General features: G+C 39.1%; 2 protein-coding genes across 2 annotated transcripts; one reads left to right on the top strand and one right to left on the bottom strand.

Annotated features, from left to right (window-relative positions):
* Positions 1 to 29,596: 29,596 nt before the first annotated feature.
* On the bottom strand, positions 29,597 to 30,192 carry LOC138879040 (uncharacterized). Its single transcript, XM_070158614.1, has 2 exons — positions 30,076 to 30,192; positions 29,597 to 30,019 (listed from the first exon to the last, which is right to left on the bottom strand). Exons 1-2 carry the CDS (start codon positions 30,190 to 30,192, stop codon positions 29,597 to 29,599), a joined length of 540 nt encoding a protein of 179 aa, XP_070014715.1.
* A 22,360-nt stretch (positions 30,193 to 52,552) lies between these two features.
* LOC104233107 (ATP synthase subunit gamma, mitochondrial) lies at positions 52,553 to 62,856 on the top strand. The gene is made up of 9 exons (XM_009786416.2): positions 52,553 to 52,801; positions 58,874 to 58,917; positions 59,045 to 59,197; positions 60,720 to 60,833; positions 60,914 to 61,041; positions 61,580 to 61,702; positions 61,793 to 61,912; positions 62,101 to 62,222; positions 62,621 to 62,856. Exons 1-9 carry the CDS (start codon positions 52,590 to 52,592, stop codon positions 62,688 to 62,690), a joined length of 1,086 nt encoding a protein of 361 aa, XP_009784718.2. The 5' UTR covers positions 52,553 to 52,589; the 3' UTR covers positions 62,691 to 62,856.
* Positions 62,857 to 72,089: the final 9,233 nt, after the last annotated feature.

Raw genomic sequence — 72,089 nt, forward strand, 5'->3', positions numbered from 1 at the left:
CACAACTTCCCCTCTTTGCTCAGAAATATGAAGAGTTTTCGGGCAAAGATAAAGTGATCCATCTTGAACAATTTTTGCCTGTTTGATACTCCATGTGAAGCATTTTTAAAAAGTTTGACCGAACCTTGCTTCGGAGGTTGCCTACATATCCTTGGCTATAAAGGAATCAGGTCAGTATAGTTCTAAAAGTTTTGGCAGCTGGGACTACCGAATAGTTGTGATTTCACTACTGTTGCTGCTGTTTCTGCTTGCTGAGCTCCTTATTACACCAAAATCAAAATGAAAAACTAAACTAACTAAGCCTATTTGCTATGAGTTACAAGATTCCTATCTATAAATTTTCTGAAGCTTGATCTTGAGTCCTAGCTGGTTCTTTATGCGGACTCTGATCTGAATCTTGATGCTTGTTAGCTACAGGTGCTGGTTCATCCTTTTTCAATTTTTCGGATCAAGGTCGGACATGCAAAGCTTGTGACTTCAATCATGTCTTGAGCAGTCCACATCTTTTCTCCGCTTCTGCACTTTGAGTTCACTTCTTTTTATTTTTTTTATTTTTCTTTTATTCTGGATTGAGACTTCTTCTTTTGGTTGTCTCGAATCCTGTGTCTCGAGGTATAACCTGGTTAGACACAAAAATAGACAAACGAACAAAATTTTTCTGCCCTAGTTTTCACTAGGAAAATTTCGTGAGTTATTTATAACAAAACTATATACTACTTCATTATTGAAAGAAATAAAAATCAGGATTATGTATCCTTAGGAAACAGAGATTAGGGAGTGGAGACCCTACATCTAAAAAAATTAAATCCATTAGGGATTAGAGACCCTATTTTGGAAAATCATCAACTAGGAAGCGGTGACCCTATGTTGGCACCAACTTATGTTAGCATCAACTTATGTTAGAATCAACTAGGGAGTAGGAACCCTATGTTGGCATCAGGTTATGCTGGCATCAACTAGGGAGTGTAGATCCTACGTTGGCATCAACTAGGGTGTGGTGACCCTATGTTGGCATTAGGTTATGCTGGCATCAACTACGGAGTAGAGACCCTATGATGGCATCAACTAGGGAGTGGTGACCCTATATTGGCATCAGGTTGTGCTGGCATCAACTAGGGAGTGGAGACCTTATGTTGACATCAGGTTATGCTAGAATTAACTAGGGAGTGGAGACCATGTGTTGGCATCAACTACGGAGTGGTGACCCTATGTTGGCATCATGGTATGCTAGCATCAACTAGGAAGTGAAGACCCTACATTGGCATAAAGTTATACTGGCATCAGGTTATGCTGGCAACAACTAGGGAGTGGAGACCGTATGTTAGCATCAACTAGGGAGCGGTGACCCTATGTTGGCATCAGATTATGCAGGCATCAACTAGGGAGTAGAAACCCTATGTTGGCATCAACTAGGGAGTGGTCACCCTACGTTGGCATCAAGTTATGTTGGCATCAGGTTATGCTGGCATCAACTAGGGAGTGGAGACCCTATGTTGGCATCAACTACAGAGTGGTGATCCTATGTTGGCATCAGGTTATGCTGGCATCAACTAGGGAGTGGAGACCCTATGTTGGCATCAACTAGGGAGTGGTGACCCTATGTTGGCATCAAGTTATGTTGGCATCAAGTTATGTTGGCATCAGATTATGCTGGCACCAACTAGGGAGTAGAGACCTTATATTGGCATCAACTAGGCAATGTTGACCCTATGTTGGCATCAGGTTATGCTGGCATCAACTAGGGAGTGGGGACCTTATGTTGGCATCAACTAGGGAGTGGTGACCCTATGTTAGTATCAGGTTATGTTGTCATCAACTAGGGAGTGGAGACCCTATGTTGGCATCAACTAGGGAGGGTGACTCTATGTTAGCATCAGGTTATGCTGGCATCACCTATGGAGTGGAGACCCTATGTTGGCATCAACTAGGGAGTGATGACTCTATATTGGCATCAAGTTATGTTGGCATCAGGTTATACTAGCATTAACTAGAGAGTGGAGACCCTATGTTAACATCTACTAGGGAGTGGTGACCGTATGTTGGCATCAAGTTATGTTGGCATCAGGTTATGCTGGCATCAACTAGGGAGTGGAGACCCTATGTTGGTATTAACTAGGGAGTAGTGACCCTATGTTGGCATCAGGTTATGCTGGCATTAATTAGGGAGTGGAGACCCTATGTTGGCATCAACTAGGGAGTCTTGACCCTATGTTGGCATCAAGTTATGTCGGCATCAACTAGGGAGTGGTGACCCTATGTTGGCATCAACTAGGGAGTGGTGATCGTATGTTGGCATCATCAACTAGGGAGTGGAAACCCTATATTGGCATCGGGTTATGCTGGTATCAACTAGGGAGTGGTGACCCTATGTTGGCATCAACTAAGGAGTGGTGACCCTATGTTAGCATTAGGTTATGCTAGTATCAACTAGGGAGTGGTGACATTATGTTGGCATCAACTAGGGAGTGGTGGCCCTATGTTGGCATCAGGTTATGCTGGCATCAACTAGGGAGTGGTGACCCTATGTTGGCATCAACTAGGGAGTGGTGACCCTATGTTGGTATTAACTAAGGAGTGGTGACTCTAGTTGGCATCAGGTTATACTGGCATCAAGTTATGCTGGCATCAACTAGGGAGTGGTGACCCTATGTTGGCATTAACTAGGGAGTGGTGATCCTATGTTGGCATCAGGTTATACTGGCGCCAACTACAGAGTGGTGACCCAATGTTGGCATCAACTAGGGAACGTTGACCCTATGTTGGCATCAAGTTATGCTGACATCAAGTTATGCTGGCATCAACTAGGGAGTGGTGATCCTATGTTGGAAAAAATGCAGCTAGGGATTGGAGACCCTAACTACCATAATTTTGAACTTTTCTTCTTTTATTTCTTTTCATTTCATTTTTTTCATCATTTTATTTAAGAGAATGAGTAAAAATATAGGAAAGAATTTGGAGGAGACTTCCTTTTTGGATTGATCATTGTTGTAGAGCTATTTTAGTCTCTGCGTGGTTTCCTTTTGTTGCACCTACTTCTTGCAAGGTTGCTTGAATTATATATGTTTCCTGTTTTTTAAATAAAGAACAATTTGTCAGTTTGAAACATTGGTTGGTTTTGTGACCTTGAGCGTTTCAGTCACTTGATCTCAGCCCGACTTCTTTGATGAAGATCTAAACTATAACTGCTTGTTCCCTGAGGACCGATTTCATTTCAGGCCCTAGAGAAACTTGGCTAAACTCAGAATTTAACATGATGGTTAATCACGTGGGACTTAACCCTTTTTCAACTTTATTTCGCCTTCGTGGGCATTCGACTTTTATTTTCTTTCTTTTCAGAAGTTTTTGATGTCAAAGCATCGGCCACCATATGATCAACTCCAACCCTGCACCACAATATAATGGTGAGGAGTGGTCGATGCAGCTTTTACCCGAAAGGTCGGGATCGATATCCACAGGGAATTAATATTGGTTGGGAGTTGGGTATCTATCTAATCTAGGTATGCGTGTCTCTTTTAATTGTACTTCTAACCATGCTTGGATTTATTTCTATTCTACGTTTAATAATATTGATTGCTGAAAATAATCTAAGTACAATGTTTTTGTATGAGTTTTCTCAATTGATAAAAAGTACTAGGGTAGTGATTTCCACCAAGGTGGGTATCTAACAGGTATCGAGAATTTAGGGCAAGCTTGTTATGATTGGGTCGTGATATAATTATCACACATACGTACTCACTCTATACCTCTCGGTAGTTTGAGTGACTTTGCCCAATTTGGCTTTCTCAAATCCAAATCATGCAATACAAATGATATTGGCTCAAGTCGGGTATTACTATCTCTAGGTTTAACCCTTTAATTGGGGATATCAATCTCTTGAATACACCACAATTCCTTGTTAGCCTAATTTTCCTAGACTTAGTCTCTCTTTCTCAAGAAGAGTCTAAGTCATAAAGGCACGAATCAGTGTTTGCAACCACCAATTCTACAGTTAAAGCATGAATCGGGTTAAATATCACTAACCCATAAATAATTAAGCCCTAAAATTCAAGACTCATTAAATACCCACACTAGGGTTGGGTCTCAAACCTAGATAATGTGTTTAGCTACTCATAATCAAGGTAGAAATCAAAGATAGAGATGAAATATACGCCATAAAAGTTGATTACAAGAACAAAATCTAAGAATATAAGCTAAAGCTACTTTAAAATTACTCTAAATGGTAAAATACGGTTGTTCACGGGCTCACTGATACAAAAGATACCCTAAAATGTGAAAAAGATCTATTTATGCACAACTAAAATTACTGGAGAAAAATACCCCTACAGAGGTTTCGTCGTCAGCGAAATACTGGGCGCCTGATAACTAGAGATTTTGATGCATTTTATACTCCTTCTTGCTTATGTTTTGATTAGAAATTCGTACAAAATAATCCCAAAAGGCTCACAAGTTATGCTTGATTACATGTTTGATCAACAAATTGACAAGATGTTAATGATCAGCTCAAAAGGAATAAAACTTGCACAAGACCAAGACAAGACAAAGCTTAGGCAAAACAGGCCCAATGCGGCCGCACACCATTCTGTGCGGTCCGCACAAGGAGGTTCAGAGAGGTGGCATTCAGGCAAAAAGGGCAATGCGGCCGCACTAGTTTTTATGCGATCCGCGCTAGGATCAATGCGGCCTCACTCGATTTAGTGCGGTCCGTAGTAAGAAGGATCGGAGAGTTGCCAACTTCCGAGTTTCAACAATGCGGTCCACGCTCCATTTTAATGCGGACCGCACTAGAAGCCTCCGCGGCCGCAGTCCATTCTCTGCGATCCACAGTGCCTGAGTTCAGAGAGATGGGTTTTCAAGTGCAGAGCCTTAGTGCGGCCGCACTGGCCCCACAGGGGTATTTTTGTCCAGATTTTTCAGCTTAGTATAAATAGCTTCTTTTCTCATTTTTAGGGTATTAGATAGTTTTTAGTTGTAGTTGCGCTCGTGGGTTCGAAGTCTTTAGCTATTTTGGGCAATTTTATCTACATTTCAATATTGAATCTTATTGTTTATCTTAGTAATTAATTAATATGAGTTGTTCTTCGTCTATTTCTTGCTTTTCTTCTTCAATTATGAGTAGCTAAACTCATAAGCTAGGGTTGTGGCTCAACCCTAGTGTGGGTAATTGATGGGTCTTGTGTTTTAGGGCTAGATTGACTTATGGGTATTTGATATTTGAGCTAATTTTATGTTTAATTATTGAATTAGTGGTTGCAAACACTAGTTTGTGTTTAGTTGACTTGAGCTCTCCTTGAGAAAGAGAGCTTGAGTCTCTGAAATTGGTGCAACAAGGAATTTGGGCGTACTCAAGAGATTGATAGCTCCAATTAAAGGTTAAACCTCGAGAGAGTAATACCCGACTTGAACCTTGATTGCTTACGCAAATTTACATACCCAGTTGGTCTTGAGAAAGTCAATTCGGGCAAAATCACTCGAACCACCGAGAGGTGTAGAGTGTCTAAAATCGTGCAACGGTTATGTCATACTCCCCAAATATGTCAATTATGCCTTAGACTCAAGTATCCGTTAATTGATCACCTAGGCAGAAGTCACTACCCTAGTGCCTTTTAAACCATTTGAACAACCCCCAACATTTTACTCTTAGCTTATTCTAGTTTAATTCACCATTGTAGTTTGATAAAAGTAGAAGTAAAACAAAAACCGAAAAATGTTTAGAAGTATAATTTGGAATGCGTACACAACCCTAAATTAGATAGATACCCGATTCCATCTTCTAGCTATCTATGGAAATCGATCCCGACCCTAAATCAGGTAAAAGCTGCTTCGATCCTCTCTCGCTACTCAATAGTAGTGTAGAGTAGGCTTCGATCAACTTTTTGGTGTCGTTGTCGGGGAGCTAATGGTTTTGGCTATCTATTTAGTTAGTTTTGTGTATTGTTCTTCTTTCCTTCTTTGTTACTAACTTGTTTGTGTTATAACTCAGGTACCAAATGGCAGCGAACAATGCTAATGACCCTCTTGAAAATGTGATTGCGGGGGAGGAGGTAGATGATGTCGGAGATGATGAGGTGCCTCTTGTACCTCAAGGACAACGTAGAGGCCGCCAGGCCAATGCGAATGATAATAACAATATTCTAGACCCTCCTCTGCCACCTCCAAGAGTGGCTCCTAGAGTGCTTCCAAACCAAGGCTATGCAAGTGCTATTGTCCCACCCCGAATCCGAGCGAGCAATTTTCAAATAACCAATGTGATGTTGACTTTACTAGAGCAGCGTGGGTACTTCACGGGTGTTGCAAATCAAAATGCTTACAAACATCTCAAGGGGTTCGTGGATACATATTGGGGGAGCAAGCAAACTAATGTGTCCGAGGATGCTCTCCGGTTAAGACTCTTCCCGTTCTCACTTAGGAGGAATGCATTGGATTGTCTCGAGTGACTTCCCAACCATTCAATCACTACTTGGGATGAGTTGGCAGATAAGCTCATTGCTAAATTTTTCTCACCAGGGCATATGGTGTCATTACGAGATGAGATATTGGCCTTCAAGCAAGAGCCCATAGAACCTTTGCATGAGATTTGGGAGCATTATAGAACAATGGTGAAAGAATGCCCCAACAATTATATGACCGAGGCTATGATCCAACAAACTTTCTACCGGGGAATTAACACCACAAACCAATGCATAGTGAACCAACTTGCCGGGGGCAACTTTATGAAGCTGTCATATGATGAGGCATGTGATATACTTGACGAGATGGCTAACACTTCTTTTGCATGTCAAAGTAGAGCCAATGTGCCTCAAGGTGACCCCACAGTCACTAATTTGCACAAGGAATTACATGATCACGGGCAAGCTATAGCTGAGCTGACAACTACTATGAACCAATTGGCAAAGGCACAGTTGCAACAAGTCCAAAATCCTCGCCAAGTGAATGTCATGGAGGGTGTCAATATGCTTGTCAACAAAAGAAGGCAAAGAAGGCAACAAAACCAAGGAAATTCAGAGCAATTTGATGATGACTATGATGGATTTCAAAATGGTGGTTATGATGAACAAAGTGAAGAGGTTCAATACGTGAATAATTATCAAGGCCAACGGGGCAACTCTTCCAACCAACAACTATGGAGACCTCAAGGCAATTGGGGCAATCAACAACAAAACAATGGTAATTGGGGGAACAACAACCAAAACAACAACTGGGGCAATCAGAACAACAATCAGAGCAACCAAGGGAATTGGAACGGTAATAACAACAATTGGGGTGGCAATAACAATCAAGGTGGATAGAACAACGGAAACCAAGGAAACCGGGGGCAAGACTTTCAAAGTCCCCCAATATACCAACAACCAAAAAATCCACCCCCATTTCCATTCCAAGGTCCTAGTTCTTCTAGCAATGATATGGGTAGAATTGAAATGATGTTCGAACAGATGATGAAGAAGAATGCGGACTCGGATGCTCAGTTGGCTTCCCACAATACCTCTATCAGAAACTTGGAGGTGCAGTTAGACCAAATCTCACAGTTTTTAAATACTCACCCTAAGGGTGCTCTACTAAGTGATACGGTAGTGAACCCGAAGGGTGGGAACAACCATTTTATGGTGTTTACAACAAGAAGTGGGAGAGGCGGTGATGTGAATGCCTCCAAACAAAAGCAAATTTTGGATGATGATGTTGAGTTGCAACAAGATGAAATCCCTTTGGTAGTTGAAGATGCGATTGATGAAAAGGTGAACAAAGAAGTGAGGATTGATATTCAAGATGTCGAGTTGGAAACTCAAAATGATGTAAACCCGTTTAGGGAACACATAATAGACATGCCGGAGCCGGTTGTGACAAAAGGCAAGGCTCCTTTACCAAGGCCATCTCCACCTTATCCTCAAAGGATCGCGAAGCAGAAAAGTGAGAATCAGTTTAAAAAGTTCATTGACATGATGAAGAGGTTGTCCATTAATGTGCCTTTGGTGGAGGCTCTTGAACAAATGCCGGGCTATGCAAAATTCATGAAAGACTTGGTCACAAAGAAGTGTTCTATGGATTGTGAAACTATAAAGATGACTCACCAAGTTAGTGCTATAGTGCATTCAATGGCCCGAAAGCTTGAAGATCCCGGTGCTTTCACCATTCCTTGCTCCATTGGAAGTGTGGATTTTGCTAAAGCTCTATATGATTTGGGGGCTAGTATCAATTTTATGCGCTATTCCATTTTCAAGACTTTAGGTATCGGGCAGCCGAGACCGACTTCTATGAGATTACAAATGGCAGATAGAACAATGAAGAGACCATTGGGTATTATTGATGATATGCTTGTCCGGGTGTACAAATTTATCTTGCCGGCTGACTTTGTGATCTTGGACTGCGAGGTGGACTATGAAGTTCCTATCATATTAGGAAGACCTTTCCTAGCTACGGGGAAGGTATTGGTTGATGTGGAAGCAGGGGAACTCACCTTCCGGGTGGGTGATGAAAAGGTGGTCTTTCATGTGTGCAAATCAATGAAGCAGCCCAACAGTACCGATGTGTGCTCTTTTGTTGGCCTCGTCACAACAATGATAATTAATGACACCAGTGCAATGATCAATGTGGAGGACCCATTGGAGGTCGTACTATTGAATCTTGATGTCAATGAAGATGCAAGCCGGGTGGAGTGCGTGAATGCTTTACATGGAATAGGCTATTATTCTTATGAGCCTAGGAAATTAACTTTGGACCTCGAGAATAGAAAGACTCCACCAACAAAACCTTTAATTAAGGAGCCTTCGGTGTTGGAGTTGAAACCACTGCCTCCACACATCAGGTATGAGTTCTTAGGCTCAAATTCTACTTTGCCAGTTATTATTTCTTCTTATCTTACTAACCTGTAGGTTGATGCCATATTGGCGGTGCTTCAAAAGCGGAAAAAGGCAATTGGATGGACTTTAGCTGATATTCGGGGGATAATCCCCACATTCTATATGCACAAGATTATTCTGGAATATGATGCAAAGCCTTCTTTGGAGCATCAAAGGAGGTTGAACGAGGCAATGCAAGAAGTTGTGAAAAAGAAGGTGATCAAATGGTTGGATGTCGGGGTTGTGTACCCCATCTCTGATAGCTCTTGGACTTCACCGGTGCAATGTATATCGAAGAAAGGTGGTATGACCGTGGTTGTAAATTCATAAAATGAGTTGATTCCTACCAGAACCGTCACCGGTTAGAGGGTATGCATGGATTACCGCAAGTTGAACAAAGTGACCCACAAGGATCACTTTCCTTTGCCTTTTCTTGATCAGATGTTAGATCGACTTGCTGGGCGTGCCTTCTACTGTTTCTTGGATGGGTATTCTGGGTACAACCAAATCTTGATTGCTTCGAAAGATCAGGAGAAGACCACATTCACTTGTCCATATGACACTTTTGCCTTCTCTAGGATGCCTTTTGGGTTGTGTAATGCACCGGCTATATTTCAGCGGTGTATGATGGCCATTTTCACTGATATGGTGGAAGACATTTTGGAGGTGTTCATGGACGACTTTAGTGTTGTGGGGGATTCATTTGATGAGTGCTTGAAGAATCTTGATAGAGTTTTGGCCCATTGTGAAGAAATCAATCTTGTTCTCAATTGGAAGAAATGTAACTTTATGGTGGAAGAAGGAATTGTTCTTGGGCATAAAATTTCAAAACATGGCATTGAGGTGGATAAAGCAAATATCGAAGTGATTTCAAGGCTCCCTCTCCCTACATCTGTCAAGGGAGTTCGAAGTTTTCTTGGGCATGCGGGGTTCTACCGGAGATTTATCAAAGACTTTTTGAAGGTAGTGAATCCCTTGTGCAAGTTGTTGGAAAAAGATGCTAAGTTCGTATTTGATGAAAAATATATGCAAGCCTTTGAACTTCTCAAGCATAAGTTGACCACAACTCCTATCATTACCTCGCCTAATTGGGGCTTACCCTTTGAGCTCATGTGTGATGCGAGCAATGTTGCGGTTGGGGCAGTTTTGGGTCAAAGAGTGAACAAAATATTTCATCCGGTGTACTATGCGAGCAAAACAATTAATAATGCTCAAATAAACTACACGGTGACCGAGAAAGAACTTTTGTCTATTGTGTTCGCAATGGAAAAATTCCAGCCGTATCTTATGGGTGCTAAGGTTATTATTCATACCGATCATGCCGCACTCCGGTACTTGATGACGAAGAAGGATTCCAAAGCTAGACTGATGCGATGGGTCTTGTTACTTCAAGAGTTTGATTTGGAGATTGTGGACCGGAAGAGTAGTGAGAACCAAGTGGCAGACCACTTATCCCGCTTGGAGGAGGAGGGGAGGCCTCGTGATGGCCTAGAGATCAATGATTCATTTCCCGACGAACAACTCCTTTCGGTGTCGATGAATGATATGCCATGGTTTGCCGATGTTGATAATTTCCTTGTGACTGGTACCGTGTGAGCTCTTTTCTAACCAAATGAAGAAGCTCAAGTGGGATAGTTTAGATTTCTATTGGGATGAGTTGTACTTGTTCAAGATTTGCACAGATGGGGTGATCCAAAGGTGTGTCTCGGAGGAAGAGAAATTAAGTATCTTGGAGACTTGTTATTCCTCTACCTATGGTGGCCATCATGGCGGGGAGAGGACGGGTTCTAAAGTTCTTAGTTATGGGTTTTATTGGCCAACTTTGTTCAAAGATGTGGGTGATTTTGTGAAGAGATGCGACAAATGACAAAGAGCGGGTGGAATTTCAAAGAAAGATGAGATGCCTCTCAATACCATCCTTGAGGTTTATATTTTTGATGTGTGGGCCGTTGATTTCATAGGCCCATTTGTTAGCTCTTGTAGGAACACTTACATTCTTGTGGCGGTGGACTATGTTTCAAAGTTGGTTGAAGCCATGGCTTTGCCCAACAATGAGGCCCGGAGTGTTGTTGCATTTCTCAAGAAAAGCATTTTTACAAGGTTTGGTACTCCGCGTGCAATCATAAGTGATTGGGGGTCTCATTTTTGCAATAGAGCTTTTGACACTTTGCTTTCAAAGTATGGTGCCAATCACAAAGTTTCTACTCCCTATCATCCTCAAGCAAGTGGTCAAGTTGAAGTCTCCAACAGGGAAATCAAAAGCATATTGTCAAAAACGGTCAATGCAAATAGGACTGATTAGTCAAAGAAGTTGGATGACGCTCTATGGGCTTATAGGACTGCTTACAAGACTTTGATTGGTATGTCTCTGTATCGGTTGGTGTTTGGGAAAGGTTGCCATTTACCGGTCAAGTTAGAGCACAAGCTAAATCTTGAGTGCAATGTTGTAGTCAATCTTCATGTGGAGTAGCTTAACGAACTTGATGAATTCCGATTCCATGCCTACTCCAGTTCGTCCTTGTACAAGGATAAGATGAAGTACCTTCATGATAAATATGCTCGTGGAAAGGAGTTTAAAGTAGGTGATTTGGTTCTCTTGTTCAATTCTCGGTTACATCTGTTTCCGGGAAAGCTTAAATCAAAATGGAGTGGACCATTTGAAGTGGTGTTGGTGACCCCTTTTGGTGCTCTTAATTTGAAAAACAAAAATTGAGAGGTCTTCAGAGTTAATGGGCACTAGGTCAAGCATTATCTTGGAAAAATTGATGACAGCCACGTGGTGGCACTTCTTCATCTCAAATAATATGATGATAACCTGCGTCGTGCCACGACGTTAAATCAAGCGCTTCTTGGGAGGCAACCCATGTGTTTTTCTTCTTGTTTTTATTTGATTTTCATTGTAGTGTAGGATTGATTTTTAGGCTAATTGGTTGTGAGATGTTACAGGATTATGTTGCAGGACATAGTGGAAAAAAAGTGTTCAGGTCTCTGAAGTTGTGACGCGGCCACACTACATTTAGTGCGGACCGCACTGGTGAAGGAGGAAATGTCCAACTCTCTGAAGATTGCCACCGCGGTCGCAATACAGTTTGTGCGGTCCGCGGTGGACCACTGCGTCCGCATGGCATTTTGTACGAACCGTAGTGGGTTGCCTATGTAAAACTTGAAAAGGCTGTGTAGTGCGGACCGCAGTCCATTTTGTGCGGTCCGTACTGGGGTAGGTAAGCTGGGCCCCAGAACTTTTTCTATAAATAGTACCTGAGGCCCAGCGTTTAAACTTTTCGAACCTTTGATTCTCTGAACCCTTAAAGCACTGTTCATCAACCCCTTTGCTCGTAATTAATTGTTCGGAACTAATTGTCATCTTTTCATCTCACATCTGGTAAATTTATTTCTTTTTAATTGCTTTAATTTTGTTATTTTATTTTTCTTTTTGTTTTATTTGACTGTTATTCTTTTCTTCCTTTATTTTCCTTCATTGATTAGGTTAGGGTAGTTAATCTGTTGATTAAAATAGACTCAGTTAGTTAAATACACTTGGCAACATTTAGGGACACTAATTAGGTGAAAAATGGGCTTAAAAATCAAAATCTGATAAACCCTAACTTAGTGCCATAGCTAGCCACTCAGTGCGGTCCACGATGCTTGTGTGTGGTCCGCAGTAACATTTTGTGCGGACCGCATTGATGAAAATCCTAAAAGCTAAACTTTGGGGACTGCGGCCGCACTACATTTTGTGCGGACCGCAGTAGTCCCTATGCAACTACACTACCTTTTGTGTGGTCCACACTGCCTGGATATAGATAGTGGGTAGTCTGAACCCCACCTCTGTGCGGACTGCATGGCCATTATGTGCGGTTCGCATTGACCCTTGTGCGGTCGTACACCATTTTGTGCAGTCCGCACTGCATGATTTCTGCAATAGTCTGCAACTCATTCTGCAACACTGCTTTCAACTGTCTATGGATACTAACGAACTCATTTGATTGTGTTTGTAGACTATGGTGAAACAACGAGGTAAATGCTCTAAACAACCAGGCAGAGGAGAATCCTCCCGGGGAGGGAAACAGAAAATAGTAAGATTGACTGTTCAAGCCTGGCAAAACATAAAAAGCATGAGGAAGATGATTAAAGCTGCTAATAGGGCCATTGACATGTCTGGGAGTGAGTACGAGCCCTCCTGAGATATATCTTCAGACTCAATCCCAGAATACATCCGTGACTGGCCGGAGAGAAACAGACTAAGAGACACTCCTCCCACTTCCCCCGCTGCCCAAGCGTCAGTAAATATGTCTTCTGGGTCATCTGAGGGCTCAGCTGAAGGCGGTGGGGATGAATACTCCATCTCTCCCAAAGCTTCATTATATGGAGATGGTACAGTAGGTGATGAGGAGGAAGTAGGAGGAGAAGAAGTAGTTGGAGAAGGGGGTGAACCTCAGGTGGGGGGTATTGCTAGAAATAGGAAATCAGAGGTGTGGCAACACCGGTATGTTAGGGAGGTAGCGTAATACAAATTCAGGGAATGGTGGTCGGTGAGGAAATTAATCCCGGAGCGTAGTTTTGTTGATAGAGATCTACTGCCTCATAACCCCAATGTGAGGAGGCAGTTTAGGGAGAGAATTAACTGGGAGTACTTTCTGGGTGAATGTGTAGATGCCAACAAGCAGTTGGTCAAGGAATTCTACACCAATGTTGCCACATCAAAAAGGGCACAAAAATGACCAAGGTAAGAAATCAGAAGGTGTTGTTTTATGGGAAAACAATAAATGACTACCTTGGCTTTGATGAAGAGGATGAGGCACTATTTATGGCAAAGATGGAAATGGGCGAGGAAGTTCGTCCCTGACTAGCACAGTATCTGGCAATCCCAAGTACCACCCCCGATTGGTTGACTGCGGGCGTCAATATTTTGAGACGTAGTTTGAACTTCGAGGCAAAGGGGTGGGAAACATTTGTATATAGCAAGTTGGACCCCACGACTCATGACAACTCCCTCCCTCTTTACCGGGCAGTTTTGGTAGCTTCGATCATGGCGAGGTACCCAATCAATGTGGGAAATGTTATGTCTAGGATAATCACAATAGTGGGCAGTGAGCATGACAGAAACTACCATTTCCCCAGTTTTTTGACTATGTAATTTCGAGATCTAAAAGTTGAAAAGAGGCCATTCGACATCAAGGTCAAAGCGAAGGCCCCATTTTCTTGGTACAGCATGCAGGGGGATGATAACCCCAAGAGCAAGAACTTCAAGGGAACAACTATTGCTCCAAATGGCTAGTCTGAAGAGCCGGTTGTGGTAGTGGCTCCTGCTCAGCCTGCCTCCACCTTTACTGATATCCCTCCTGGCCCATCCACCTCAGCAGACCTGGAGATCCCTTCTTTTTGTGCCTATCTAGTGACTACCCACCGACTGAGCTAGGCTCTTCTCAGTATCAACAACTGGATGCAGACTGCGTCATCCAAGTTGTCTACCCTCACTACCACAGTAGAGGCTCAGTCGGCACCTCCACCTCCACAGGTCCCCTAGTCCATAGAGGATGCTCTCAAGGAGATTTTAGCCAACTAAAAGAAAATCCTCTACACTCAGAAGGTGCTCACAGATGTAGTTGCTTCACACAGCAGGCTCTCAAGGAGCTTGCTAAGGAGCACAAGAAGTTGAGAAAGACGCGGGCTTCCAAGGACTCCGTAAAGGCGCTAAGGGTTAATGTTGATAGAATGAAGGCAGATCATCTGCCTTTGGACTTATTGCTACAGGACCCAGTACCATCAGCTCATCCCCAGCTCGAGTAGTCTCAGAGGCCTCCCAAGAGGAAGAGGATGATCCCTAGAGCAGACGATGCAGTCATCAGTTGGCAGACCCACCGGAGGCCTCCTCCAGTTAGCCACAGGATGGACCTCAGGAGCCTATCCAGTCCCAGGTCCCAGCAGCACAGCAGCAGGCCATAGGGAACCAGTATGAGGTTCCCGAGCATAGTGAGGACCCAGGGACCACTCAGGAGCCCATGCAGACAGACATGCCATATGGAGTCCCTATATCCTTTTTCCCTTTCTCTTTTTGGTGCTTTATTTAGTTTAGTTGGCATTGGGGACAATGTTAGCTTTCATTTGAGGGGGCAGGCCCTACCTTTATGGATTCATTCGGATGATTGTATATATATTCGATACTTTTTATGCTTTCTTTATCTTTTCATCTTTGGGTTGTATATAATTTTAACATTTTGTTACATTTATCGCACTTTTATTTTACTTTGGGTCTGTATATAAAGTTATGCTACATTGTACATATTCATCCCATCTATTGTATATTCGACAAATCCTCTCTTGTATATATTCATTTTACTTTCCGCAACTTTTCCTTCTTAGCTTCTTATTTATGATTCGTAGCTTCTTGTTTTGAAAGTTTGCAATAAGCCTTTGATTTTCTTAATGCCACGGTTCTTCCCAAAGGTGGAGTTTTGTGTGAACCGGGTGGTTTTTTCCAATGATGGATGGTGTGCCAACCTTCTTAAGGGTTTGAGTTCATTTTTCTTTTTTGTTTTTAGTAGTTAGTAGTTAAGGGTGCCTCAATCAAAGCTTCACTTGGGCCTAGCATATTTGCCTTTGATCTTATGGTCAAAAACAAATTGTTGTGTTTAGGATGGTGAAAGTCATGACCTTGAAACTCTTGTGTTGACCGATAATCATCAAGTGGTTTTTCGGGACCAGTGTGTGCTCAAATCTTATCTAAGGTCGTTGTGGGCCCCCGACTCTATGTCTTTAGCGACCCCATAGCTTGTGTGGTGAGTAATTGTATTGCAAATCCAAGTCACGAGCCATTGGTCTAGAACTTATCGTGAATGTTTGTTGAGCCGAAATCCTAAGTGAATTTTGACTTGAGACATGATTATAGGATCTCCTTGGTCCAAATGATAGCTTTAACACTTCCATAATTTACCAATGATAAGATCCCTAGTCAACCCTTTTGAGCCTTAAACCTTTTCCCTTAAAGACCCATAATACAAGCCTATACTCATTCTAAAAGATACCCTCTCTTGGCACCCGATCTTTCCCTTAGCACATGGCAAAAACATAAGTTTGGGGGGAGAGATGAGGATTGCAACGAAGTGGTAAAAAGGCACAAAAATGAAGAAAAGGAAAGGTAATGAAAAAGAAAGAAAAGCAAAAAGATAAAAAGAATGTTTAATGTGAAAAGAATAAAAAGGGATTCAAGAAAAGCAATGAATGAGAGGTGTGGAAAGTTGAAAAAAAAAGAGAAAAGGTTTGAAATGTATAAGAAAGAGTGAAAGTGTGTCTCTCTAACCCATTAGAAAGAAGTGAAATGACTCATAGAGTCAAGTGAATGTGTGCCAAATGAAACAAAAGAAGTGCTTAAGGGAAGATGAAACCTACTTAAACCAAACATCTCCTACCCTGAACCAAAAGCCTTCACAATGTCTCCACAAAAGCCCTATATGATCTTGAGTTGAATGAAGCTTACATTAGTGGTGACTCATATACGGGGCAAGCATATGGTACTTAGAGTCGGACTTGTGACTTTTTCTTGAGAAAGATGAGTGAATTTCCAATAACCTCGTTCTGAGTGCCACTATTCTAAAGGTGAGGTTTGCTGAGGGAGAGTTGAGGATGTGTGAGTTTGGGTTCCACAATGACCAAAGTAATAGAAAGAGTTCTTTTATGTGTTGAGTCAATTCTTGATGCTCTTGTGTCTCACTTAATCTATGGAGTTTCAAAGAGTAAAAGTTGTTAATGATTCATTTGTATTGAGGGCGATTGTTAGTCCCAATTGATGCTAGATGAGGTTACTTTAGGACATCTGAAATTTTCTTGGATGTTCTCTTAAGGGGTGGGTCTTATTTTGTTTGCTTGAGGACAAGCAAAAGCTTAAGTTTGGGGGAGTTGATAAATAGGAATTTTGATGCATTTTATACTCCGTCTTGCTTATGTTTTGATTAGAAATTCGTACAAAATAGTCCCAATAGGTTCACAAGATGTGCTTGATTGCATGTTTGATCAACAAAGTGACAAGATGTCAAAGATCAACTCAAAAGGAGTGAAACTTGCACAAGTATCAAGACAAGACAAAATTTAGGCAAAACAGTCCCAATGCGGCCGGACACCATACTGTGCGGTCCGCACAAAGAGGTACAGAGAGGTGGCATTCAGGCAAAAATGGCAATGCGGCCGCACTAGGTTTTGTGTGGTCCGCACTAGGATCAATGCGGCCGCACTCGATTTAGTGCGGTCCGCAGTAAGAAGGATCAGAGAGTTCCCAACTTTCGAGTTTCAAGTCAATGCGGTTCGCACTCCATTTCATTCGGACCGCACTAGAAGCCTCTGTGGCTGCAGTCCATTCTCTGTGGTTCGTGCCTGAGTTCAGAGAGATGGGCTTTCAAGTGCAGAGCCTTAGTGCGGCCGCACACCATTTTGTGAGGTCCGCACTAGCCCTGCAGGGGTATTTTTGTCCAGATTTTTTAGCTTAGTATAAATATCTTCTTTTCCCATTTTTAGGGTATCAGATAGTTTTTAGTTGTAGCTGCGCTCGTGGGTTCGAAGTCTTTAGCTATTTTGGGCACTTTTATCTACATTTCAATATTGAATCTTATTGTTTATCTTAGTAATTAATTAATATGAGTTGTTATTCATCTATTTCTTGCTTTTCTTCTTCAATTATGAGTAGTTAAACTCATAAGCTAGGGTTGTGGCTCAATCCTAGTGTGGGTAATTGATGGGTCTTGTATTTTAGGGCTAGATTGACTATGGGTGTTTGATATTTGGGCTAATTTCATGTTTAATTGTTGAATTAGTGGTTGCAAACACTAGTTTGTGTTTAGTTGACTTGAGATCTTCTTGAGAAAGAGAGCTTGAGTCTCTGAAATTGGTCCAATAAGGAATTGGGACGTACTCAAGAGATTGATAGCTCCAATTAAAGGGTTAAACCTCGAGAGAGTAATACCCGACTTGAACCTTGATTGCTTGCGCAAATTTGCATACCCAATTGGTCTTGAGAAAGTCAATTTGGGCAAAATCACTCGAACTACCGAGTGGTGTAGAGTGGGTAAAATCGTGCAACAGTTATATCATACTCCCCAAATATGTCAATCATGCCTTAGACTCATGTATCCGTTAATTGACCACCTAGGCGGAAGTCACTACCCTAGTGCATTTTAAACCATTTGAGCAACCCGCAACATTTTACTCTTAGCTTATTCTAGTTTAATTCACCAATGTAGTTTGATAAAAGTAGAAGCAAAACAAAAACCCAAAAATATTTAGAAGTGTAATTTGGAACACGTACATAACCCTAAATTAGATAGATACCCGATTCCAACTTCTAGCTCTCTGTGGAAATTAATCCCGACCCTAAATCGGGTAAAAGCTGCTTCAATCCTCTCTCGCTACTCAATAGTAATGCAGGGTAGACTTCGATCAGCGCCTCAGTGCATGGACTTTCAAGGATGCGCAAAAACAAGCGCAGACCGTGTTTCTTCAATTTTGTGCTTGGTTTGGACTTGGTTTTGCAGAGAGCGTAAAAGTCACCGCCTCCACGTTAGCATCAACCGCGGCCGCATAATTTTGATGCGGACCGCACTCCTCAGTCAAGCTCAAGTAGCAGAGTCTCTGAACTTCAATCAATGCTCTCAGCAGAAATACCACCGCGGCCGCGTCAGGTATTCCATGGCCGCGCTTTATCATCGCGGTCAGTGGTCTCTGTTGTACCCAAAATATCTTCTATGAATCTCACTTCCCCAGACCGCTTATTTGTGGCTGCTTCAGCGGTGGACCTTACACGGCCGCTTTTTTCCATCGTGGACAACGCTTCAGTCTCAGTTTTGAACTTGTGCAAATTTAACTCCTTCATGATTTGATTATGGCCTTCTTGCCTCATTTTGACCAAACCCTGCAGACAAGCACATTAAGTTAGTTTTCGGGAAAACTTTTACATATTTTTTATCCAAAACCTAACCAAAAGAGAGCATAAGATAGGCTAAAATCCATAGTTATCAACTCCCCCAAACTTAAGCTTTTGCTTGTCCTCAAGCAAACAAAGTAATTCTCACCTCCACAAGATAAAAGATAGGAAATATTCAGTTGTTCTAAGGTGACTTCATCAAGCATCAATTGGGACTAACAATTACCCTCAACACAAATGTATTATCAACAACACACAACCGTTTTAGCACCATGGCTCTAGAGCGACACAAGAGCATCAAAAGTTGACTTAACTCATCAAGGAAACTCGCTCTACTTCGTAGGTCATTGTGGAACCCAAACTATTTCTCCTATACTTTCCATAAGCGAAACTCACTTTAGATTATAGCACTCAGAACAAGGATTGTGGAAAAGGTACACTCATCTCTCTCAAAGGAAGGTCACAAGTCTGGCTCTAAGTACCATAAGCTTGCCTTTATGTGAATCACCACTAATGTAAGCTCATTCAACTCGAAATCATAGAAGGCTTTTGCGGGAATGTAATGAAGGCTTTTGGTTCAAGGTAGGTGATAACTACGGATTCTAACCTATCTTATACTCTCTTTTGCTTAGGTTTTAGATAAAAATGTGTAAAAGTATTTCCGAAAACTAACTTATTGTGCTTGTTTGCAGGGTTTGGTCAAAATAAATCAAGAAAGTTAAAACCAACTCATAAAGGAGTTAAACCTGCACAAGTTCAAAGCTGAACTAAAAGCGCTGACAGCGATGAAATAGTGCGGCAGTGGAAGGTCCACCGCTGAGGCAACCATAATTATACTCTCAGCGGAATTGAGGTTCAGAGAAGGCAATTTTGGCACAACAGACACCGTTGACCACGGTGAAATAGCGTGGCTGTGGAATTACTCGACACGGCTGCGGACCAACCTGCGCTGAGGGCGAAATTGAGAATCAGAGGACTAGAAATTTGAGCTCAAATGAATAGCGCGGTCCGCGAACATATTTCGCGACTGCGGTTGAAGACAACGCTGAGGCAGTTGCTTTTTCGCTCCCAACGGAATCAAGTCCAGACCAAGCTCAAAAGAGAAGAAATGCGGTCCGCGCTTGGTTTTGCGCGACCGCGAAAGTCCAAGCAATGAGGCGCTCATTATTCCGTTGTCAACGTAACCTTCGTAGGGGCATTTTTGTCCAGTAATTTCAGCTATGTATAAATAGATCTTTTTCAGATTTTTAGGGTATCTTTTGTACTGAAGAGCTCGTGAACCGCCGTACTTAGCTATTTTGAGTAATTTTAGAGTAACTTTAGCTATTAATCTTAGATTTTCTTCTTGTAAACTTTTATGGCTTACATTTCATCTCTATCTTTGATTTCTACCTTTATTATGAGTAGCTAAACCCATTAGCTAGGGTTGTGACCCAAATCTAGTGTAGTTATTTAATGGGTCTTCTATTTTAGGGCTTAATTGTTTATGAGTTAGTGATATTTAGCTTGTTTCATGCTTTAATTGTAGAATTGGTGGTTGCAAACACTGATTCATGCCTTTATGACTTAAACTCTTCTAGAGAAAGAGGGACTAAGTCTAGGAAATTCAGGCTAACAAGGAATTGGGGTGCATTCAAGAGATTTGATAGCCCCAGTTAAAGGGTTAAACCTAGAGATAGTAATACCCGACTTGAGCCAATTTTACTTGTATTGTTTGAACACCCAATTGGGCTTGAGAAAGCCAATTAGGGCAAAGTCACTCAAACTACCGAGAGGTATAGAGTGAGTAATTATGTGTAATAGTTATATCACAACCCCAAGTATAACAAGCTTGTCCTAAATTTTAGATCCCATTAGATACTTGCCTAGGTGTAAGTCACTTCCCTAGTGCTTTTTATCACTTGAGAAAACCTTACAAAAATATTGTACTTAGCTTATTTTTCAGCAATCCTTAGCATTAATATTAGAATAGAAACAACTCCAAACATGACTAGAAGTGCAATTAAGAGCAACATATATAGCTAGATTAGATAGAAACCCAACTCCAAACCAATATTAACTTTCTGTGGAAATCGATCCCGGCCCTTCGGGTAAAAGCTGCATCGACCACTCCTTGCCATTATATAGAGGTGTAGGGTTGGAACCGATCAGTAGGATATATCGGACTATGAAGGTTTCATCTTTCCTTAAGCACTTTATTTTCTCATTTCGAATCACACTTTCTTGACTCTTTGAGTCATTTTCTTTTTCCTTAGGGGAACTATAGAGACACACTATCACTCTTTCTTGTTCATGACAATCATTTTTCTCCTTTATAATCATTCCAAGCCTTTCATCATTGCTTTCATTGAATCCCTTCATTTTTCTATATTATTCACTTTCTTTTTCTTTTTGCCTTCCATTTTCTTCATTTTGTACCTTTTATCACTTTTTCATTCCGAATCTCTCCCCCCAAACTTATGCTTTTTCCAATTGTGCTAATGAAAGATCGGGTGCCAAGAGAGGGTCATTTCAGAACAGATAAAGGCTTGCATCATGCTATTGAAAGAACAAGGGCTTCGGCTCAACGGGGTTGACTAGGGATATCATATTCAGTGGGCTATGGATTCTTTCAATTTTCAACTTGGATCAAGGAGAGCCTATAATTATTTCTCAAGTCGAGCTATACTTAGAATTTTGCCTAGACAAACATTCAGGGCAAGTTCTAGACTTATTGGCACAGGACTTGGACTTGCAAATCAATACCTCACCTCACAAGCTGTTGGATTGCTAAAGAGAACATAGTCAAGGGCCCACAACAACCCTAGCTAAGATTGAGCAACACAAATGGCTCCGAAAAATCACTCGATGATTATTTAGTCAACACAAGAGTCTAAAGGTCACAACTAGCACCATTTTTTGCAAATCAACTTATTTCTAACCATGAGGTCAAAGGTAAATGTTCTAGGCCCAAGTGAATCTTTGTGTGAGACACTTTTATTCATTACTACTATTTACACAAAAATATAAAGAAAGCGGACTCAAACCCTTAAGAAGGTTATCATGTCATCCATCATCGAGAAGAGCCACCCTGTTCACACAGATTCCACCTTTGGAAAGAACCGTGACATTAAGAAAATCAAAGGCTTATTGATCACGAAAATGTGTAAAAGTAAGAAGCTACAAATTGAAAAAGAAACTACTAAATGAAATAAGAAGCTACGCTATTATGAAAAATTTCAAAATAAGTTATAAAGTAAACTACGGAAAGTAAACTGAATATGTACAATAGGGGATTAAGATGAATATACATAAAAGGGGAATGGATATATACATGGAAAGGTAACTTTATATACATACCAAAAGTTAAAAAAAAATATGAAAATAATGGAAAATAACGAAAAATAGTATCAAGGTTATTACAGACCAATTATCCAAATCATCATCAAAATAAGCCCCCCCACCCCCCAAATAAAATTAGCATTGTCCTCAATGCTATCAGCAAAAATAGAATAGGGGAAGGGTAAAGAGTAAAGAAAACTCCCTATGATGCCTCTGTCTGTATGGGGTCATTGGCTGGGTCTTGTGGCTGGCCTGAGTCACCTCTCTCGGGGTCCTCCAGCTCAATCTTCAAACCCTCAGTCTGGGGGATTACCCCTCTTCTCACTGGTTCTCTCTCAGCCTCCTGTTCTAGTCCCTATGCTACCTGAGCTGCTGGAACTTCCTCCTCCAAGAGTAAGTCCAGTGGGATGTCTCCAGCTGATGTAATATTCTCAACCTCCTTCCTCAGCAGCTTTACTGACTCCTTTGAGGCTTGAGTCTTCTTCATTTTCTTCGTTTGTTTGTCCAGGCCCTTGATTGCTTTTCCCTGTGCATCCAAAGTGGCCATGATAAGCTCCTGGTTGTCTAGAAGCTCCTTTAGCGATTCCTCCACTAAAGCAGGCGCCTGAGGTTGTGCTGGAGCTGACTGAGTTGCCACTGCACTAGATAGGACAGAAAACTTTGATTAGCTGCCTGCATCCAGTTGTTGATGCTAGATAGAGTCTGATTAACCCGCAGTGCAGTCAGAGGGTATGCTGATGAAGAAGGCACTGAAGTAGGAATAGAAGTAGATGGTTTGGAAAGACCGGCGGAAGGTTCGGAACCAGTAGCCACCACCCCTGGCTCTTCAGACTGGACAGTGGAAGTGGTTGTTTTGACCTTGGACTTGGGGTTGTCCGAACCCTGAAGGTTGTACCATGAAAATGGCCTATTTGGTTTCACTTTGGTATCAAAGTCCCTTCCTTTTACTTCCTGATCCTCCAGGTACATGGTGAGGAAGTTTGGGAAAGGATATGAGCTCTCATCCTTACCAACCGCTCTGGTAATCACCTTAGCCATAATATTCCCGATGTTGATCGGGTACCCCGTCATGATAGCCCCCACAATAATATCCCGGAAGACCAACATATCACTGTCATACGTAGTAGGGTCTAACCAGCTGCACATAAAAGTAGACCACCCCTTCACTTCGAAGCTCAGAGTGTTCCTGTAGATCGGGACCCCAGGTGTTAGCCAAGCTGGAGTAGTCCTAGGAATAGCAATCACCGATGCAAGCCAAAGGCGGGCTATCTCATCCATAGCCACCTTCTCCAGATACAGGGACTCATCCTCGTCATTGAACCCATCATAGTCATTTAAAGTCTTGCCATCAAACATAACCTTCTTGTTGCGGACTTTGGTCAAATACGTGCCCTTTTTTATATGGGCGACATTTTCATAAATTCCTTGACCAAATGTTCATTGGCATCTGGTAAGTTGCTGGTGAAGAACTTCCACCCCCCTCTCTCGTTGAAGTGCCTCTTGACATTAGGGTTGTGGGGTAGCAGATCTCGCTCAATGAACATTCTCTCAATTGTAAGTGACCTTTGAGGCCACCACTCCAGGAACTTGTGGTAGGCTTTCTCACTCACAAACCGGTCTTTCCATACCACAGGGTTCCTTGATCTCGCCAACCCCCTTATCTGGGTGTCACCACCCCTCCCGTCATCCGGGATCTCAGCATCAATATCAAAAGGATCAACATCAATAGGATCGCTGGTGAGGCCAAAGTTGTAGCAGGTAAGGAAGTTGATGTTGAAGCCTCACTACTATCCTCTGAGCCATCAAACGATTTAGAAGAAGCAGAGGGTGTAAGCACGTCTCGCAACTAGAATTTCCCTTGAAAGTCTGTGGGAACATGGGTTGGCACCGAGTCTCCTTCCGAAACTTTCGGGAAGGGACATACTCACTACCTTCAGAATAAGATACGGCTTTGTCCGCAGCTTTGATGGTTGCACATATCTTCCCTATAGATTTCTGGACCGCTAGTGGTAACTTGGTCTTTCCTTGTCCTCCTTTTCCCCTGCCTCGGGAGGATTCTGCCATCCCTTTTGGCTTATCACTTTCCGCTTCTAGATCTGACCATTGTCTGCATACACAATCAGTGAAAACTCATTAGTATTGGTATTCAAGGGACTATTAGATGAAGCAGATAAATGATTACAATATTTACAGCAGAGTGAACCGATGTCAGCAGAAAAAGGTATGTGAATGCGGACTGGCTACCACTGCCCACAAAAATTGGATCACGGCCGTGAAAGACTAGGGTTCAAACTACCCAGTCTCTAAAGCTTGATCACCTCTGATAGCAGAATTTTGGGCGCAGTCGCGAAAGCAACACCACTGCCCGCGTAAAAACGAATGTGGTCGCGGACCCAACTTATCAATTCTCTAAACCTTAAATTCGCAGTCCGCGAAAAAAGAAGTGTCGTCGCATAAAGAAAGCCGCTGAACGCGGAAATGCCACCACTGACAGTGAAAATGCCAACCATTTTTAACTCAACACTTCATATGAACGCTGACCGGGGAATTAAGGCCATGGCCACGGAATTCAAAAAGAAACGGGCAACCTAGGGTTTTCACTAGCATACAACTTAGGCAATTAGGTGGTAAAATGAATAACCCTATCCCTTATTAGGCATGCACAACAAGTACCCACATGAATGTTTTTGCATCTAGGTTTAGCTTATGGGAAGTAATCAACCCCTAATTAAAAAGAAGAAATTAAAACTAAGAGAAAAGAAAAGTAAAAATATAAAAGCAATGCGATGATTTGAGCATACCAGTTGTTTGATGTGTGGTGGAAACTAACTTCTGATTAGTGCTATGAAATTTGGGCTTAGATCAGAGGAAGATGAACAATATAAAGGGGTTTTGAGAGTTGAGGGCGTGAAAAGTTTAAAAGGAGGAGGGCCCATACCGACTTACCTGGCGCGGCCGCGGAATTCCACCGCGGTTCGCGCTTTTGGCTGTTCTGAAGAGCTGCAGATTCAATAACACCGCTGAGAGCAGAAAAGCTAGCGCGGCTACGGAACAAGTATGCTAACGGCGAAAATTCCACCGCGGACACGGTCGAAACTTTAGAGAGGTTACATTTTGGACTTTTCAAGTCCGCATCCGCTACAGAATCACGCCCCCGCGAAAAAGCTTCCGCTGACCACGGAATTTTGAGTGTGGTCAGCTGTCTAATTACACACTTAGCCAAATTTTTCTAGTATTAATCCTGCACTGCATCAATAATTCCTACACAAATCTCACAACCAATTAGTCCAAAACAAAGCCTACACTAAGAAGAAAATCAAAAGGAAATAAAAACACATGGTTGCCTCCTAAGAAGCGCCTGATTTAACGTCGCGGCACGATGTATGTTACCATCATCATTTAAAATTGATCAAGGCCACCACATGGTTATCATCAATTTTTTCCAGATAGTGTTTGACTCGGTGCCCATTAACTCTGATAACTTCACCATTTTTATTCTTCAAATCAAGAGCACCAAATGGAGTTATATGTACCACTTCAAAAGGGCCACTCCATTTTGACTTGAGCTTTCCCGAAAACAGTCATAACCGAGAGTTGAATAAAAGAACCAAGTCACCTTCTTTGAATTCCTTGTTCCAGGCATACTTATCATGTAAGTAATTCATCTTGTCCTTATACAAGTACAAGCTAGAATAGGCATTAAACCGGAACTCATCTAGTTCATTGAGTTGCTCTACCTGGAGATTTGTTGCAATATCCCTCTCAAGGCCTATATGGCATTATGCTCTAACTCAATCGGAAGATGGAATGATTTCCCAAATACCAACCGGTACGGAGACATACTAATTGGAGTCTTGTAAGTAGTCCTGTATGCCCACAAAGCATCATCCCGTTTCCTTGACCAATCAGTCTTATTTGCATTGATAGTTTTTGACAATATGCTCTTTGTTTCCCTATTGGAGACCTCAACTTGTCCACTAGCCTGAGAATGATAAGGGGTTGATACCTTGTGATTGAAACCATACTTTGCAAGTAAAGTGTTAAATGCCTAATTGCGGAAATGAGAACCCCCATCACTGATGATTGCCCGAGGAGTGCCAAATCGTGTGAAGATATTTTTCTTGAGAAATGCCACCACACTCCGGGCTTCGTTGTTGGGCAAAGACACGGCCTCAACGCACTTGGAAACATAATCAACATCCACCAGAATGTAAGTGTTGCCACACGAACTCACAAAAGGCTCCATGAATTCTATGCCCCACATGTCAAAAATGTCAACCTCAAGAATAGTAGTGAGAGGCATTTCATCCTTCTTGGAAATTTCACCAGCTCTCTGACACTCATCACATATCTTAACAAGCTCACCATCATCTTTATACAGGTTAGGCCTATAAAATCCACAGCTAAGAACCTTTGAAGCAGTTTTCACCCCACCATGATGACCATCGTAGGGCAAGGAATGGCAAGCATCAAGAATACTCATTTGCTCCTCTTTCGAAACACATCTCCGGATCACACTATCAATACAAATCTTGAAAAGATAAGGCTCGTCCCAGTAATAATCCAAGATGTCCCGTTTAAGCTTCTTCCTTTGGTTAGAAGAGAGCTCACTCGGGATAATGCCGGTCACAAGAAAATTAGCCACATCGGCAAACCAAGGTATACTATCAAAGAAACGGAGAGGAGTTGTTCATCTGGAAATGAACTATTAATTTCGAGGCCATCATGGGTAGGGGTGTGCATTCGATTTATCGATTCGATTTTGACCCTTATCGATAACTACTTATCGATTATCGATTTGTACATATGTTTATCGTTATAGTTTCAATAAGGTTTTGATTTTTACGATTTCGATTTATTGATATTTGGGGCTTATTGATTACACCGATAAGAAAATTTGCAGGATTCCACGGAAAGTATATCGCTATAAACACACCTAACTAATATGGACAAAAAGAAGCTAAAATAAGACGAACACCGTTTATGACATAAAAATTATGTCAACAAGCACATGCAACGAAACTAAAGTAAGGGATCAAATGTATGCCACGAACACTCCAACGGTATATAAAAACAAAACAAAATACATCATCACGGCTAATTCTGTTTTCCATTAATTTGAACTTCATTCCCTTGAGCTTTAAATATGATGATTCCTTAACTGTGGTAGAGAAAATAATATGGTTAGGGACTTAGGGTAAAGGAAAGGGTATTATAGAATAAGGGTAAAAAAAATAAAAAATTCTTTTTAGTATCTTATCGGTTTATCGATAAACCGATAACCGAAAAGGACAAAATCGAAATCGAAATCGATAACTCGATAAGGAAAATTTCGAAATCGATAAACCGATATCGATAAACTGATAACAAATAATTGATTCGATTTATCGATAAACCGATTCGAATGCACACCCCTAATCATGGGGCCTCCCCTCCTCCTCCAAGCGGGACAAGTGGTCCGCCACTTGATTTTCACACCCTTTCCGATCAATAATCTCAAGGTCAAACTCTTGAAGCAAAATAACCCATCTCATCAACCTATCCTTAGAGTCCTTCTTTGTTATCAAATAACGGAGTGTCGCGTGATTGGTGTGCACAATCACTTTGGTACCCATGAGATATGGCCTGAAATTTTCCATGGCAAAGACAATGGCTAATAACTCTTTTTCGGTCACAGTATAATTGACTTGGGCACATTCATCGTTTTGCTTGCATAATAGACCGGATAAAACATTTTGGTGATCCTTTGCCCCAAAACCGCTCTTACCGCAACGTCACTAGCATCACACATGAGCTCAAATGGAACGCTCCAATTGGGTGCGGTGATGATGGTAGTGGTAGTCAATCTATACTTGAGAATCTCAAAAGCTTTCATGCAATCATCATTAAACACAAACTTTGCATCCTTTTCCAATAACTTGCACAAGGGATTTACACATTTGAGAAGTCTGTGATGAACCTTTGGTAGAACCCCACATGCCCAAGAAAGCTCCTCACTGCTTTTATGGAAATAGGAGGAGGGAGTTTTGAAATCACTTCAATCTTTGCTTTGTCCACTTCGATACCGTTCTTTGAGATCTTATGGCCGAGGACAATGCCCTGCTTGACCATAAAGTTGCACTTTTCCTATTAAGAACTAGGTTGGTCTCTTCACATCGAGCCAACACTTTGTCAAGATTACCCAAACATTCTTCAAAAGAGTCACCCAAAAAACTAAAATCATCCATGAACACTTCCCAGAAGTCTTCCACCATGTCCGTAAATATAGCCATCATACACCACTGAAATGTAGTCGGTGCATTACACAAACCAAATGGCATCCATGAGAATGCAAAGGTGCCATGTGGACATGTGAAGGTGGTTTTCTCTTGGTCCGCTGGTGCAATCAAAATCTGGTTGTAACCTGAGTACCCATCCAAAAAGCTATAGTAGGAATGCCCGACAAGTCTATCCAATATTTGGTCAAGAAAGGGCAATGGAAAATGATCTTTTCGGGTCACTTTTTTCAACTTTCAATAATTCATACATACCCTCCATCCGGTGACAGTCCTAGTGGGGATCAACTCATTTTGCTCATTAGTGACCACAATCATACCCCCTTCTTCGGCACACATTGTACCGGTGAAGTCCATGAACTATCCGAAATATGGTACACAACCCCTACATCTAGCCACTTGATAACTTCCTTCTTGATGGCCTCTTGCATAGCCTCGTTCAACCTCCTTTGATGTTCCACGGAGGGTTTGGCATCATCCTCAAGTATATTCTTGTGCATGCAAAAGGCGAGGCTTATACCCCGAATATCAGCTAGAGTCCATCCAATTTCCTTCTTCATTCTTTAGAGCACCTCAAGGGTGGCATCTACCTGCACGTTAGTTAAGCACGAAGAAAGAATAACAGGTAAAGTTGAACAAGAGCTCAAGAATTCATACCTGAGGTGTGAAAGCAAAGGCTTCAACTCCAATATGGGAGGTTCCTCGATTGAGGGCTTTGTTGGTGGAGTCTTTCTATTCTCAAGATCCAAGGAAAGTTTACGGGGCTCATATGTATATGAACCCATTCCTCGTAAAGCATTAACACATTCAACTACGCCTTCATCCTCAGTCATATCATGATTCAATAATACAACTTCTAAAGGATCCTCCACATTAATTATGGCACTCGTATCATCAACTATCACCTCCGTCACAAGATCCACAAAAGAGCTAACCTCAGTACTATTTGGCTGCCTCATTGATTTGCAAACGTGGAAGATAACTTTTTCGTCACCCACCCAGAAGGTGAGCTCCCCTGCTTCCACATCAACCAATGCCTTCCATGTTGCTAGGAAAGGCCTTCCCAATATTATCGGCACCTCATAGTCAACTTCGCAGTCGAGAATCACAAAATCTGCAGGCAAAATAAACTTGTCAACCCGGACAAGAACATCATCAATAATACCAAGCGGCCTCTTCATTGTTCGATCTGCCATTTACAATCTCATTGAAGTAGCTCTCGGTTGAACAATACCCAAAGTTTTGAATACAGATTAAGGCTACAAATTTATACTTGCTCCCAAATCACACAAGGCCTTTGCAAAATCCGCACTCCCAATGGTACATAGAATGGTAAATACGCGGGGATCTTCAAGCTTTGAAGCCATCGAGTGCACAATGGCACTCACTTGATGAGTCATTTTGATAGTCTCACAATCCATATATCTCTTTTTAGTTACCAAGTCTTTCATAAACTTGGCATATCCCGATATTTGCTCAAGAGCTTCCACCAAGGGCACATTGATCGACAAACTTTTCAGCATCTCAATAAAGTTCTTGAATTGGTTTTCATTCTTTTGCTTTGCAAGTCTTTGAGGGTAAGGTGGAGGAGGCCTTGGAAAATGAGCCTTGGCTTTAGGCATTACTGTTTCCGGTATGTCTATCATGTGTTCCCTAGACGGGTTCACGTCATTTTGAGTCTCCTCCTCATTTTCATGAATATCAATTGTCACTCACCATTCAAATTCTCTACACTAACTTGCTCATCAACTGTTGGATCATCGTCAATTTGTACTTCAACATCATCACTCACAACTTCCCTTTGCCTGGAGATACTTGATTCACCACCTCTACCGCTCCTTGTGGTCACCGTCATTGCATGGACGGTATTGTTTCCACCCTTCAGGTTTACTACTGTGCCACTAGGTAGTGTCCCCTTAGGGTGAGTGTTCAAAGCTTGCAAAATCTGGCCAAGTTAGACCTCCAGGTTGCGGATTAAAGTATTATGGGATGCCAATTAGGTATTGGAGTTAGCGTTTTTCTTCATCATTTGCTCAAACATTGACTCAATCCATCCCATCTCATTGTTGGACGAGCTAGAACCTTGGTACGGAAATAAAGGAAGGTTGTTTGGTTGTTAAAACATTGGAGGCCTTTGAAAGCCCGGACCCTAATTACCTTGATTATCGTTATTCCACCCCCTTTGGTGGTTGTTTCCACCCCAGTTGCCCTGGTTACCTTGGTTGCCCCAATATTGGTTGTTGTTCCCCCAGTTATTTGGTTGTTGTTGTTTGCATTGTTCCAATTTCTTTGTTGATTTTGATTTCCCTAATTTCCTTGTGATCTCCATTGTTATTGTTGATTCAGAGCATTGCCCCATTGTCCTTGGTAATTGTTCACATACTGAACCTCTTCACTTTGCTCATCATACCCATCATCTTGGTTGTAACCACTAATACCTTGCTCATATTGATCTTGATTGCTTTGCATTTGTTGACCACGATGTCTCATCTTGTTTACCAATAGATTAACCCCTTCTATTGTGTTTACTTGATTTGGTCCCTGAATCTGCTGAAGTTGTGCTTTGGCTAACTGGTTCATGGTTGTTGCCAACTTAGATATGGCTTGTCTATGGTCTTGAAGTTCCTTGTGAAGATTTATGACATGAGGATCCCCCTGAGGAACATTTGCCCGACTCTGCCAGGCTGAGGAAGTGTCAGACATCTCATCAAGAATGTCACAGGCCTCGGCATAAGGCAGCTTCATAAAATTACCCCCTGCTAGCTGGTTTACCCCACATTAATTGGTCGTGTTTATAACCCGATAAAATGTCTGTTGGATTATTGCTTCAGTCATATCATTGTTAGGGCATTCCTTGACCATAGTTCTATATCTATCCCAAATTTCATGAAGGGGTTCATTTGGCTCCTATTTAAAAGCTAATATCTCATCCTTTAATGTAGTCATATGTACCAGTGAGAAAAACTTGGCTATAAACTTGTCAGCCAACTCATCTCACGTGGTAATAGAATGGTTTGGGGAGTCTTTCGAGCCAGTCCAAAGCTTTCTCTCTAAGTGAAAAAGGGAACAATCTCAGTCTCAATGCATCCTCCGACACATTTGTCTGTTTGCTTCCCCAGCAAGTATCCACAAAGCCCTTTAGATGTTTATATGCATTATGATGGAGAGCGCCTGTGAAGTACTTTCTTTGCTCTAATAAAGTCAACATGATATTTGTAATCTGGAAATTGCCCACGCGGATCCGGGGTGGGACAATTGCACTTGTGTAACCTTTATTCGGAAGCACCCGAGGAGCTGCTCACGGAGGAGCTGGGGGAGGGTCTGGAATTTTTGTATTGGCCTGGTGGCCTCTTCTTTGAGCTTGAGGTACTAGAGGCAACTCATCTTCATCATTATCATCTATCTCCTCCCCCGGGAGAACATTTCCGAGAGGATCATTATTTGCCATTTTGTACTTGAATCGATTAACTCACACAAGTTAGTAAAATAGAAGGAAATAAAAACAAGACACATAACTAGTCAAATAGATAGCCAAAACCATTTAACTCCCCGGCAACAGTGCCAAAAAGTGATCAGCTCCAACCCTGCATCACTATATAATGGCGAGGAGTGGTCGATGCAGCTTTTACCCGAAAGGTCGGGATCGATATCCACAAGGAGTTAATATTGGTTGGGAATTGGGTTTCTATCTAATCTAGCTATGTGTGTTGCTTTTAATTGCACTTCTATTCATGCTTGGATTTGCTTCTATTCTACATTTCATGCTTGGATTGGCTCAAGTCGGGTATTACTATCTCTAGGTTTAACCCTTTAATTGGGGTTATCAATCTCTTGAATACACCCCAATTCCTTATTAGCCTAATTTTTCTAAACTTAGTCTCTCTTTCTCAAGAAGAGTCTAAGTCATAAAGGCACGAATTAGTGATTGCAACCACCAATTCTACAATTAAAGCAAGAATCGAGCTAAATATCACTAACCCATAAACAATTAAGCCATAAAATTCAAGACCCATTAAATACCCACACTAGGGTTGGGTTTCAACCTTAGCTAATGGGTTTAGCTACTCATAATCAAGGTAGAAATCAAAGATGGAGATGAAAAATAAACCATAAAAGGTGATTACAAGAACAAAATCTAAGAATATAAGCTAAAGCTAATCTAAATGGTAAAATACGGTTGTTCACGAGCTCACTGATACAAAAGATACCCTAAAAATGTGAAAAATATCTATTTATACACAACTAAAATTACTGGACAAATATATCCCTACGGAGGTTCCGCTGTCAGCGAAATATTGGACGCCTCAGTGCATGAACTTTCGCGGCCGCGCAAAAACAAACGCGAACCGCATTTTTTCAATTTTGTGCTTGGTTTGGACTTGGTTTTACAGACATCGTAAAAGTCATTACCTCCGCGTTAGCATCAACCGCGGCCACATAATTTGGACGCGAACCATGCTCCTCAGTTAAGCTCAACTTGCAGAGTCTCTGAACTTCAATCAATGCTCTCAGCGAAAATACCACCGCGGCCGCGTAAGGTATTTCGCGTCTGCGCTTTATCATTGCGGTCAGCGATCTCTGTTGTATCCAAAACATCTTCTATGAATCTCACTTCGCGGATCATGTAATTGTGGTCGCTTCAGCAGTGGACCTTACGCGGTTGCCTTATATTGACCAAACCCTGCAGACAAGCACATTAAGTCAGTTTTCGGGAATATTTTTATACATTTTTTATCCAAAATCTAAGCAAAAGAGAGCATAAGATAGGCTAAAATCCATAGTTATCACCATGGCCAGTCGAGGTCGACTTGATGCACCTGCCGAGGCTCTTCTTGAACATTGGATCGTGTCAAACAAAAGCCCAGTAAATTAATCTTTCCATCTTTTTTTTTTGTTTTAGTTTCAGAATAGAGTTAGACCGAAAGGGATTCAAAGAAAAATAAATAATGGAATGGACAATGAATTTAGACAAGAGGTATCCCTTTTGGGCAAAGGAAAGAAGGATTTATCTGGAGTACATGCGAACTTCAATGAACATCACATGCCTTTTGGACTGGATTCCTGATCTGTGTAAACCGTCTCACTCTCAAAAATTCATCACAACTTTTGCCTCAAAATTCGAGGAAATTTACTAGGACTCTATCGATGCCGATGGTTGTGAGGATCCTCTTTTCCATTAAGGGCGCCCTTTGCGGGTTTTTGCCAACTGACCTCTCTCATTTCTCTTCTCACCATCGCCTTATAGTAATCTTGCGAGTTTTCACTAACAAGACTCTCTCATTTTTTATTTCCCTGCTTACCATCGCCTTACGGTGCCCGTGAGGGTTTTCACTAATAAGACTCTCTCATTTTATTTCTCTTATTTGGTTGCATCAGACCCAAGTAATTGTATCTTCTCATTTTGAACCTCTTTGCCGATTGATCGGCAGGACTTGAATAGGATTTTGGGGTAAAAAGCATTTGGATGGAACTACGTCTTTGGAACCTTTCAGGCTAGACCATCGCCGAACCATTATAATATCTGCCCCAGTTTAAACTTTTGGGGGCATTTGAATTTTTGTTTTGGTGTGACTGAACCCCAGAGAGAGGATGCCTACGTATCTTTTCGGAATCAAATCGAACGTAGTTCAGGAACTTTGTTTTTTATTTTCTTTTGTTTTTCTATTTTGGTTTGTTTTCTCTTTCTTTTTCCTTTTTTTTCATTTCATTTTCTTTGTCTTTTCTTCTCCACTTTTATTTGTATCTTTCTTTTTCATTTTTTTTTCATTTTTCATTTTATTTTTAATTTTTTTTAATAAAACTTTCAGGATCCAAAGAGGATAATCAAAGAAGAGTAACTGGCTCAAATGGTTTACAAAAGGATTAATGGTGTTTGGGTAGCGAGAATGAAAGCCTTCGTCATCCCAACCGGAGAATATTAATACTATATGAAGGATCAAACATAGTACCTTTTGGCTGAATTTACATTAACAGTTGTTACAGGGACATTTCCCTCGATGTTTCCCAGGTACAACACTCTTTTTGGCAGTACTCTCGTTACCATTCATGGATCTTTCCATTTTGGAGCCAATTTTCCGTTAGTTGTTCCGATTCTTTGTTTTATTTCCTTAAACCTATTTTTATTGCATTCTGATTCTTGATTCATTATTTCGAGGTCTGACAGCTTGTTAGGATCTGGGCATGAAGTCCGCAAGCATGTCATATTATTGAAATCTGCATTTAACAGAACTAAAAAGAAAATAAGAAAAGTGACAATAATAAAAGAGACATTCCTGGGCAATGAAATATTAATTTCATTTGATTTTATTTTTTGATTTTTTTTGAATTTTAAAAATAGTAGGGTTTACATCGGAAAGTAAGACAATAAAGTAAAATATCCAGATCACAGCCTGAGATAATCCAGACGCAGAATGGATAGCAAGACTGGTTACCGAGACTCCCGTCTGATAGCGAACTTTCAGGCGTGAGTTTTTTTGGCTTTTCTTCTATCTTGGCGATGGCTGTGATAGCCTTCAGTGCCGGATCAAATTCCTTATTTTCACAAATCTTTCCGACTATTGGACCAGCGTTGTGAGCAGGCAACGGATTGTTCGTCACATCAAGAGCCTCTTCGTCCCGACGAACGATTCTTTCAGCTTCAATCAAGTCTTCAAATGCCCTTTTAAGGGTCCAACAGTCCTCCATACTGTGTCCCACTGCTCCAGAATAGTATTCACATATAGCATCAGTGTGGTGAAAGGGATAATAGTGTGGTGAGACCGAGGCCATAGGAACCTTGCCTTTGGATCTTGTGAAGTAAGGATGGAAAGCCAGATTACCAATAAAACCAACCACCTGAACAAAACCTGGCTAATTTGCACACCCAACAACCTTGTTAGTTTTAAGATGCTTAACAGATATGAAATCGCACGTTGGGATGCAATTCACCTAAACAGTTAAACGTTTCTACCATATGTTTGATTGGTTGCATGTTTCATACCAGCCTTAACTAACCCTTTTCACTTTGTAACCTTTTTTCCCTTCATTTCTGCCTCATTTTAATCACTCTTGATTTTCTCATTTTGTCTCTGTCGCTCTTTATTTTGGCACTCTCTTTTTGTTTTTGTCACTCTTTTATTTTATTTTATTTTTCGCTCTTTTTTTTGTCACTCTTTTCTTTTCTTTTTCACTCAAAATTTTCTCTTTTTTTCCAATTTATTTTTTACTTAATTTATTTTATGGCTATGATCGAATCTGATGGAGATTGCCTACGTATCATGACGTCGTATGAATCAGATCTTGCATAATTCAGGAATACTAAGAACAAGGTAAATGAATTAACTAACCCTCTTTTTTTAATTTATTCAACATTTTTAAATAGGTAAATCATACCTCAAAAGCTTCTAACAAGGAAAATATTTTGAATTTTGGATTTTCATTTGTATTTTTTTATTTTTTGAAAGAAAGACTTCTAAAAATTCCTTTTCTTTTTATTTGAACTTTGGGAATTTCAAAAGTAAAAAGAAAATATTTTTGTTTGAATTTTTATTTGTTTTCTCTTTTTCTAAATAAGAAAGAAAATATTTTGGATGTTGGATGTTGCCTCTTAATTTTCGAAAGAGGGACTTTTAAGAAAATATTTTCAATTTCTCTTCTTCTTTTTTAATTTACAAAAGTACTTCTAAAGAAAAACGAAAATATTTTTTGACTTCAATTTTTTTTCGAAATTTTTATGACATTTACGAAAGAAAGACTTTTGAAGAAGGGAAAGAATATATTTTTTTTGGATTATTTCTTTTATGATTTTTGGATTTTTGGAAAAATACTTCAAAATAAAGGAAACTCGCATTTTGGATTTTGATTTTTGATTGATTTTTATTTTTATTTCTTTTTTCCGTGTGAAAGAATTCAGAAAAAAGGAAACTATTTTTTTGAGTTTAAAAATATATTTTTTTAATTTTCTAAAAGAAATGCTTCTAAAGAAGGAATTGAAGGAAAATATTTTTTTTGGATTTTAATAAATTTTGTTTTTGGATTTTCTAAGGAACGAATTCTAAGAAGGATTAAGGAAAGGGAAAATATTTTTGATTTTTTAAAAAATTGGGGCCGGAAACGATGAGGTTTGCCTACGTATTTCACATCCTGTGAGAATTAGACCCGCGTAGTTCGGTCAGTTTTGACATAACCGGAAAAACATGATATTGATTCAACTTGAAATGACTCTTTTTTTTCAATGTTCATCATTTTTCTTTTTTTGAAATTTTTTGGCACAGTTTCAGGACATTTTCCAAATACTAGGGTTTACAGAATCGGGCTTGGTTCTTTTCTTGATTTTCTTTCCCTAGCCGATCAACATACAAGCCGAAGCAAATAAATGCACAAATAGCACGTAAGATGCATCGGGATGGTCTTTCATTTCTGGTACACATGTCCTAGATGGTCCCAACCCTTGTGTTGAGTCCCCAAAGTCAAATGCACGTGATGCAAACAAACGTTCCTACTAGAGATTCGACATGAGGCTATGTTATTCTAGGTTTAAATCTGGGGTGTGTTCTAGACATGGCTTACCCAAGCAGACAGCTTGAGCCGAGGTGGAGGCAACGTACTGGGAGCACAAAAGTCTACCCGGCCTAGTTACTGACCTAACCTCGTTCTATTTGGTATGACCTCTAATAGAAAAATGGGTCACGCGTACGTGTGCACCATATTTTTAGAAGACTTAGAAGGGAGGCATAAGAAGATAGTTTAGTACAGTTCAAATAATATCAAAGCGGTAAATGAGCGGCAATTAGCACATTAGGCTCACAAACACAATAATTTCAATATACAATAAAGCCAAGTACAAATTAAATTACAAGCTCAAATTATGAACCCTAAACAAGAGATTCTGGGTTCTTGTCCCCAGCAGAGTTGCCAGAGCTGTCACAACTCCGTTTTCCCGAGGGGGATAGAGAGTTTTTCTAATTAAAGTGACATTATTCGAAATAGGATTATTTTATTCATTTTCAGAGTCGCCACTTAGAATATTTTTGGTGTCCCAAGTCACCGATTTATTTTAGATCCCAAATCGAGGAAATTTGACTCCGTTTAAAGTCTGCGAAACCAGAAGACCGGGTATAGAATTTTGTTAACCCAGAAAAAGGTGTTAGGCATTCCCTGGTTCCGTGGTTTTAGCACAATCGCTCAACTATTAATAATTGGCCTAATTATCTGATTAATTACATATTCAAACCTATTGTGCATTTTTACTTTCTAACGACTTTTAATATTTGTAGAATTTATTTGAACAAGTCACGATGTCGTGCAATCATTTGTTTTTGTACACATTGCGAATCATGTCACGGGAACCGTATCCATGATCTACAACATATTTATTTTATTATTATTTAAATTTGTGGTCGAGTCACGTGAAACGCACACTCGAATTGGGACTTACGTATCGTGACCATGCTACGGGAACTGTAGCCATGGCCACGATGATTTATTAATTGCGCCTTAAGCAAACTACGATATTTAACCAATTGTTTCCTAAATTAATTTTGGATTGCGTGAAGGTATCACGTTATAGAAATGGGATTGTTAGATCCCAATCTTGCTGGGTCGTTGTTCTTTCATTTTTCATAAACATAATAACACCTTTCAAGAAATAGGTTAGTTCCCAACTTGAGAACCCAAGACTAAAATATTGTACATGGCCTTGACAAACATCAGTAATGGAGAAAAATGTTAAAGGATTAAATATATTTATCCAATTAAGAGATTAATAGTAATTTAATAACACCAAAGATGTACTTTAAGGTCACGAATCACTAAACAAGTCAAACATGAGCATATTTAAATCTAATGAGTAATTTATCTTAACAAAATCACATAAGTGGAGACTGAACAACAGAACCAATCTTCATTCAAGATTTCAACATTTTTTGATAATTCAAATAAGGCATAATACAAAGAAGTCGGAAACTAACCTAATCAGACAATAAAAAAAATGATTAGAACAAGCCAAGTGAAAGCCGTAAATTGCTGCTACAGTTAGAGCTTGGTCCATTCCTCAAGATGATTAAATTGTTGCCTTTAATGTTATCATTCCAAAAGTTGAAAAATGAATGTTCTCTCTTACATTCAGAACCGAGCAAAAACCAACGACCTGACATTCGAACTACAACTAGAGCCAGTGACCGAAACTCGGACAACAACTCACTTTGACATACCTTTTCGACTCAACTCCCAAACTCGCCGGATTCCATGGTTTTAAAATCAGAAGAAGAAGAAGAAGCTAAAATTTGAAATGAAAATCAAAAGGATTTGAATTCAAAATCGAAATTTGACCGTCCTTTTTCCTTCAATAATTTTGCAGTTCTACTTTTCGTTCCTCTTTTTGCAGCTGTTGTTCGTTCCCTTTTCTTGGGGTGGAGGCTGGAGGTTATTCTTTGTATTTGTGAGTATATATTTTTGGATCAAAGATAGGTTAGTCAAGTTTTGGATATGAATGAGAATTTTTGGTTGATTCTCCTTTTTTCCCAAAGAGATGATATCCTATCTCTTAGGGGTACTGCCGTTTCTCTTAGCATTTTAGGAATTTTGGAGTTAGCTTTTTTGCTTTCTTTTTTCCTTTCTTGTTTGTCCCCTCTGTTTTTGTGAGTGTGTGTTTTGGTGTTGTCAATTGTGTGTGGATGAGGTATGGAGATTTTTGTTAGGTGGAGTTCAAGGGTGAGAACGGCTGGCTCTTTTGAGAGAATGAGGGGTGAGTCCCTCTAGGGTTAAGGGGAATGAGAATTTTTTAATGAAGGGGGTATGGGCCAAATTTGAATTGGGTAGATGGGGCAGATGGATTTAACAAAAATGGGCTCCAGCTAGCCCAATTCGAGTGAATAAAATGGAGCCAATTTCTTCATTTTCTTTCATTATTGGACTTTTGCAAAATTAACCACTTTAGACTTCAAATTTTAATTTAAATCTTATTTTTTATGTGGCTAGCCTATTTATTTATTTTACCCAATGATAGACTAATATAACTAATTAATTAATTAACCTACGAATGCAGTTTTTGATTTTTAGTTATTTAAAAGATGTATTTAACAATGTAATTAAATCCTAAATGCAATTAAGATCTAAAATGCTTATGCAATGCAACATTGAACATTTTTTGGTGTTTTTATATGATTTTAAGATATTAAATATGCAACTAAATGCAAAACCAAATAAAGAAAAACTCCAAAATTCATAAAGCCATTAAAATTATTTTGGGTTTATTTTTAGGAGTAATTTCCATGTGGGGCAAAAATAGGTGCTCCCACCAGATGCAACAATCCCAGACTGAAATCGGCTACAAAGTCGGCCAAAATATGTGACTTAATCATAATCCTAGGTTTTTATTCTGTGTCAAATTCACTCATTTCGATTGCCCATTTGGCTAACCTACCCGGGATTTCGGGCTTATAACGGGTATTCCGTAGGGGAAAGGTGGTCAGCACAACTATCGGGTGACATTGAAAGTAAGGCCTTAGCTTCTAAGTGGCGACTAGGAGATCTAAGGCTAGCTTCTCCAAATGCGGGTAGCGAGTTTTTGTTCCCGTTAAAATTTTACTAATGTAATAAATGGGATATTACGTACCTTCGTCCTCATGGACTAAAATGACGCTTACCGCTACTTCCGAGACTGCTAAGTAGATTAATAATTTTTCACCTTCCTCCGGTTTTGATAGTAGCTGAGGGCTTGACAAGTACCTTTTCAAATCCCTCAAAGCTTGTTGACATTCCGAGGTCTATTCGAAGTTCTTCTTCTTTTTGAGTAGCGCAAATAAACAGTGGCATTTCTTTTATGACCGGGAAATGAACTTGCTCAAAGCGGCCAATCTCTCTATGAGCCTTTGAACCTCTTTTACACTTGATAGGTGGCCCAGAATGTCTTCGATGGCTTTGATTTTATCTGGGTTTACCTCAATCCCCCTTTGTGACACCGAAAATCCTAGGAACTAGTCGGAGCTGACCCGAACGCGCACTTCTTGGGGTTAAGCTCCATGTTATGCTTTCAGAGGATATCAAAAGTTTCTTCGAAGTGCTTAAGATGACCACTTGCATTCAAAAACTTAACAAGCAGATCATTTATATAACTTCCATGATTTTACCTATATGTTTTTCAAACATCTTGTTTACGAGTCGCTGATAAGTGACTCCGGCGTTCTTTAGCCCGAAGGACATCATAATATAGCAATATGTGCCGAAATTCGTTATGAACGAAGTTTTTTCCTGATCCTCTGTATTCATCTTAATTTGGTTGTACTCGGAATAAGCATCGAAGAAACTCATTAACTCGTGCCCGGCCATTGCATCAATCATTTCATCGATGTTTGGCAGTGGAAATGAGTCCTTTGGGCATGCCTTATTCAATTCCTTATGGTCTACGACTCTACGCACATGTTTATTATTCTTCTTAGGAACTACTACGTCGTTAGCTAGCCAGTCTAGATACTTTACCTCTCAGATCGAACCGATATCAAGTAGGCGAGTTACTCTTCTTTAACGAATTTATTTATGGCCTTAGCAATAGGACATTTCTTTTGTCTTATCGGAGGGATGCTGGGATTTAAAATTAGCTTATGCAGAACCACTTCTGTCAGGATACCTATACTGTCCGCATGCGACCACGCAAACAATCGGCATTAAATTTAAGAAATTCAATAAATCTAGACCTGAGCTCGGGGTACAGTACTGTCCCCAAGTGGAATCTCCTCTCCAAGAACTTTTTAAACAATGTGACTTGCTCAAGCTCTTCCGCTGTGGACTTCGATGCGTTCGTCTCTTCTGGTACCTGGAAATATCTTGGCACCTGATAAGATTCTGATGCCTCTTCCCCCTGGTTGACATCACTTGATCTAGGAGCAGGCGCTGGTTCCTGTAATTTCTATGTCACATGCTTCTTTCCTTTGCTACTAGAAACCGAAATCGCATTCATCTCCCTTGTTGTCGGTTGATCGCCTTTAATTTGATTAATCCCCTCAGGAGTTGGGAATTTCGGCAACTGATGATATGTCGATGATACAACTTTCATCTCGTGCAACCACACTCTTCCAGGATAATTTTGTAGCCAATATCACCATCCAGAACCTCGAAAAGGGTCGTCTTCATCACCTTATCGACATTTGTGGGCAACAAAATCTCTCATCGGGTTGTCACGCTTGCGAGGTTGAACCTGGCGAGGAGTTTTGTGGTCGAAATGATATTTTCGATAAGTTTGGCTTGTTCCAATACCCTCCATTATACAATATTGGTTGAACTCCCTGGGTCCACCAGAACATATTTTATTTTAAAATCTAATACAGTTAAAGAAATTACCGATGCGTCATTGTGCGGTAGCAACAATCCGTCTGCATCTTCCTCCGTGAAAGTGATGTCGTCTTCAGTGACTTCCCGGAGCCTCTTGTTGTGGGTTACTAATACCTTCATCTTTTTTGCGGTCGATAAGGTAACCTCGTTAATCTTGTTCCCCCCCCCCCGAAAATCATGTTGATTGTCTGGCACAGGGGGTTTTCTCCTACTTTTGAGGGCTCTGTGTTATCACGGTTGCGGCTCTAATTGTTTTTGGCCCGATCACTTAAGAATTTCCTGAGATGGTCATTTTTCGGTAGTGTCGCCACCTCTTCACGCAGATGCTGGCAATCCCCAGTCTGTTAGCCATTCGTCTCGTGGTATTCACACCACAAATTAGGGTCCCTTTAAGTGGGATCGGACCTCATAGACTTTGGGAACCGTGCTTCTTTAATGATCCTCATAGCCGATACCAACTCTATTACACTGATGTTTAAGTTGTATTCTGATAGTCTGGGGTATGAAGGATCTCGAGAACCTGATGTTTCCTTGTCTTGTAATGATTTGTTATTCCAGCCGCGATCAGTTTTTCTACCGGTAACGAACCTGTCTGCCGACCAGAAACCTCTGTCGCGTCATTTGGCCCGTTCATAGGGCAAAAATTGGTCCCTCGAAGATTGTCTATCTCTGTCAAAATCGTCTTTTGATTTCTCTTTATTCTTCTCCCGACCTTTAACCGACGTTGGAAAACCGGACTGATCATCCTTAATCCTTACCTTTGATTCGTACCGATTGTAAACATCCACCCAAGTCATGTCTTGGAACTCGAGCAAGCTCTCCTTCAATTTTCGGGAAACATCGGAACTTCTCGGATTTAAACACTTGGCGAATGCTTCAGTTGTCATTCATCCGGAACAAGCGGGAGCAACATCCTTTCCTTTCAGCCGCCCATTCATCCGGAACAGTTGGGAGCAACATCCTTTTCTTTTGGAACCGAGTTACAAATTCCCGCAGCAACTCAGACTTTCCTTGTGTAATTCGTGCACTTTTCTTGCCCCGGCATGGGCCTTAATGAAAGAATCCGCGAGCATCTCAAAGGAATCTATGGAATGCTCAAGCAACAACGAATACCACGTCAAGGCTCCCCTCGTGAGAGTCTCTCCGATTTCTTTAGCAAAATTGTTTCGATCTCATGGGAGCTAAATCGTTCCCCTTCACTGCCATTGTAAAGTTGATAATATGCTCCTGAAGGTTCGAAGTCCCATCATATTTTGTCACGTCGGGCATTTTAAAGCGCTTCGGGATTAATTTTGGTGTCGCGCTCGATTTGTATGGTAATTGAGTGTACTTCTTTGAGTCCAGTCCTTTCAGCAATGGTGGTGCACTAGGATTTAGTCCATGTGGGCGTTCACTTCCTCATAAACCGTATGAGTTCGCTTTTGAAGGGATCGCTCTCGTTGTTGTGATCAGATCCGCTCCCCCCGGTCGCATCGAAGCAGACCTCACCCCTCGGGGTGTTGTTGTCGACCCTCTGCGTTGTTTGATTTGTGGGAGCACCGAGAGGAATTGGACCTCGTACGTTCGCGTTATTGGAAGTGTCACACCTCCTTTTTACCTACACCCCGCAAAGGGGCGAAAGGGAGTTTTTCCAATTAAAGGACAATCGAAACGAGATTTTATTTAACGATTCAGAGTCGCCACTTAGGAGATTTATGGTGTCCCAAGTCACCGGTTGAATCCCGAATCGAGGAAAAAATTGACTCTGTATTACAGTCCGTGAACCAGAAATCCGGAGAAGGAATTCTGTTAACCCGGGAGAAGGTGTTAGGCATTCCCGAGTTCCGTGGTTCTAGCACGGTCGCTCAACAGTCATATTCGGCTTATTTATCTGATTTAAATACATGTTGAACCTATGTGCAAATTTTAACTTTTTATCGCTTTTATTATTATTATTATTATTATTTTTTAATGGGAATTGCAACGTCGTGAAAAAGCATTTCGAACCACGTCACATCAATGCACCCGTGGTTATTAACACATTTCAACTCTTTTGAGATTTGGATTTGGGTCACATAAATGTGCACCCGAGTTTAAGAAGGTAGTGTTATTAAAATACGCGCCTAAAGAGACTAACACATTATTATTTTGGGGAAGGCCGTAAAATTCACTAAACGACCCGTCCCGAATTCTAAATATTTTATTTTACCCATTTATTGAGGGCCCCGCAAAGTTGCATTTTTATTTGGCGAAGCTCATCTCATTTTTATTCAAGGATATCCTAAAGCGACTATGATTTTCTATTTATTTGTCTCTAAGAATAAAGAAAAATCCTAATCAATTAGCATTAAAAGTTCGGGCTTCAAGTTCAAGTCCGGGTCCAAACAAAAGGAAACACCTTCTAGTTTGAACCCGCTACCTAACTTAAGATCCGCCGCCTGCCGTTGTAAATATTAACAAACCAGCTACCATTTCGATCCAGTTCAACTTTAGCTTTATTATATGAATTAGATTATTGGAATTAACTATGTGTAATACAAAGCCATTTTTTGAACTCTTTTTACGACTTGTTGAAAAATGCATCAATGCTTAAAAACTGACATCAAGCTAACATTAATCACTAACATTTGAGAACTAACATTATTTACATTGCTATTTAAAATGATGTTATTTACTCAAGTGAACTCGCAATTTTAGAATTAGACCTATTAAACCAACATGCTGACTTCCATAAACTATTTGAACCTGTTTTGTGACATAAACTATTTGAAACTATTTCACGACTACTGAAAAAGAATTAAATACAGTATATTTCATAACTAGTAATCACCCACTAAGATTAATTACAATTGATATTCACATGTTTGTAGAAATAGATTCAATCAGTCCAGTTTATGCATTCCAAAGTCATTCTAATACATACTATGAAATATCAAGTGAACTACTGCTTATACATTAAATTAAATGCAAAGCAACAACAACAACAACAACAACGACCCAGTATAATCCCATAAGTAGGGTCTGGGGAGGGTAATATGTACGCAAACCTTACCCCTATCCCGAAGGGTAGAGAGGCTGTTTCCAGGAGACCCTCGGCTCAAAAAAGCAACAGGAGCCGATATATTAGTACCATAAAAATGCATAATAAAATAACAGCAATATAAGAGATATGAAATACAGAATACGAAATACGAAATAGATGGCTGGTATAGTAAAACTAGCAGGTAAAGCCCTGCATCAATAGACGACCAATGACATTCTTAGTCTAACTCCTAACTGGCTAGTCTCACTCTATTGTGCTGTAGAAATATTCACAACTTTCCCCTAACCTACAACCTTAATGCTCGACCTCCATAATTCCCTGTCAAGGGCCATGTCCTCAGTAATCCTAAGTCGCGCCATGTCCTGTCTGATCACCTCTCCCCAATACTTCTTAGGTCGCCCTCTACCTCTCCGCGTGCCCACTACAGCCAGTCGCTCACACCTCCTCACCGGTGCATCAGTGCTCCTCCTCTGAATGTGCCCGAACCATCTGAGTCTTACTTCCCGCATCTTGTCCTCCATGGGGGCCACACCCACCTTCTCTCGAATATCTTCATTCCTAATCTTATCCATCCTTGTATGCCCGCACATCCACCTCAACATCCTCATCTCTGCTACTTTCATCTTCTGGATGTGTGAGTTCTTTACCGGCCAACATTCAGTTCCATATAACATGGCAGGCCTAACCACTGCTCTATAAAACTTACCTTTTAGTAACGGTGACACTTTCTTGTCACACAAGACTCCCGACGATAACCTCCACTTCATCCACCCCACCCCTATATGGTGTGTGACATCCTCGTCAATCTCCCCGATCCCCCGAATAACCGATCCAAGGTACTTGAAACTACCCCCTTGGAAATGACTTGAGAGTCAAGCCTCACTTCAACTCCCGCTTCCGTCAGCTCAACCCCAAATTTGCACTCGAGGTATTCCGTCTTCATCCTGCTCAACTTGAAACCTTTAGACTCAAGAGCATGTCTCCAAATCTCTAGCCTCTCGTTGACGCTGCCTCGTGTCTCATCAATTAGAATAATGTCATCAGCAAATAGCATGCACCATGGCACCTCCCCTTAAATATGATGAGTCAGTGCATCCATCACCAGGGCAAATAGGAATGGGCTAAGCGCAGACCCTTGGTGCAACCCCATAATAACTGGAAAGTGTTTAGAGTCGCCTCCTACTGTCCTTACCTGAGTCTTAGCTCCAGCATACATGTCTTTAATCACCCTAATATAGTCAACCGGGACCCCTTTATCCTCTAAGCATCTCCATAAGACCTCCCTAGGAACCCTATCGTATGCTTTCTCCAGATCAATAAACACCATGTGGAGATCCTTCTTCCTATCCCTGTACTGTTCCACCATCCTCCTAATAAGGTGTATAGCTTTTGTGGTAGATCGCCCCAGCATGAACCCGAACTGGTTGTCTGAAATAGACACCGTCCTTCACACTCTCATTTCTACCACTCTCTCCCAAACTTTCATGGTATGACTTAGTAATTTGATGCCCCTATAGATGTTACATCTCTGGACATCACCCTTGTTCTTATACAACAGAACCATTGTACTCCACCTCCACTCTTCAGGCATCCTATTAGACTTGAATATAACACTAAACAATCTAGTAAGTCATTCCAAGCCTGCTCTACCCACACACCTCCATAGTTCAACCGGACTTTCATCTGGCCCGGTAGCTCTGCCCCTTCTCATCTTATGCATTGCCTCCATGACTTTAGCGATCTCAATGTCCCTACAATTACTTAATTCATAGTGACTGTCAGCATTCCTCAATTCCCCAAGTATAATATCCTGATCCCCTTCTTCACTTAGAAGTTTATGAAAGTAGGTCTGTAACCTCCTCTTAATCTGGTCATCTCCCATCAAAACTTTGCCGTCATCATCTTTTATGCACCTCACTTGGTCCAGATCCCGAGTTGTCCTCTCTCTCACCTTAGCGAGTCGGAATAACTTCTTCTCCCCACCTTTGTTCCTTAGTTCCTCATACAGATGAGCAAAAGCTGTCGTCTTAGCCTCCGTCACTGCCATCTTCGCCTCCTTCCTAGCTACCTTATACCTTTCACTGTTCTCTCTCTTCTCCTCCTCGTCAGTGCTCCCTACTAACCACAGGTAAGCCGCGTTCTTTGCTTCCACTTTACCTTGGACAACTACATTCCACCACCAATCTCCTTTGTGGCCACCATTGTGGCCCGTAGATATCCCTAACACCTCTCTCGCCGCCTTTCTTATACAGTCCGCCGTCGTCGACCATATTGTGTTTGCGTCCCCACTACTTCTCCAAGCTCCCATTGCCAATAACCTTCCTTCCAACTCCTTAGCTTTATCCTTAGTTAAGGCACCCCACCTAATCCTGGGGCGTCCTTGTACTGACCTCTTCTTCCTCCTTATACTAATACAAATGTCCATCACCAAAAGCCTATGTTGCGTTGAGAGGGTCTCACCTGGGATAACCTTACAGTCCTCGCACAACCTTCTGTCGCATCTCCTGAGGAGGAGATAGTCAATCTGAGTCTTCGTCACCGAACTTTGGTAAGTAACCAAATGTTCATCCCGCTTCGTAAAACTCGAGTTCGCAATGACTAGATCGAAAGCCTTGGCAAAGTCCAACAACAAAATGCCCCCTCCGTTCCGCTCCCCGAAACCAAAGCCGCCATGCACCTTAGTGTACCCACCTGCAGATGACCCAATACGACCATTGAAATCTCCTCCTATGAATAACCTCTCAGAAGGCGGTATACTACGAACAATCTCATCCACCCCCTCCCAAAAGCGCCTCTTAATATCCTCATCCAAGCCTGCTTGCGGTGCGTACGCGCTAACTACATTTAAAGTACCCTCACCCACCACCAACTTAATAGTCATTAGTCTATCATTCACCCGCCTGACCTCTACCACGGACTCTCTAAGATGGCTATCTACCAGGATACCCACTCCATTCTTACCTCTCAGGACACCAGAGTACCAGAAACACGGGAAATTCAGAAATCCATTCCACCAACTCTTTACTTCCTTTCCATTAAATTTGAGAGCTTTAGAACGTGTACTTGGATAATGGAAATACAAGAAGATGAAGGAGCAGTCAACAACAGTAATAACACAGCAACACAGTGACAGAACAACCCAGTAACAAATTTAAAAAGGAACCAGCAGAATTCCAGCAACACCCAATGAAACAGTAGCAAATAACCAATAGCAAACTCAGGAAGAACCAATTGAAACCCCAGAAATACCAACCAGCAACACCAATGAAACAGCAACAGTACTAGTTCTGATATTCAGCAGTAAAAGAAAAGACCTCACTTTTCAGTTTCTTAGCTCTCAAACACTGAACCTTTTAGGATTAAAAAAACCAGCCTGTTTTTAACTCTCAAATTACTGAACTTTTAAATGTTAAAAATCCAGCCTAGACTCTCTGAAAAAAACTGAAAGAGAATTGATTTTTTCTTCTCCAAAAAAATCAGCCCCTTTTCTGTCTTGAATGACCCTATTTATAACCCAAAAACAGGCATGTTATCTCTGCCTTCAAACTATCAGATTCTAACTGCCCATCCCCCTTTGAATCCCATTACTTAATGTCTTCTTGTTTGAAGTTATTTTGTTCCCCACACTTGCATGCCTTGTACCCTATTGTTTCAATCAAAACTATGGGTTATTATAATATTCCTGTTGACTCTCATACTATCATGTTATGTTCCCCATTGATATTAAACTAATGGTATCTATTACCCACTGAACAGACCCTTAAGTTAATCCACTTGCAGACCTGTTAAATCCCAAAATTACCCCCTGTGTATTACTGCCCTGCCCTAAGCTTCATTGATCTGTTATTAAAACTCTATAAGTTGTAACCTTAACAACTGACTTCTAATTGATCACTAAATTACTACAGCTATAATCTAATTCCCACTATCAAACTCACACAGTGATTCAAAGCGGAAGACCAAATCATTTCAAACATGGCATCAATCAAAGGGAATGAGTTGATCAGACCCATTGATTGAGCAGGGATTTAATAATGCAAGCCAAAATTGAAGCAGTATGAATCAAGGAGGGAGGTTCATGCGAACAACTATAAAGACCAGGAGGTCAAACCAAATACAGGGAATGAGCAAACACCACTCTAATTCAAATATATACAAGACGCAGGATGGTAAACATACTGGTATGAACCAAAGGTTGAACTATTATCATGCTAACATAACATTCAAGCCTAAAAGACTAATCGACGACGCTTATTCAATTGATTACACAGGCTATAACATTTAGCAGCTAACAACAAACAATTAGAATAAACAGACCAACAAGTGATTCGAGTGGTATTGACAAAAGCAGGATCTTACAAACTAACAGATTACATGGCTAATAAAGTATATTTGACCATGAATAGAAGCAGACTCGACCAAATAAGAAGGTCTGATTTGAGAAGAAGAAAAAGCAATGAACAAAACTGGATTATAACTAAACTAAACATAATTAACTGTAACAAAAAAAAGAACAAGAGAGAAAGGAGAAAAATACCTTAACAACACAAAAACTAGACGAACCCAGGTCGAACTCTTGACTCGAACTTTTTGAGGTCGAACGGACCTTAATCGAGTGTTCTCAACGGAGAACACTTCGACTAAGGTCGATTAGATGCCCAAATTCCTTTAATTTCGGACAAAACCCAGGTTTGGTCTTTATAGGGGTCTTGGTTCCATTTGGGGTTCGAATGGTTCTAGCAAGATTCGAACCAGGCCAAAGGTATTTTGGGCACGAGGGAGGTCAGGGGTGCCGTGGTGTGAGTTTGGGACTGGTTAGGGTAGGTTTAGGTTCTGCTCGAATCTTCGATTGAAGATTCGAGAAGCTAGAGGTTGATTCGAGGCAAACGGTTAGCAGATCCGTAACGAGGGTGGTCAGATGGCTTAGGGGTGTTAATTTGGTGACCGACGGCGTTGTTGCCGCCGGGTTTCAGGCGGAGGTGTAACAATGGTGGCTAGGGTTTGGGTCCGGTTCGTCTCTGAGCTTGAGAGAGACGATGGGGTGAGGGGGGGTTGGTTTGGGGCGTGAGGTAAGGGATTAGGGTTATATACGGGAGGGGCATTTGATCTTGGCCGTTGGATCAATCACGATCAACGGCCTGGATCATTTTACTAATAAGGAAAGACATCATTTGGCCTGCTACGAGACTGGGGGGCCCGGGGTGAAATGGACCGGGTTATGGGGGAAGCCTGGGATCGTTAGTCAAAAGGGACGGATGGTTCAGATTTAATCACCTGAAACGGTGTCGTTTGAACCAATGTTAGGGCTGAACTGGACCGTTTGATCTGTTTGATCAACGGTTCAGATTTGAAACGCCTAAATGACGTCGTTTGAGTTATCTGAGAGATCAGGCATATTGGACCGAGTAAAGGGGGTGTTTTGGGCCTGATTTTGGGTCCAAAAAATGGCCCAGTTCCGAATGTGTTTTTTATTTCACTTGTTTTTCTTTTCTATTATTTTCCCTTTTAATTTCTAATTACCAAAAATTCTAAAATAAGTTGTAAAACCAAAATTAAATTAAAAATATTAATTAAACCTAAATAACAATTGACACCCAGGATTAAATATTAATGAAAAAACAAAATCACACAATTGGACAATAAAACGACAAAAATGCAACAAATACATATTTTGTGATTTTCTTTCTCTTAAAAACAAAACATGGTTCAATTAATTCCTAAGTGCACAATTAAATCTTAAATGTGCATGCAACATATATTTTTGTATTTTTTAATTAATTAAAACAAGATAAACATTTACAAACAAAATACAAATAATTATCCACAGATGCCACGCAAATTCTTAAAATTGTACCTAAAGGACATTTGTTTTATTTTTTCTTTCGGAGTAATTTTCGTGAAGCAAAAATCATGTGCTCACAGGAAGCACCCGATAACGCCTGCTTTAGTTATGTCATAATCTTATTCTGCCGTATGAGATGGCCTAGAATGACCTCTTGTTTCTCCTGCAGGATCCTTACTGCTTCAACGACATGCTCTTTTTCAGCATCATCAGGAGTCGCCTGCTGAACGTGTCGCAGGTACCGCCTACCGTGGACCGGTGTGGCATTGTTCCCCTCACTGCGGGTATCACTGATTGAATCCTCGTGCTGAGGCTGGTTTCCTTGGGCCTCAAAATTGTGCGTGTTGTTAACACCATTATTTGCCATTTTTTGTGATTTTTTGCTAAGAACAAATAATCAAAACACGTTAGGAAAAGAGGTAAGGACCAACTTAATTACACAACTGTCTAGACCCCAATGTAGGCGCCAAACTATTTACTCGTAAAATGGTACAATTGAATTTATACATAGTTTCTAGACAATTGAATTAATTTGATCCTGAAATAAAAGATGAATTATATAGATACACAATACTTAGCCTTGAGATGGAGACGTAGTAGCAGAAATAATAGTTCCGGGAGCAGGACTTCCGGACAGAACATCAATGAAATCAAAAGGCAAGAAGATAAAGTTATATTAACCTTTGAATAAAGTGTAGCGTATGTTTGCCAGAAAATTCGTGTCCTCTACAATGATAATAGAGCTCACTATTTATAGCTGCACCTAGGGAACACGTTCCTAGGATTAAGCCGTTCTTTAATGTCAATTATGAGGGCCGTTGAAGAATGTGTAATGACAGGCATGAATGCCATATTCTTTGTAAGGGGCAGTGTACTAAATGCTGTAGAATAATCTTCAATAAATGCTACCGAGTGTCACACAATTATTTCATCTTTATGAGTGTCATTCTTTCCGGTAACAGATGGAATAGTTGCCTTCAGCTCCCATGTGTTACTTCCTTATGCAATCATTTAATATAACATATTTTACCCTATACAAGTACCACTTTACATAACAACAGATTCGGTGTGGTGGCGTAGTTACCCTATTTTTTCCTCTTATTTTGCCCCTTTTTACTATTAAATAATCACATTTTTTACTTTACCCTATTTTTAATATAATAATTCTACTCCGCATCTTATTTTTTCTTAGTAATATTGCAAGTTTATTCTTTATATATTGATGCGTGACATCATGAAACGATGACACACGATACAATTTATCCAAATATTATATTCATTAAACAATATATTATAATACAATACAATACATTATGAAGCGACATGTAACAACCATGAACCATCCAAGCAAGCTATAAGTTGTTTATGGTAAAGCAGGAAATACGCACTAAAAATCAACTATGCTCTAATCGCAATCTGGTTAGAACCGCTATTCAATGATATGACCACTCTTGTTTAAAAGAATTGTATGACAATCTTGACTAAATATTTATATTGTTATACAAAATATATATTAGTTTGTATAATTGTTACTATCTTATCAAGCTCCTCGCCTTTTCATTGGCGAAGTTACTAGAATTATCTTTATGAAGGGTGAAGGTGAGATTTGAAATCAGGATTGTAGTTTTTTTCTCTATATCTAATCAATTATTTTTAAATAAAATTATGCCTCCTATGTCCTAGCATTATACTGAAAATTAATTATCGCCTTAAACGGAAAAACAAAAAAAATAATAAAGAAATAGATAATTCACTTTTTAAGATCAATAAATTGGGGCAAAAAAAAAAGAGATTCTACAATGAGATTAGTATTTAAATTCTATTATTTTGTAAGATAAAATCTTAATTAATTCTAAAATGTTAAATATTAAAATTCTCTATATTGATCAAATAAGAAAAGAATTCAGTAAAAGATTTTTGTTTGATTTTAAAACCTAAGTATTAAAATTAAAATAACAATTTCTTTTAGAATGAATCTAATTTTTATATTATTTATCTAATGCGGAATCTGTAAAAAGGTCGATCAACATACTACGACGTCGTTTGTTTGAAACTTCGACTTTGGGAAAATGTACACTCCCTTATGAGTCTGTCATTTCAAGACATTGAAAACCCTAGCGAAAGTTGTCGATCTGCACAAGAAGAACAATCAGGAGGAAGAAGAAGAATAAGAAGCGATTTGATTGAATCATCAGATCTCACAATGGCGATGGCTGCTTTGAGACGTGAGGGAAGGCGTTTCGCCATCAATCCCTGCCCTCTCAACACTCTCCGCTCTTCTCTCATTCCTTCCGAGTATGTTTTCATCCAACATCACTCTTTGATCTATTCGTATAGTTATATGAAACTCTTAATTTATGTTAAAAAAGAAAAATAATTAGTGTCGATGTGGACATAGAGGATTTGTATAATGAGCCAACTAGTTTTGCATTAAGGCGTCTGATTGAATGATTTTTGTGTTAGAAGATAAATTGTTTTGTAGTGAAATGAAATGTGTCCAAATTGAGCTGAATAGATATGATGTATTTATATAGTCGACCCCATCTAGTTTGTATAGAAGCTTAGTGGATTGACTTTGATTTGTTGAATTCTTTCCTCTTTCATTTAAAAAAAACATTTTTCAGATTAAAGAGCTCGTAATTGTGTTAAATGCAAATTGTCTAGTTTTGTTATATAATGGGTCTGAATGGAGCGGAATGAATATATGGTATTTATATAGTCAACCCCAGCTATGTTGTAATTGAGACCGATTGATAAGTATTATGCAGATGTGATTTTACTTTCCGAGAATTTTTAATTTGTGTTATTGGAATGTAACGATCCAGGAATAAATATTTTAGATGATTTATATAAAAGATAAATTATTTAGTATCTGAATGAAATGGGTCTGATGGAGATGAATGGATTTGTATAATGAATTCAAACTTGTTTGATATTGAGGAGTAGTTGATTTATATTTTTTCCTCTTTCATTTCTTCAGTTATTGGAATTAAGGGATTTCAGTTGCTGTGCTTCTATGTAGTATATTTTCTTAGTTGGATCAGTTGTAATATCAGGCCTCACTAAAAAAGCCTTTTTTTTGAGCAATTTAGGCGTTGAAATTTCTTTACGAGTTTCGTTGCAAGTATTCAATAATAATGCTGAAGCGTTGTATCATAATGTGAAAAACCATGTGATCTCTTGCATTCTTCCGGAGCCATAGGACTTTATGACTTCATTCAAAAAACATTTTTTTACTAACAATCAAACATTATCTTTATTGCTTTTCTCACTGGCATATACAGCCATCTGAACATAAATTTGTATCTGGGGAAGTAATTTGGTTTTGTAAATTAGCTATGAAATGCTTTGTAATCTTTGGCAGATCATCCTTGCTCTGTTCTCTTCAGCCGTTTGTATTTGCATTTTGTGGCTTAAGTAGCCAGCAGATATTTCACTTTGCAAGCTGGATAAGTAGAGGAAGTTGGTTTTTGATGGGCCCTTTGGAAGGGAAGGAATAACATATCTTTTGAGAACAAAAAAGATTCTATAATTAAACTCAAGCTCAACTGTATATTGATAACGTCCAAATCCACTCCTCAAAGATCAAGTGGACAGGTTCGCATGTAATACAATATACCCAACTATGAGTCCGGGTCAAATCCCACAGGGAAAAATATGTAGGAGGCAAGTAAGAGAATTATCGCTTATTATGCTAAGCCAAACACTAATAAAGGGTTTTGAGAAAATATTATAACTAATACGGAAATGTAAGCTAACCTAGAAAGCAAGTAAAATGATCAATGACTACAAGCGTGGATACAAGGGGAATTACACTCAAGTAACGATCCAATGTATTTCACGATTTTACAAATATGAGCGAGTTTTGTTAACTAGTCTCGGATAATGATTCTATATTAGCTTCTTCCGAAGAATAACAAGACTTCCTAATTGAATTATTCCTAAAACAATTAGGACGATTAAGTACACTCGAATGTGGTTACAAGTAGTTCAATTCTATTCCTAGGTAGAATCTATACAATGGGGGTTAACGCCTCAAGTTCTTGTTAATTAATCTTCCCCAACCCCATGTTTGCCTTTTCCAAGTCTAAACCGAAGTAAATGGGCGAGTCCTAGGGCTAGCTAATCCCTTAAGACATTAAAGAACAAGAATAATTAAAGAGACAATAATTCACTTCATAATTAATAAAAATCATTCAATACATAAGCATAACAAGAGATTTAATCCAAACATTAATAATGAATATTCCCATAAACAAGATTTAAGTAATGGAATAAATACTACACTCTTAGATATTCAATACAAATTAAGGATTTGAAGAAATGAGTAAAAAGGGTAAGAAAATCTCATCCAAAGTCTTCAAATGATCAAATCTTTAATTCCCAAGTGTGGTGCAAGAAACCCTAGCTCCAAAGCTTGTATTTTTAGTCAAGAGTACCAAAGTTTTGCCAAAGATCCTTTCCAAAGAGCTGGGTCGAGTATTAAACAGTTTGGGAGCCAAAAACGTGAAATTCCAGTTCTACCAGGTTATTAACCTACGCGATCGCGCAAACACGCACCGCAATCGCGGTGAACAACTTCTGCAAAGCATTGCTTTTGCGCATAAGTCCCCGTGTTCGCGGAGAGTACTTGACTAGGTTGACCAAACGTTCTTCCTCACGTTCGCAATAAGAACCGCGATCGCGATTCACAACTTCCCAACGGCCCGCGGTCCCCTTTATAGGTCCGCGTTCGCGAAGGACAATTGACCAGACCTTCCTTCAACGCGTTCGCATACCTTCCCTCGCGTTCGCGCAGGTCATTTTTCGGGATGTTTGCGACCGCATCTTTACCTTTCACGATTGCGAAGAGCAATCATTGGCAGCAATTAATTTTTCATAGCTCATTTTGACTTGTTTTCTTCTCTAAATCACATAAGACCTGAAATATGCCAATAAATCTCAACGAATGCCTTAGTTTTTCTGCAAAATCATACAAAAGTCTTAAGTATAAAGAAGAGATAAGTTGGTAAAATACCAACTTATCAATCTCCCATACTTAAACTATTGCTTGACCTCAAGCAAGTCAACAACTAAGAACATACTTCAATAGAATCAACAATTAAGTTTAATGGCATACCAACATTATGTCAAGTCAAAAGGTTCAAATTAACCACAATCTAGCGACTTTGGTACCAACAATTAATCCAAAACATATGAATCACCAACAACTTCTCACAAATTTCGTTTCTAATCAAAGTAGCAATCAAGTCATGACACTAAAGCTTCAAAATTTACCTCCTGATCACGTAATAACTTTCTTTTGTTTATTTGTCTCAATTGGAAAAAGAAACAATTTCGCATCTCAAACTTTCATGTGCCCTCACAATAAGATCCCACGCACACTATAAGCATTTCAAAATAAAAGTGGGATGCCAAATTGGAAGATTTTACTCTCTCTCTCACAAAAATGTTCAAATGCTCAAAAGTAGTACCATAAACTTGCCATGTGTAGATCTCTACTAATGTAGGTACACCTAATTCAAAATCAATTAGGACTTAAGGGTTGCAATGAAAACTTTTGGATAAGGGTAAGATACAATTTTGGGTAAAAGTAACTACAACCTTTCCTAAGCATTTCATTACATAAACTTTAATCACATTTCCTTTCTTTCTTCATGTCTTCCCCCCTATGTCTCCATTAATGCCGCTTCTAGTCTTCCCTTTATTTCAACCAAAAAGATTTCCACAAAAAGATTCATGGGGATACTTATTCTTATAGTGTAAACATTAACACCCTTGATCTTTTTTTTTTTTTTTTATATATATGCACATTTATTTTTTTCATCACCTTGTTGCATCACGTTTATCTAACTTCCATATCATAATAGTCCCATCTTTTCCCCCAAACTTATGCTCTTAGCTTAAGTTGTAACTTCAAGTGCTTGAGAAGGTTGGGACAACAAACGAGGATAAAAACACACGGGAAAGAATTTGTAATATGATTGTCAAAGAAAATGGCTAAAGGTTCAAAGGGGTTGACTATGACATATGTATAAGGGTGGGTAATTAAAATGCTCGAATGATCCAAGGAAAACCTAGCATCATTTTTTAAACAAAATGCAACCTAGGATTTCGTCTTGAAACACACTTAGGGCAAGTTCTAGACCACAAAAGAAGCAAAAGAACTCACAAAAATTCTCACCACTCATGGCACATCTAAAGCTCAAGTAGAAAATGTATTCAAGGTCCAATTGAAACAAATGAACTCAAAAAAATTCACATATAACCTAAAACACTTTTTAATGAATCAAAGAGCCAAAAATGGAACCTTAAAGTCACAATAAGGATTATCACTTCAATCATTTTTCGTTTCAAACCACCAACAATTCATATGCTAAAGTGTAAATATGTTGGTACCGAAAAAGCCACACGTTGGTTTATGGACAAAAAGATAACACCCAATAACCACTTTATTTACTACTAGGTACGAACCTAATAATTTTTTTTGGCTTAAAAGAGAAAAACTAAACAAGACTAATCCCTTAAGAAAGTTATCACGCCATCCATCATAGGGAAAAGTCACCGGTTCGACACAAATTATTTTCTTGGAAAAGAACTGCCATAAAGAAAAGCCAAGGAGTTTAATTAATACTACTATAAGTAAAGAGAGTAACAAAATAAAAAAAAAGTATAAACTAGTGCTAACATGCTAGAAAAAAACTACAAAATATCACCAATAAACTACAAAATATTTAATTAATACTACTACAAGTAAAGAGAGTAACAAAATAAAAATAAAAACTAGTGCTAACATGCTAGAAATAAACTACAAAATTCACCCCGAGCCCGATTATGTGATTTGTTTCGAAATCCGACCTAAATTTGGAGATTGAAGATTTCAATACAAATTAAGGATTTGAAGAAATGAGTAAAAAGGGTAAGAAAATCTCATCCAAAGTCTTCAAATCTTCAATCTCCAAGTGTAGTGCAAGAAACCCCAGCTCCAAAGCTTGTATTTTTAGTCAATAGTACTATTGTTTTGCCAAAGATCCTTCCCAAATGAGCTGGGTCGAGTATTAAATGGTTTGGGAGCCAAAACCGTGAAATTCCAGTTCTGCCCAGCTAATAAGCTGCACGATCGCGCAAACACGCATTGTGATGGCGGTGAGTCCTTCTGCAAAGCATTGCTATCGCACATAAGTCCCCGCGTTCGCGGAGAGTACTTGACTAGGTTGACCAAACATTCTTCTTCGCGTTCGCAATAAGAAGAACCGCGATCGTGACTCACAACTTTCCGACCCGCAATCGCCTTTATAGCTCCGCGTTCGCGAAGGGCAATTGACCAAACCTTCCTTCAACGCGTTCGCATACCTTCCCTTGCGTTCGCGAAGGTCATTTTCCGGGATGTTCGCGATCGCATCTGTACCTTCCGTGATCGCAAAGCGCAATCACCGGTAGTAGTCAATTTTTCCATTTTAGCTCATTTTGACTTGTTTTCTTCCATGCCTTCTCTAAATCACATAATACCTGAAATATGCCAATAAATCTCAACAAATCCCTTAGTTTTCCGCAAAATCATACAAAAGTCTTAAGTATAAAGAAGAGATAAGTTGGTAAAAAATATATATTTGTCATGCTTTGGTGCAACGGGGTTGCTTTAGATGTAAATGATAGTGATGCTGCTGTTGACTTTCTTAGCTCATTATACAACTTTTATGTAATGGTCCCATTCTTTTGGCTGTAATTTCCCCAGTATGCCTTTTTTGCACCTTTTTTTAAAAGGGAAATCCAGCTTCTCTGTTTTAAATCAATGGCAATGATGGTTTATGCTGGTAAGCTTGTATGAAATTTCTGAACTAAGATTTGCTGTAAAGCTGGCTGTATATTTGTCATATAAGAATTGCAAGAGATTGGATATTGGATATGCTTGTTTTAGATTTAAGAATATGGTCATTTGGGCAGAAGGGAGGGCGTTCGATAATTGAGGTAGGTTTTCGATACTAATTGTTATGAAGTTTTTGGAACAGAGGTTGAAATATGGCCATATAGCCGACTCCAACTTGCTTGGGGCTGAGGTGTAGTAGTTGTTGTTGTAGAAAGCGAAAGGTTCTCGAGAATTGCAAAGTCTTCTGTGTTGGATGGAGTGGAAAATAGAGATCTCTGTTTTATCAGTAACTGGATACTGGATGGCTTTGCAGGGGGGTGTATATTGCAACGGCCTTTTTGTTTCAAGATGATAAGAGAGGATTTATATATGCAGCTATAATAGGATTATGTTCTTCACCTTAACTTGATTCTTTCTTTATCAAAAATTATCATTCATTTTCCCCAGCGGAAAAAACAATTCTATCTGTTACTTCTATATGACCTCTGATTTATATGCAGGGAACCAGTCTCATCAGGAGTTCGGTATATTTCAACACAAGTTGGTAAGATTCAACTGTAAATCTGTTATATACTCTGTTTCTGTTTATCACATTTATGTTCTCTTAACCTTCTTTACTGATGTTTTCTTCTTACTAAATTATGTTTTACGCTGAAAATGCCCTTATGCAGTCAGAAATCGAATGAAGAGTGTCAAAAATATCCAGAAGATTACAAAGGCTATGAAGATGGTTGCTGCTTCAAAGCTTAGAGCTATTCAGACTAGAGCTGAAAATTCACGCGGACTATGGCAGCCATTTACTGCACTTCTTGGCGACACTCCCAGTACGTTGTAATTAGATTTTTGGCATCTAGCTAGATTCCTGGAGTAGTTATAAAAGAAAGAGGGAAAAGGGTAGGGATGAATCACTTTATGGAGTCTCATACATCCTTAGAACTCAAGGAGTGTCGTACGAGCCTATAGAACAGATCTTGTTCAAGTGTGGTCGTAGAGTCTCCATGCATCCTATGATCTGCTGCTCCTGCTCCTTTTAAGCTTTATTCAGCTTACTGCTAAATTTGGTATCTTTAATTGTATAGTGAGTGATTGGTCTACATATACATAGTGTTCGTTCTTTTGTTTTAGTTGTGGTTTCTGGATCCAAGGAACATTGATACTGAGGTGAAATTAGCCCTAGTTAGATGCATTTTCACTTGGAGCCGGAGAGTGTCTAGAGGATGAAGTTATTATAAAGTTCCGGGTGATTGTTTATTTCCAAAATAATACTGGCTATGATACCCCTCGAATCATGAAATAAGAAGAATTGGAAGCTAAGTACAAATGGAGAAAAATAAAGTTGGTGTGAACACCATCGTTATCACCCAGAAAATAAAGAGGAAAAAGGGTTTTTGTGTAGAAAAATGACGCGAACAGAGTTTTGCACTGATGATGAAAATGGTTGGTGCACAAGAGGTTTAATGGGGTGGCTGGTTGGTGGTGGCAGGGAGAAAGTAGCAGGAAGGGGAAGGGTGGAGGTAGTGGTGGGGAGAGAGGAGGAAGGAGAAAGAGGAAAAAGAATTGAATTGCTTTTTGGCTTTCCATGCTCTCAAAGAAGGTGTGTTACACTCACTGCCACCACAACAATTTGTGTCTAATAGGAACATTTTAAGTTTAGATCAAGTGTTTAATAGGAAATAGTCTCGGTTGAGGTGTCAAAATGAAAATTAGAGCTAATTTTGATGGGCCGTCTATGTATTTGGCCATACGTTCTATTTTGATGCATGACAATTTTGCATACATCTTCTGGACGTGTTTGACTGGGTCCCAAATCATTTTGTGGATGAGGATTCTCAAAAATAGATATAGCTATTTGAATTGTACTCTTTACCATTGTTAAAGTTGATCTTGTTTGTTTTTTTGGCTTTCCACGCTCTCAAAGAAGGTGTGTTACACTCACTGTATGGCCACAACAATTTGTGTCTAATAGGAACATTTTAATTTTAGATCAAGTGTTCAATAGGAAATAGTCTCAGTTGAGGTGTCAAAATAGAATTTAGAGCTCATTTTGATGGGCTCTCTATGTATTTGGCCACATGTTTTATTTTGATGCATGGCAATTTTGCATACATCTTCTGGACGGGTTTGACTGGGTCCCAAATCATTTTTTGGATGAGGATTCTGAAAAATAGATATAGCTATTTGAATTGTACTCTTTACCATTGTTAAAGGTGGTCTTGTCAACTTAGTTAAACTTTTCTTTGTTTTTTGGGTCAGATGTTAGCTTTTAGGGGATTTGATATTAATTTTTTAGGGGATTCTATAATTATTCAGAATGCTAGGTAGCTGTTCTAATATTTGTTGCTTCAGGTGTTGATGTGAAGAAGAATGTTATCATAACCATCTCTTCGGACAAAGGTCTTTGTGGTGGAATTAATTCTACATCCGTCAAGATTAGCAGGGCTCTTCATAAGCTAAATTCTGGTAAACGCAAAATTGTTAGTGTGGAACTATCTTTCGCCTTTTGGAACTTGATATAATTGTTGTTAATATGTAATTGCTAGGTCCTGAAAAGGAAAATAAATATGTTGTCTTGGGAGAAAAGGCAAAGGCTCAGTTGGTGCGAGATTCGAAGAAGGACATTGAGCTGATCATGACTGAGTTGCAGAAAAATCCTCTTAACTACACACAGGTTATGATATCCTACATCTTGCATATGTACACCTAATCTGCTGTATGCTCGCTTTGCATTTGTTGTTGTTTCCAACTATGTTTGAAGTTGGTGGCCACCTTTATGCAATCTCGTTGGTTTTGGTTGAGTAGTATGGATTTTTTTGATATCATGACGTTTTTAATCGGAAAAACAAATATTTTGTATTTCCGTTTCTTTTCCTACCTTTTTTGTCATGTTGTACATCAAACAAAGCTGATGGAGGTGCGACAGATGAAAGCTCTATTTTTATTCCCCTTTCTTTTCCGTCTGAATTGGTGAATCTAAATTGCAATATTGGCTGATAATAAGTTCTTGTCTAGTTACTGTGTAGCATTTGAACTCTTCAATTGAATTGTTGCAACTCAAAAATTTCGATGAATAGGTTAAAAATATAATAACAATACCATTTGATCTCGTTGAAGTGATACTTATGCAATTATGGAATATCTGCACTGTTAGTTATATTGATTTTTCTACTCTTTCCTTCCTACTGATTTAGACAATGTATGTCTTGCAGGTTTCTGTCATTGCAGATGACATCTTGAAGAATGTGGAATTTGATGCACTGAGGATCATTTATAATAAGTTCCAGTCAGTAGTCGCATTTTTGCCAACGATGTCTACTGTACTTTCCCCAGAGGTTGATAAGATGATTTGATCTGTTGTTCTGTCAGCTTCCTTTTGTTGTGAGTTCTGTTTCTTGGAATAAGTCTCTTTTGATGCAATGTAGGTTGTGGAGAGAGAATCTGAATCCGGTGGAAAGCTTGGGGAACTCGATTCTTACGAAGTTGAAGGCGCCGAGACGAAGTCTGAAGTTCTTCAGAATCTATATGAGTTCCAATTTTCATGTGTAAGTTTTGCCTTTGCAGTGTTGAATGGACTTTTCAACTTCTTAGTTGATCTTCACAACTTTGCATAGCATTTGTACTGATTTGGTAGTATGGGAGATATACGTCTCTATCTTTATTTGTCATGGACGTATTGAGTATCATGACTTCTATTCCAAACTGGATTGAATGGATACACTGTTTTTTCCAGGTTTTGTTCAATGCATTGCTGGAGAATGCTACTAGTGAGCAAGGAGCAAGAATGTCTGCCATGGATAGCTCCAGCAGAAATGCTGGTGATATGCTTGATCGTCTCACTCTCACTTACAACAGGTTTGTCCGCTCCCCCCTCTTTCTTACTTTTACTCACACTTGCAGCATCAGATAGAGACCACTGAAACATAAAGTCGCGGAAACACTTTTTTCCCCCTCGCAAACTTGTTCTTCTCCATGAACACCTTATGTAGCTTTTATAGAGTACTTTCCAAGGCACTCATCAACTTAGTGGCTCCAAACTCATTATTACCATCTTAACATTAGTGACCACTAATACTGGTGTCTCTTAACCTGCTGGCTTATACATCATTATCATTAACATACATCATGAGACCGTTGACATATAATTTACAAGTAATATTTACTTATATCTCAGTCCGCGTATTATTGTACTTTCTTTCTATTGTCTCGGTTTAATTGGTCTCTGATTAATATATTTTTCCTTGTAAAATCAGAACCCGTCAAGCATCGATCACTACAGAACTAATAGAGATCATATCAGGAGCATCAGCACTGGAGGGTTAATTGGACGGCCTCTTATTTTGTCTGATGGCGACGAAATAAAAAGGACAAAATGTTTAAGCTTCTTTTGCACCTTGTGGTGACAGTTTTTTACTGTTTGTTTTGTTAATAATATCCTGGTGACAGTTTTTTACTGTTTGTTTTGTTAATAATATCCTGGTTAACTTGATTTCTGGGAAAGGTCTCACTATTAGGAATCATTGGAAAAGCCCTAAGAGCCCGTTTGGCCATTGCGTAATTTTAAAAGTTCTTTTGTTCAAGTGTTTTTCGAAAAAAGTTTTTTTATAAAGTGTCATTTTGTGTTTGGCCAATTATTCTAAAAAGTACTTTTGAATATTAAATTATGAAAAGGACAGTAAAAGTTTAATTTGCAATTAGTATTATTTGAAAGAGATAATTTGAATTTAAATATTTATTATAATAAGAATGTAATCTAAAAATGTAATCAATATAAAATATAGTTATTCCAAAGCTATAATATGGGGTATCTAGTATTACTTATTGTTTACATGATGATTTAAATATATCAAAATACATCAGTTAATATAAATTAAAAATTTACTTTTATAAATTATTATATAAAAAAAGAGATCTATTTATAGTAGAGAGAATATTCCAAAGAGAAATAGGAGAAAGAGAATAAAAATATAATAGAATAAAATATAGAAGAAATGTATGGTGAAAAGAGAAAAATAAAATAAAATATTAAATTAATAAGGAATAACTTATAAAATATAAATTTAATGTAAGGATATTTGTCTTGAATAATTAATTTTTTGTTTCTACTTCTGCTTCTTAGAAGAAGCTAGAATTTGTAGCTTCTCCCCAAAAGCAGAAGAACTACTTCCGCTGCTGCTCAAAAGTGCTTTTTTTATTTTGGTCAAACATCTCAAAAAGTACTTTTTTTTAACCAAAAAAAATACTTTTTGCTTCTTAAAAGTTTGGCTAAACAGGCTATAAGAAGACTTAATTTTTCCTTATTCCATCCTTACTACTCTAAGAAGGTATATGGTCATTAATTACTCATTTAAGGAAGAGATAAGGGTAGCTTAGCTAGATATATCTTATAACTAATGCTATTAAATTAGTTTTTTAGTGAGTGTTAAAATTGTAACTTACAAATAAAAGAGGACCGGATGAAGTATAAATTAAGCTGAATAATATTTTGCTTTTCGTGGTATTCGAGATGTGAAGATTACACTGCATTCTTTAGTAGGATGGCGGTGAATACAATGTAAAAATCGATATTCTCCTAATTTTAGTTTAAGAATAGACTTCTAATTTTAAAATTTATATACTCTCTCCGTTCACTTGTAGTTGTCAAATATTCTAAAAATAAATTTTCATTTTTACTTGTCACTTTCCGCATATCAACAACAACAACAATAACATACCTAGTATTATCCACACCGTGGAGTCTGGAGAGAGTTAGTTTGTACGCAGACCTTACCTCTACCTTGTGAGGATATAGAGGCTGTTTCCAATAGACTCTCAGCTCAGGAAAGAATAAGTACCACATTATTGAAAATATATACAAGAAGTGACAATACCAAAAAGGCATATAAAAGCATAATAAAATAATTTTTCATATCAAGAGAAAAATAATTTATTTATTTTGTTTTTGCCTCAGTATTAATTACACTTTATTTATTGTTTGTTAAGGGCCGTACGAATTCCAAAGTGAACAAGTAAAAGTGAACGGAGGGAGTACTTCGGAAACTGTTAGTTTCGAACTGAAAGGTATTTTCAGTTATTTTAAATTAGTGTTCTCAAAAGGTATTTTTTGAGCGAGTTTCGTGTCAAGCATTGAAGGATTGAGGAGAGCTCATGTATCGTGGAGCGCAAGTCACCTAGGTAAGATCGATTCAGGATTTTCTATAAGGTAGGAGGGTTGTAGCACAAACTCTATTGCCCCATAGATATCCAAATTTTCCGATTGTGCATTTAGACGCAAGTCTCCCAATCTTCAGGCAGGGCCGGCTCAGGAGTAAGAAACTAAAACAACTGCTTTAGACCCCCTAGAATTGAAGGGCCTAAATTTTCAAACTAATACATACTACGTTGTCTCCATATTATTATTAATGTAGTACTATTTTTTTTTTTTTTTGGAGAATGAGTAGAAGTTTTAGATAAATAACTCGAGTTTTGCAATAAATATGCAGTATACAAAAATGAACAATTTGATGACGATTTAATAATTGAAGAGCGAAATCTCTTGTAATATCTTTTAGAGTTTATTGTTTCTTATAAAGAGAGAATTAAGTCTTTTTGAAATAGATTTGAACTATTTCAAATGTATAAAATTATTATAATATCTACTTAGTGGTACAAATTGAGATAATTAGATTATGAGAATTTATAAAAATATTATTCTACTGTCAATATATGTTTCTTATAATTTTTTTTATGTAACCTTAGTGGTAGAGTTATCAAATATTTGCAACGATGAAAGCTAGCAGGTAGCTGAGTAAAAAATTAAGATATGTACAAGATGATCGCTATACCATCGTTAACAAAAAAAATTATATATGAAATTTTATAGAAAAAAGTTAAAAATATTATAAAATAAAGGCCTCTTATAGAAGTTTGGCTTTAGGCCACTAGATCCACCTCAATAAGATGAATTTTATTTTTTAGAAATTGATTAATATTGGAGAAAATTACATTAAAAAGCATCGTAGTTGATATGAATTATCATTACTTTTATTAAATCTTCAATTGAATAGTTGGTAAAAATAAATGCATAGATTGAAAAGCGGAAGTCACTTATTTATTGATCACTATCATTAATTTTTTATTTTATTTTATATATACACATGATAGGAAATGTTCAAAAATCTACATCACAAAATATTCAAAATTCGCAGAATAACTTCTTTCTTTCAACTGCAACATAAGTCATCATGATTGTTGGGAGAACCATATTGAGTTGAAAGTAAGAATTACTTTCTCTAATATCTATATATGTTTCAGTTGAATATTCTTATAATTGAATATTTTCTCTGTTTAAAGGATATGGAGGAGTTGGGTGTCAACGTTGATCCCCAAATCACTAATCTTGAAATTTGTTGCATGCAAACTGCTATAAAAATACTTACTTTTGCAACCAAAAAGATATGAAGAAGATGACTACTAGTTAAGTATTCTATTTGTATTGGCAGAACAAAAATAAGATTTAAAATTATTTAGTGATTTAGGAGTCAGCAGTGATCTCGAAAGCTATTACATGCAAACACTACAAAGTTTTTTATTTTGCGTTTGTTCTAATATATTGCTACTCTAGTCAAAATATGCATTGTTGTACACTGCTCAAGAGATACAGAGACATCAAACTTTTTATAATAAATGCAATTACACACTCGCTTTGAATTTAATATATTTGTGTCTTTTCATAAAGTAGGAGGCGTCTGTTGAGAATTTTGCAATAAATACCTCATTTTTATTTTTATTTTACATATAGTTTTTGTGAATTTTTTCACCAAGGCTCGTACCAATGTGAATGTGAATCCATATCCACCACTATATTATTATTATTATTAATCATCACCGATTGTAGCTTCGTCTTTATGCCTACATCCAGTGACGACTTTGACCTATGTGATCGCCACCAAAATAACACATTGATCAAATATTTATTTTATAAAAGAAATAGGTTAGAAAATACTTTTTTTTCCCGATAAAAACGAAAATGGTGTTGGATATAAATTAACCCAAGACATGAGTAAGTCTGATGAATAACCTGACATACTTCAAGAGCTCAAAATTCAAAGAATAAGAAAATAAGAAAAATACTAAGGATTCTTCCTATAAAACATATAAAGAAAAATATCTGATTTTATTTACCTACACACATGACACAACGGTTAGGCGTTCATAAGCATGCTACGTACTGTAATCACATATATTAAATTAACTAAGCACATAATGGACACATAGGAAATAATCCCAGATAGTTCTCAACCCCAGTAGATTCACTGTACTAATAGTGTATTCCCATGCTATACAAATAATATACAAAGGAAACTGAAAAGTAAAAGGGCACAGCAAATCGTGCGAGTCTATCTTGAAGCAATTACTTTTAACCTTCAAATTAAACAAGTAAAGGCTAGATCCATCCAAGACTTTAGTAATCCTTCGTAGCTACGATGAGTATTAATTTCCTGAAGGCAAAATATTATACTGGGCATAATGGATTTTGGATAAAGAACCACTTTTGGTGGCGATACAGTCGTAACTGAATGTAGGCTGCCAATACAAAGGCTACTTTTAGCAGCGACTTTGTCGTCACTGACTGTAGGCAGCCAATACTAATGGCGACATAAGGAACTACTTTTTGTGGCAACTTCATCGTCACTGAATGTAGGCCGTGAACACTAAAAACGACATAAAGAACAGCTTTTAGTGGCGAGTTAGTCATCAAAATTGGTCGCCAATACTACAAGCGGCATAAAGAACAACTTTAAGTGGCGACTTAGTCGTCTGTGAAAGTAAGTCGCCAACACTAATAACGCCATAAAGTAAAACTTTTAGTGGCGACGCATTCGTCACTGAATGTGCGTCCTAGTAATAAAGGAAACACAAAGAACCACTTTTAGTGGCGACCTAGTCATCACTTGTCACGACCCAAACCTATGGGCCGCAACGAGCACCCGGTACCATACTTAACCTAGTACCAACATAACATATCTTTCTTATTGTACTTCCGTTGGCAAATGGGCCAAACGGGCCGTCATGGGCTGACCAGAATAAACATAGAGGAATACTCAATATAGGACGACCAAACCTGATATAAAAACTTATACATGTGATATACGGGCCAATAAGGCCAACATAATCATTTGTAAACTCAAAAGATAGGCCGGCAAGGCCATACAAGCATCCGTATACAAGACATCTGTCTACAAACCTTTAAGAGTACATACTTAACATAAAGGTCAGGACAGGGTCCTGCCATACCAAACAATACGCGTCTAAATCATACTGACCAAACAAGCAACTCCGGAGCAAATGGAGCGCACCAACATCATCCGCTGAGCTGATAGTCTACTTGGAGGACTCTCGACCTGTCTATTGGGACCTGCGGGCATGAAACACAGTGTTCCCAGATAAAAGAGACGTCAATACGAATAATGTACCGAGACACATAAATAAGTACATAAAAGGCATGGAAGAAATATAAAGCAAATGACTCAACCTGTAAGTCTGGATAACTCTGTAAATCATGAAATACTTATAGTGTCATGCATATGCATATGAATGTCATGTCGTGTGTAGGTACATGTGTTCATAACATCATCAAGCCTCTGAGGGCATCCCATTATATCATCTCGGCCACAATGGGCAACATTATCAACGTATACCAGCTGATCAGGTGGTGATGCGTATATAATGCGATAACCTTTTTCCATATCCCCCCCACATATATATATATATATATATATATATATATATATATATATATATATACGCGTATATAATGCCATCCGATCATGGGTGAATATACATGTATAAATAAATGCAATGCATGAGAAGTACATTAGTAAAATCTCTCGGAATATCATAAAACCATTATGACTTTGAGTAATATCATGAAGTAAACTTTTTCAACTTACGTATTTTTCTGAGACCCATGAACAGAAGATGTAATAATAAGACACATGGGAATTCAAGAACATAGACACATCTAATACTTCTATGAATAGAGTCATTTATGGAAGTTGTGCATTTGCTCGTTTCGTTTGTGTCATATAGATCATGCCAAAAGGGAAAGAAGGGATAGCCTTAACATACCTCAGCCGATTATTTTGACAATCCATTTAACACACATCAATTGCGACAACATGTAACTGCAAGATCGGAGTAGGGAAAAAATCCGTATAATATTCTTGTGAAAGATTGTACCGTACTCCTTTATAATTGCAAAATCTCAGGTTTTAAACTGTTGAAGGTGCTATGAAATCAGATGCCATGAAATCTCACGTTGAATCCTTCAAGATCAATATTTTGGCATTTGACATATGCTTTAAAGTAGAGATGCCCATACGGTGAATTCTTGAAGATCTTATCATTTGATATATGCTTAAATTTAAAGTTGTCATTTGCCCAAACGTCTTGAATATCGGTGTCACAGACCGCAAAAACAACAACCTTGTGTGATTGATGTAACAAATCATATGTTTCTTTTAATACTACTCACTTTAAACACACCTTATACACCTTACTATCATGGTCGTGGGGTACCTTATATGGTACTGGTCCATAAATATCGGGTATATAGCTTGGACCGTATTTTATCCCAAATTTCAAACTTCGACGAAACTCATTTTCTTCGATTTGCTTACCCTCTCACCTTCACAAATTTATTCATCACTTGTTTGAAATAGAATAATGCTTATAATCTCAAAATAATTTCATTCCCGAACTTGCGTTGTTAACTTACGACGAAACTTTAACGTTCGAAAATGCGGGATGTAACATCTCATTTTCGAGCTTCGATTAATTTATTTATGGTGCGCTTTCACGTACAAAAATATGGGGTATAACATCACTGAATGTACGTCGCTATACTAAAATCGACATAAAGAAACCCCTTTAGTGGCGACTTAGTCGTCGCTCAATGTAGGTCGCTAACAACAAGGGCTATATGCAGAATCTTTTGCAAGCAGTGTCGAAGTTTATAGAAGAACGAGAATAATAACTTTAACTATTATACTTCTACACAAGAAATACTCTTATTCTATTGACTTTGTTGATTTTCAAGTTAGAAAAGGTGCTGAGTTCAATTCTACTTCATCACAATTTTTAACAATACATGCTCTTTCAAATATTTGCAAAAAATTGTGCTAGTTGAGGTTCGAACCTCTAACCTCTTAAAGCAAAATCAAGCACATAACCAAAACACCAAAAGAAAATTTATGTCAAGTGGTGTTATTTTTTCCTACTTATCCATTTTCTTACAGTATTAATACGTCTAAAAAAAGAGCAGCCCAGTGCACTAAGCTCCCGCTATGCACGGGGTCCGGAAAAAGGTATTAATACATATATTTAATAAAAAAATTCAACAAAGCAGTATCGCGTGATATCGCTTCATTAAGCGTGCATCCACTCTTGGCTAACAAAGAAGCACCTTTAGCGGCGACCTTCGCCGTCACTGAATATAGGTTACCAATATTAAAGGTGACATAAGAACAACTTTTTGTGGCGACTTCCTCATCGAATGTAGGTATCAAATACTAAAGGCGACAACTATTAGTGGAGACCTAGTCATCACTGAATGTACGATGCCAATACTAAAGGAGATAAGTAATGAACAAATAACTCAATATAATGAACAACCACCATGCTCGGAAACATCTGGATCTACACACAAAGTGCTGGGTATAACGTGAGTACAACTAACTCAATAAATAACAAGTCTAACCTTTAGACTGAAAGCAATAACGAGTTCGAACAATACGGTCCAAATATATAATTAAACAGTATGGAATTTTACAGAACATATGACAGTAATATCTCAGAGAAACTCATAATCTACAGGTACCAGTACAAGAATGTGGACATGCTTCCAGGTTTAACTATTAAACTCAGAACAAATAAAATATGTCAAGTCTGAATGATATGAGGAATATGAAATCTCTATATATACATGCCAATATGCATATCGTATGTGATGCAGCACAATAAAAGCCTCGCGTACTCACACTCTCGGAGTACTCAACCTGACGGTCTCAATTCTCACTCATCACACTCAATCACTCATCACTGTACAGGGTAGATCCAACCCAAATGCAAATAAATCCAGGGCAGATCCAGCTAAATGTAAATAAGTCCAGGGTAGATCCAGCCCAAATGCAAATGAATCAATAGAAATTGCGCTCAATGTGGGTGTACAGACTCTGGAGGGGCAGATCCAACCCAAGCGCTATAATAAGCCAAATCCTAGCATGAATCAATAAGGCCTGCTGCGGCGTGCAACCTGATCCCATAAATATCACCCACAAACTGGCCCTCGGCCTCACTCAATCATCAATCTCTACAGTCTCTTGGGCTCACAACAGTCATGCTAAGAAGCCCAAATCAATGATACATGACGTGACAATATACGACTGAGTACATAACTGCAATTAAGCAAATAAATCAATAGCAAAGAACGACCACTGTGGGTCCTAATAGTACTAACATATAGCCTAAATATGATTTCTAACATAAATCACAGCTCAAGTGCTCTAACACATAGAGTATAGTAATAATATTCAGATAAGATAGCTACACAGTTCCATGGAATCGACTAAATCATAATTTCTACGGTGCACACCCACACGCCCATCACCCACCATGCGCGTCACCTCAACACCAATCACATAACACGTAATTTAGGGATTCATACCCTTAGAATCAAGTTTGAAAGCGCTACTTACCTCAAACCGTGTAAATCCCTACTCCAACAAGCCCTTGCCTCGCGAACCAGCCTCTGAATGCCTCGAATCTAGCCACAAACTATTCGATACAATCAACTCAAGCTATAGAAATCAATTCCATATAAAAATGCTAAGTTCTTAATCAAAAATCAAAAAGTCAACTCAAAAGTCAACCCCCGGACCCACGTCTCGGAATTCGATAAAAGTTTCAAAATCCAAACACACATTCAACCCCAAGTCCAACCATACCAAAATTACTTAAATCCGATACCAAAATCTCGCTCAAATCTCCAAAATTCAGTCTAAGAAGTGTTCTCCATTTTTTCCCAATTTTCAACCCAAATCACTAATTAAATGATAAAATCAAAGATATAATCATGGAATTTAACCAAAACTAAGTAAGAATCACTTACCCTTATCACTCATTTGAAAATCTCTCCAAGAATCGCCTCTATCCGAGCTCCCAAAATCAAATTATGATATATACTCAAACCCTCATTTTTGAGATTTAATATTCTGCCAAGATATCTCTTAATCGCGATCGCGAAGCACTAACTTAACTGCCCAAGAATTAACCATACACGAACGCGAAGCAGTGCCTCCTCAGGCCTACGCAATCGCAGACACAACTACACGATCACGAATAACACCCACGCGGAACCCAGCTGCCTCTAGCCCACGCGTTTACAATTCACTGCTTTACTAACCTACACGATCGCAGCCCTCAACTCGTGAACACGTAGAGTAAATATCCAGCTGCCCAAAAGAAGCCTTCGTGATTGCAGACCTCTCCACGCGATCTCATAGAAGGAAACCAGACCTGAACACCAGCAAACTTCAGCAGTTTTCCAAGTCCCAATTTCACCCCGTTAACCATCCGTAATCCACCCGAGGTCCCTGTGACCTCAACCAAACATACCAACAAGTCCTAAAACATCATATGAACTCCCTCAAAGCATCAAATCACATCAAATAACGCTAAAAC

This window comes from Nicotiana sylvestris, chromosome 10 (assembly GCF_000393655.2).
Source record: "Nicotiana sylvestris chromosome 10, ASM39365v2, whole genome shotgun sequence".
Classification (NCBI taxonomy): domain Eukaryota; kingdom Viridiplantae; phylum Streptophyta; class Magnoliopsida; order Solanales; family Solanaceae; genus Nicotiana; species Nicotiana sylvestris.

Coding starts and splice junctions, on each gene's coding strand:
- LOC138879040 (XM_070158614.1), bottom strand. CDS start 30,192: ATGACGGTGACCACAAGGAGCGGTAGAGGTGGTGAATCAAGTATCTCC. Junction 30,020..30,075: donor ATCCAACAGTTGATGAGCAA/GTTAGTGTAGAG, acceptor GAAAATGAGGAG/GAGACTCAAAATGACGTGAA.
- LOC104233107 (XM_009786416.2), top strand. CDS start 52,590: ATGAGTCTGTCATTTCAAGACATTGAAAACCCTAGCGAAAGTTGTCGA. Junction 61,042..61,579: donor ATCCTCTTAACTACACACAG/GTTATGATATCC, acceptor TATGTCTTGCAG/GTTTCTGTCATTGCAGATGA. Junction 61,703..61,792: donor CTACTGTACTTTCCCCAGAG/GTTGATAAGATG, acceptor GATGCAATGTAG/GTTGTGGAGAGAGAATCTGA.